This window comes from Nicotiana tomentosiformis, chromosome 12 (genome assembly GCF_000390325.3).
Source record: "Nicotiana tomentosiformis chromosome 12, ASM39032v3, whole genome shotgun sequence".
In the NCBI taxonomy this organism is placed as follows: Eukaryota; Viridiplantae; Streptophyta; class Magnoliopsida; order Solanales; family Solanaceae; genus Nicotiana; species Nicotiana tomentosiformis.
In genome coordinates, this window is record NC_090823.1 from 25,608,491 (window position 1) to 25,680,579 (window position 72,089).

The following is a 72,089-nucleotide window of genomic DNA, read 5'->3' on the forward strand; positions in this document are numbered from 1 at the left end:
GGCTCTTAACTGAGACAAACTATCGCTGCTCTTGTCGGATCATTTGATGTAATTAAAAAAGGAAAGTTATGGGGGGCAAAGGACTATCAAAGCTGCCCCAGTGATTAACGAGAAGAAATAAGGTATCTCCTATTGTGTTTCTATGCGGTTCGACAACTCTAATCACAAGGTTGAGGTCATTAGAGGTAGTTTGGCTGGTGTTGTAGACGTTGCAAGGTTGGATAACTTCTCGTTAACGAGGTAAATGAGACTTAAAGCTTTGATGCTTGTTTTTTTAAAACCCGTGTTAAAATTGTATTTTCTTTGCCTGATCCATGTGTTAGGACAAGCGTGCGTTTGGCAGAATCGGTGGTCTTAAACTAGCCGCAAATATATATTTTATAATTAAAAAAGTATTTTATAAGTTGTTTTATAGTTTGATATGGCTGTAAGCCATGATGTTGAGTATGATACAGCTGTGAGCTATGCTGTTGAGTTTGATACGGTTGTGAGCCATGATGTTGAGTTTGATACGGCTGTGAGTCATGGTATTGAGTTTGATAGTTTGATACGGTTGTGAGCCATGATGTTGAGTATGATACGGTTGTGAGCCATGATGTTGAGTTTGATACGGTTGTGAGACATGATATTGAGTTTGATACGGCTGTGAGCCATGGTATCGAGTTTGATAGTTTGATAAGGCTATGAGCCATGATGTTGAGTTTGATAGTATGATACGGTTGTGAACCATGATGTTGGGGCATTGTGTATGCCTTTGTATATCACCCGGGCATTGTGTATGCTTCTTGATATATTTGGAGCATTGTGTATGCTTCAGTGAGCATTGTATATGCTCTGTTACATATTTGAGGCATTGTGGTGCCTTTGTGGACGCATAGATGTGTTGGTTAAATTCTTTCACCGCCGTTTATGACGAGTCGTTAGTATGGTTTGTGCTAAGATATGTAGTATTGTTATTTGTTTGGATCTTATGAAGTAATTATATGGTGAAAAGAATTTATGTGCATATTATTTTTGTGCTCGTTGTGTATTTATATTTTCTAACACTTGTTCCAGAGTTATTCAGAGTGACGGGTCGAGGATCTTAGTAGGTTATATTTATGTATAACTCACTCCTTACTTGCATGTCCATGCAGATACTATTGGTGAAGACGGACCAAGTAGCTGACGAGTTCGCTAGAGTTGATTAAAGTTATTGAGTTGCGCCACCGTATTGTTCGTGGAGGCTGTCAAAAGAGTCTTTATCATTTATTCATATGATATCTTTTGTAATTCTCTTATATGCTCCATAGTCTAGTGTGAGATTTGGGCTAGAGTTTTTAATTTAATATTTCGAGATATTAATTGTCCGTGATTGATTATCAGATGATTTGTATACTCATTTAATTTATCAAATGCTGCAAATTAATGGCTAAGGTATGAAAGTATGGTTTGCCTGACGGGTGATGTGTGCTGGGTGTCAATCACGTCTAGGGGTAGTTTGGGACGTGACAGTCGTCTCCTCTGTAGGGAAACCCCTTTATCACTGGCTTCCTCATCATCATCAATCACCATAGTGGTGGCAGCTGGCCCGGGTGTGATGTTCTACACCCTTTTTATTTTTGCTCTCGGCCGTAGAGAAGCGTCGCCTTTTTGGTTGCTTGTTCTCCGGCTAGGGACTCCCAGAATAAGCGCATGCACTGGAAGCAGGTTCGATGGTACCCGTTCGGGTAAAAGACTCTTGCAGCAACATCGCCGCCTCTGTGGGATCAGTCAAAACGTCCTCCTCGGGAATGATAACATAGCCCTGCGGTATACCTGAATTCAGCAGAAATAGAAGTTGTCCAATTTTCCTATATGCGAGGTAGGATCAAGATTAGTTCAAGAATCAACTTACCATAATTTTTGGCCATCCACCCATATTTGATGGTAAGTTCTTTTCACCGGCGGGTCTTAGGCGTGGTAATATCCAGAATCTTCTAGACCCACTGGTCCAAACCTTCAACCCTTGGAGGTGTCCATTGAGTTTCTAAAATAATGAGAAGAGAGAGGTTAGTAACATCATGGAACAACCTTTGATCAAGGAAAACACACACATTGAACTTACGTGTACGAGTCCATGACTCGGGGCGGATTTGTATCCGGGATGATGCCCCCGGTGGCAACTACAACGAAGCTCCATCCATCCGCGATTATTGTCATCATCAATGATAGTAAGCAAAGCATGGTGACTACGTTTGCTGAAGTTTATCACTCCCGCATGGAAGATTTTGGGGGAGTAAAGATTCATCATACTAGCCAAGGAGAGGTATTCCCCCGTCTCTTGGCATAGCCTCTGTAGGCAAGCTACCGTCTGCCATACAGAGGGGCTTACCTATGCCAAGCAGACTTGATACCGGTAGTAAAACTCCAAAATTAAAGGGTCAGTGTCACGACCCAAAACTAACCCCTGTCGTGATGGCGCCTATCGTGGAACTAGGCAAGCCGACTCATTTCCAAAATAAATCGATATTTTTATTTCAAAGATATTTCAAGGTTATTTAACATAAAACCTCCATTTTAAGAGTTCAAATCAAAGAAAAATAAAAGTGCGGAAAAGAAAAGCCCGACATCGGGGTGTCACTAGTCATGAGCATATACTACAATCCGTCTAACAATATCAAGGCTAACTCAGCCCGGAAAATAGCTAAATACAACTAGAGGAAGATAAGAGGGAGAAGAGCAGGGGCTGCAATCGCCAAACAGCTACCTTGTTATCTCCAAGAAAATCTACAACCAGAACACTCAGTAACCACTACCATGTCCAGCTATACCTGAATCTCCACACAAGGTGCAGAGAGTAACGTGAGTACGCCAACTCAGTAAGTAACAACAATAAATAAAGACTGAGCAGTAGTGACGAGCAATAAAGCATATAACGTTCATATCAGGAAATCTCAGTAAAATACCACATGCTTTTAAAAATCAGGATTTGAATCAAATTATCTAGTTTAAACCCAGTTCCAGTAAAAATCATATAAAGACATTTTTTTCCAACAGTTTTTCAAACAAAGGCTCAATGCAAAGGTGAGCAAAAATGATGAAATCATAAACAGCCCCTCGGGCAAAACATCACTCATATACGGCCCCTCGGGCAAACCTCACAGTCACTCGTGCCACTCGGGCATACCTCACAATCACTCTTGCCACTCGGGTATACTTCACAATCGCTCATGCCTCCCAGTCACTCAGCACTCGGCACTCGGCACTCGCACTCAGTAGGTACCTACGCTCACTAGGGGTGTGTACAGACTCCGGAGGGGCTCCTTCAGCCCAAGCGCTATAATCTGCACGGACAACTCACGTGCCAAAATAATAAAGTATGTTGCAGGCGGGCAGCCCCGATCCACTCGCATCCTCATAAATCAGGCCCTCGGCCTCACTCAGTCATAAATATGCTGCAGGCGGGCAGCCCCGATCCACACTCATCCTCACAAATCAGGCCCTCGGCCTCACTTAGTCATAAACCTCTCAAGCCACTCGGGCATTTCAGTAAAACAGGGCATTCGGCCCAAAACATTTATATGCATCAAAATAGAGTCATAAAACAGAGTTATGCGGTAAACAAGTATAAACATGACTGAGTATATATTTTTAATCGAAAACAATGAGAGGATGGTAAGAAACAACCCCTAAGGGTCCAAACAGCATTGGCGCAAGGCCCAAACATAGCATTCAGCCCAATTTACAGAAATTCTTTCTAAAACATATAAGTATCAAATGGTTTCAACAAAGTATGAAACTTTACAGTTGCTATGGGACGGACCAAGTCATAATTCCTCAACAGTGCACGCCCACACGCCCGTCACCTAGCATGTGCATCACTAAAAATAGTAGAATGATACAAAATTCAAGACTAGATTTACAATCGTTACTTACCTCAAACCGGTCAACTCTCTATCCCGCAATAATCTTGACTCTGGACTCGGCCTCCAAATGCTCCAAATCTATTCACAATCAGTATAATATCATCAATATACACTAATGGAATGAATTCCACAAGAAAAGCTTCAAAATTAGACCAAAACCCGAAATTGGCTCAAAAATCGCATGTGGGGCCCACGTCTCAGAACCCGACAAAAGTTATAAAATCCGAAAGCCCATTCAACCACGAGTCTACCCATACCAATTTTACCAAAATCCGACCTCAACTCGACCCTCAAATCTACAAATCTTATTTCTAAATTTCTAAGTTCCAATCTCCGATTTACACCTCAAAATCATGTAATCTAGTCAGATTATTCGATGATAATTCAATATTATAGAGTAGAAATGATCAAAAGGGACTTACCTCAAGTTTTCCTTGAAAATATATCAAAAATCTCCTCTCCTCAAGCTCCAATTTGTAAAAAATGGCAAATGGGACGAAGTCCCTGTTTTTATAATTCTGCCCAGACAACCTCGGCTCTGCCTCGATCTTGGCCTTCGATCGAGGTCCTCGATCCTGGTCCTCGATCCTGGCCCTCGATCCTGGTCCTCGATCCTAGGCCTTCGATCCTGGTTCTCGATCCTAGGCCTTCGATCATGGTTCTCGATCCTAGGCCTTTGAACATGTCTTCGACCCGGCCTTCGACCGTGACCGTCAACCCTGGGCTCGATCATGGCTTCGATCGTGGCCCTCGACCCTGGGCTTGATCTAGGCTTCGATCGCGGCCCTCGACCCTGGGCTCGATCGTGGCCCTCGATTCTGAGAGATTTCTAGGCTCGAATCTGGCAGAATAAATTTCCAACAGAAGGAAATTGCAGCAGTTGTTGTATTTCAATTTTGATCCGTTAACCATCCGAAACTCACCCGAGGCCCTCGGGACCTCAACCAAATATACCAACAAGTCCTAAAACATCATACGAACTTAGTTGAATCCTCAAATCACCTCAAACAATGCTAAAACCATGAATTACGCCCCAATTCAAGCCTAATGAACTTTGAAATTTTTAATTTCTACAAACAACTCCGGAACCTATCAAATCACGTCCGATTGACCTCAAATTTTGCACACAAGTCCTAAATGACATAACAGAGGTATTCCAATTTTTAGAATCGGATTCCGACCCCGATATCAAAAAGTCAACCCCCCGGTCATACTTCTCAAAAATAACCTTTCGGCATTTCAAACCTAATTCCTCTACGGACTTCCAAATAATATTCCGGACATGCTCCTAAGCCCAAAATCACCATACAGAGCTATTGGAATCATCAAAATTCAAATCCGAGGTCGTTTACGTATATGTCCATATCCGATCCACTTTTCTAACTTAAAATTTTTTAATTATGAGACTAAGTATCTCATTTCACTCCGAGTTCCTTTCGGACTCGAACCAACTAACCCGATATAACATAATATAGCTGAATAACACAACAAGAATTAGGAATGGGGAAAACGGGATTATAACTCTTAAAACGACCGGCCGGATCGTTACATCCTCCCCATCTTAAACATACGTTCGTCCTCGAACGGGTCTAGAAACATACCTGGAGTCTCGAATAGGGGTGGATATCTGCTCCGCATCTCTCGCTCGGTCTCCCAGGTGACCTCCTCCACAAGCTGACCTCTCCATTGCACCTTCACTGAAGCTATATCCTTTGACCTCAACCTTCGAACTTGCCGATCCAAAATAGACACCGGCTCCACATCATAAATCATATCACCCTCCAACTGAACCGTGCTGAAATCCAAAACATGGGACGGATCTCCAATATACTTCCGAAGCATGGAAACATGAAACACTAGATGCACACTTGACAAGCTGGGTGGCAAGGCAAGATTATAAGCCACCTCCCCTATTCTCTGAAGCACCTCAAAAGGCCCAATGAACCGAGGGCTCAACTTGCCCCTCTTCCCAAACCTCATAACACCCTTCATGGGTGATACCTTCAGCAAAACCTTCTCCCCAACCATAAAACACACATCACGGACCTTCCTATCCGTGTAGCTTTTCTGCCTGGATTGCACCGTGCAAAGCTACTCCTGAATCAATTTCACCTTATCTAATGCGTCCTGGACCAAGTTTGTACCTAAGAGCCTAGCCTCACCCGGCTCAAACCATCCAACCAGAGATCTACACCTCCTCCCATTCAAAGCCTCATACGGAGACATCTGAATGCTCGGCTGATAACTGTTGTTATATGCAAACTCCACGAGTGGCAGAAACTGGTCTCATGAACCCCCAAAGTCAATGACACAAGCACGCAACATGTCCTCCGTTATCTGAATAGTGCGCTCGGACTGCTCATCCGTCTGAGGGTGAAAAGTTGTGCTCAACTCAACCTGAGTGCCCAACTCTCGCTGCACGGCCCTCCAAAACTACGATGTGAACTGAGTATCCCTATCTGAAATGATGGAAACTGGGACACTATGCAGGCGAATGATCTCTCGGATGTAAATCTCAGCCAACCGCTCTGAAGAATAAGTAGTACCAACCGGAATGAAGTGCGCGGACTTGGTCAGCCGATCCACAATAACCCAAATAGCGTCGAACTTCCTCGAAGTCCGTGGGAGCCCAACTACAAAGTCCATAGTGATCCGCTCCCACTTCCACTCTGGGATCTCTAACCTCTGAAGCAAGCTACCCGGTCTCTGATGCTCACACTTAACCTGCTGACAGTTTAGACACCGAGCCACAAACCCAACTATAGCCTTCTTCATCTGCCTCCACCAATAGTGCTGCCTCAAATCCTGGAACATCTTCGCGGCACCCGGATGGATGGAATACCGCGAGCTATGGGCCTCTTCAAGAATCATCTCTCGAAGCCTATCTACATTAGGCACACATATCCAGCCCTGCATTCTCAGCACGCCGTCATCACCAATATTCACATCCCTAACATCACCTCTCTGAACCCTGTCCTGAAGAACGAGCAAGTGAGGGTCATCATGTTGATGCTCCCTGATACGGTCATAAAGAGAAGACCTGGAGACCACACAAGCAAATACCCGACTAGGCTCCGAAATATCCAATCTAACAAGCTGGCCTACTAAGGTCTGAACATCTAATGCTAAAGGTCTTTCTGTTGCTGGAAGATATGCTAAACTCCCCAAACTCTCTGCCCGGCGACTCAAAGCATCGGCCACCATATTGGCCTTCTCCGGATGGTACAAAATAGTGATATCATAGTCCTTAAGAAGCTCCAACCATCTCCGCTGACGCAAATTAAGATCCTTCTGCTTTAACAGATACTGCAGACTCCGGTGATCAGTATAGATCTCACAATGAACCCTATACAAATAATGACGCAAAATCTTCTAGGCGTGAACAATGGCTGCTAACTCAAGATTATGGACAAGACAGTTCTTCTCATGGGTCTTCAACTGGCGCGAGGCATAGGCAATCACCCTACCCTCCTGCATCAAAACACAACCAATGCATATCCTCGAGGTATCACAATACACGGTGTAAGAACCTGAAGCTGATGGCAGAACTAACACTGGAGTTGTGGTCAAAGCAGTCTTGAGCTTCTGAAAGCTCTCCTCACATTCACCGACCACCTGAATGGAGCACCCTTTTGGGTCAATTTGGTCAAGGGGGATGCAATAGATGAAAATCCCTCCACAAAGCGACGGTAATAACCCGCCAAACCAAGAAAGCTCCTAATCTCTGTGGCTGAGGACGGTCTAGGCCAACTCTACACCGCCTCTATCTTCTTCGGATCCACCTGAATACCCTCGCTGGACACCACGTGCCCCAAGAATGCTACTGAACTGAGCCAAAACTCATATTTGGAGAACTTTGCATAAAGTTTCTCCTCCCTCAATCTCTGTAATGCAATCTTTAAATGCTGAGCGTGTTCCTCCTGGCTACGAGAGTACACCAAGATGTCATCAATGAATACAACGACGAATGAGTCCAAATAGGGCTGGAATACACTGTTCATCAAATGCATGAACGCTGCTGGGGAATTGGTCAACCCAAAAGACATCACCAAGAACTCATAATGGCCATATCGGGTTCTAAAAGCTGTTTTAAGAATATCTGAATCCCGAATCTTCAGCTGGTGATAACCGGACCTCAAATAAATCTTTGAGAACACCCTCGCTCCCTGAAGCTGGTCGAATAAATCATCAATGCAAGGCAAAGGATACTTGTTCTTGACTGTGACCTTGTTCAACTGTCTGTAATCAATACACATTCTCATGGAACCATCCTTCTTCTTCACAAATAGAACCGGTGCACCCCAAGGTGACACACTAGGCCGAATAAACCCCTTATCAAGGAGTTCTTGAAGTTGTTCTTTCAATTCCTTCAACTCCGTCGGTGCCATATGATACGGTGGAATAGAAATGGGCTGAGTGCCCGGCACCAAATCAATACCAAAGTCAATATCCCTGTCAGGCGGCATGCCCGACAGGTCTGCAGGAAACACATCCGGAAAATCACGTACCACCGGAACAAAATCAATAACAGGAGTCTCTGCACTAACATCCCTCATATAAGCCAAATAAAATAGGCAACCCTTCTCAACCATGCACTGAGCCTTCAAATATGAAATCACCCTACTTGGTACATAATCTACAGAACCGCTCCACTCAACCCTCGGAATTCCCGGCATAGCCAACGTCACCGTCTTAGCGTGACAATCTAGAACAACATGACATGGAGATAACCAATCCATACCTAATATCATATCAAAGTCAACCATACTGAGCAACAATAGATCCACTCGAGTCTCCAGACCCCCAATAGTCACCACACATGACCGATATATGCGGTCCACAATAATAGTATCGCCACAAGAGTAGATACATGTACAGATGAAACTAAGGACTCACGGGGCATATTCAAAAAATGGGCGAAATACGAGGAAACATATGAATACGTAGAACCAGGGTCAAATAGTACTGAGGCATCTCGGTGACAAACTGAGACAATACATGTAATCACAACATCGGAAGCAATAGCGTCTGGTCTGGCAGGGAGAGCATAGAAACGGGCCTGACCACCCCCTGATCTGCCTCCCCCTCTAGGGCGACCCCTAGCTGACTGACCTCCACCCCGAGCTGACTGGGCGGGTGGTAAGGTAGCTGGTGCTGTAGTCGGAGGCTGACTCCACTGCTGAGATAGACCTCCATGACGATGAGGAAACTGCCTCCACATATGCCCAAGCTCCCCATACTCAAAACAACTCCCTGGTGTTGGTGGCGGAAACTGAAGGGAACCCCTAGCACCAGGATGACTGGTAGAAGAACCTGGCATGGAAGAGCCATGAACAGGTGGAGCACAGGACGAACTCTGAACTGGAAGGGCACTAAGTGATGAGTGGCCCTGATGAGAACTATGAGAACCATGGCCAGATGATGCACCCCGATGAAATGGCCGAGCTGACTGAGCCTGTCTAAAATGACGACCTCTACCGTGCTGGAACTGACCCCCAAAAGGAGCACCGCTGAATCCACCCTGACCACGAGGCCTCTTGGCCTCCCGCTCAACCCTCTCCTGACCGCAAACCATCTCAATATACTAAGCAATGTCGACAACCTCATCAAAAGTAGCACCTGAAACCCGCTCCCTGGTCATGAGCAACTGTAGCCGATAAGTGAGGCCATCAATAAACCTCATGATCCTCTCTCTGTCCGTGGGAACCAACCAGATAGCATGACGGGCCAACTCAGAGAATCGCATCTCATACTGTGTCACAGACATATCACCATGGTGAAGCCGCTCAAACTGTCTACGCAGCTTCTCTCTACAGGATCGAGGCACGAACTTCTCCAAAAAGACGACGGAGAACTGCTGCCAAGTAAGGGGTGCTGCGCCAACAGGCCTACGCCTCTCGTAAGTCTCCCACCATTTGAGTGCAGCCCCAGAAAACTAAAAGGTAGTGAATGAGACCCCACAAGTCTCCAAAATACAAGCAGTACGGAGTATCCTCTGAAACCTGCCCAAAAGAACCTGAGCATCCTCTCTCTTTGTGCCACTGAAAGGTGGTGGCTGAAGTCTCCCAAACCTCTCCAACCTACGCTGATCATCCTCAGGCATAGCAGGAACCATATAATCCTGAGCAACAGCAACCGGCTAGGCTGGTGGTAGCTTTGGTGTCTGAAGACCCCGAATAACCTACTCGGGTGTGCGAGCGACGGGAGTCTGAGTGCCTCTCGTGGCCTGAGAAGTGGTTGCGGACGTCGAAATAGAGACCGCCTGAGCAAGGCCAGTACACGCTGTCAGAATCTAATCTAGGGCCTCCTGAAGTCCTGGAATCACAATAGGCACAGGTGGTGCCTGAGATGGTGCATCAACAACTGGAACTGGGTCCTGATTTGGGACAACCGGTGGATCTGTAGGTACTGCCCCAACTGGTGTACGGGCTGCACATCTGCCCCTACCACGGCCTCTACCGCAACCTCGGCCTCTCGCGGCCCTGGCTGGTGGTGCTGGTAGCTGGCCCTCCTGACCGGTAACACGAGTCTTCACCATCTGTGAGAGAAGGAAACAATAGATGTTTAGTTAATAGAATCAACAGATTCGCACTATAAGAATTCAAGAATATGGAGCTTCCTAAAGGTTCTGCAGCCTCCTGAAGATAAGTACAGACGTCTCCATACCGATTCGCAAGACTCTACTAAACCCGCTCATGACTTGTGAGACCTATGTAACCTAGGCTCTGATACCAATCTGTCACGACCCAAAACTAACCCCTGTCATGATGGCGCCTATCGTGGAACTAAGCAAGCCGACTCATTTTCAAAATAAACCGATATTTTCATTTCAAAGATAATTTCAAGGTTATTTAACATAAAACCTCCATTTTAAGAGTTCAAATCAAAGAAAAATAGAAGTGCAGAAAAGAAAAGCCCGACATCGGGGTGTCACTAGTCACGAGCATATACTACAATCTGTCTAACAATATCAAGGCTAAATCAGCCCGAAAAATAGCTAAATACAAATAGAGGAAGATAAGAGGGAGAAGAGCAGAGGCTGCGATCGCCAAACAGCTACCTTGCTATCTCCAAGAAAATCTGCAACCAGAACACTCAGTAACCGTTACAGTGTCCAACTATACCTGAATCTGCACACAAGGTGTAGGGAGTAACGTGAGTATGCCAACTCAGTAAGTAACAACAATAAATAAAGACTGAGCAGTAGTGACGAGCAATAAAGCATATAACGTTCAAATCAAGAAATCTCAGTAAAATACCACATGCTTTTAAAAATCAAGATTTGAATCAAATTATCTAGTTTAAACACAGTACTAGTAAAAATCATTTAAAGATATTTTTTTTCCAACATTTTTTCAAACAAAGGCTCAATGCAAAGGTGAGCAAAAATGATGAAATCATAAACAGCCCCTCGGGCAAAACATCACTCATATACAGCCCCTTGGGCAAACCTCACAGTCACTCGTGCCACTCGAGCATACCTCACAATCACTCTTGCCACTCGGGCATACCTCACAATCACTCTTGCCACTCGGGCATACCTCATAATCGCTCATGCCTCCCACTCACTCAGCACTTGGCACTCGGCACTCGCACTCAGTAGGTACCTGCGCTCACTGGGGGTGTGTTCAGACTCCGGAGGGTCTCCTTCAGCCCAAGAGCTATAATCTGCACGGATAACTCACGTGCCAAAATAATAAAGTATGCTGCAGGCGGGCAGCCCCGATCCACACTCATCCTCATAAATCAGGCCCTCGGCCTCACTCAGTCATAAATATGCTGCAGGCGGGCAGCCCCGATCCATACTCATCCTCACAAATCAGGCCCTTGTCCTCACTAAGTAATAAACCCTCATGCCACTCGGGCATTTCAGTAAAATAGGGCATTCGGCCCAAAACATTTATATGCATCAAAATAGAGTCATAAGATAGAGTTATGAAGTAAACAAGTATAAACATGAGTGAGTATAGATTTTTAATCGAAAAAAATAAGAGGATGGTAAGAAACATCCCCTAAGGGTCCAAACAGCATTAGCGCAAGGCCCAAACATGGTATTCAGCCCAATTTACAGAAATTCTTTCTAAAACATATAAGTATCAAATGGTTTCAACAAAGTATGCAACTTTACAGTTGCTACGGGACGGACCAAGTCATAATTCCCCAATAGTGTATGCGCACATGCCCGTCACCTAGCATGTGCGTCACTAAAAATAGTAGAATGATACAAAATCCGGGGTTTCATACCCTCAGGACTAGATTTACAATCGTTACTTACCTCAAATCGGTCAACTCTCTATCCCGCAATGATCTTGCCTCTGGACTCGGCCTCCAAATTCTCCAAATCTATTCACAATCAGTATAATACCATCAATATACGCTAATGGAATGAATTCCACAAGAAAAGCTTCAAAATTAGACCAAAACCCGAAATTGGCTCAAAAATTGCATGTGGGGCCCACATCTCGGAACCCAACAAAAGTTACAAAATCCGAAAGCCCATTCAACCACGAGTCTACCCATACCAATTTTACCAAAATCCGACCTCAACTCGACCCTCAAATCTACAAATCTTATTTCCAAATTTCTAAGTTTCAATCTCCGATTTACACCTCAAAATCATGTAATCTAGTCGGATTATTCGATGATAATTCAATATTATGGAGTATAAATGATCACAAGGGACTTACCTCAAGTTTTTCTTGAAAATATATCAAAAATCTCCTCTCCTCAAGCTCCAATTTGTCAAAAATGGCAAATGGGACGAAGTCCCTGTTTTTATAATTCTGCCCAGACAACCTCGATTCTGCCTCGATCTTGGCCTTCGATCGAGGTCCTCGATCCTGGTCCTCGATTCTGGCCCTCGATCTTAGGCCTTCGATCATGGTTCTCGATCCTAGGCCTTCGAACATGTCTTCGACCCGGCCTTCGACCGTGACCCTCGACCCTGGGCTCGATCATGGCTTCGATCGTGGCCCTCGACCCTGGGCTTGATCTGGGCTTCGATCGTGGCCCTCGACCCGGGGCTAGATCGTGGCCCTCGATTCTGAGAGATTTCTGGGCTCGAATCTGGCAGAATAAATTTCCAACAGAAGGAAATTACAGCAGCTGTTGTAGTTTAATTTTTGATCCGTTAACCATCCGAAACTCACCCGAGGCCCTCGGGACCTCAACCAAATATACCAACAAGTCCTAAAATATCATACAAACTTAGTCGAATCCTTAAATCACCTCAAACAATGCTAAAATCATGAATTACACCACAATTCAAGCCTAATGAACTTTGAAATTTCTAATTTCTACAAACAACTCTGAAACCTATCAAATCACATCCGATTGACCTCAAATTTTGCACACAAGTCCTAAATAACATAACAGAGGTATTCTAATTTTCAGAATCGGATTCTGATCCCGATATCAAAAAGTCAACCCCACGGTCAAACTTCTTAAAAAAAACTTTCGGCATTTCAAGCCTAATTCCTCTACGGGCTTCCAAATAATATTCCGTACACGCTCCTAAGCCCAAAATCACTATACGAAGCTATTAGAATCATTAAAATTCAAATTCGAGGTCGTTTACACATAGGTCCATATCCGGTCCACTTTTCTAACTTAAAATTTTTCGATTATGAGACTAAGTGTCTCATTTCACTCTGAGTTCCTTCCGGACTCGAACCAACTAACCCGATAAAATATAATATAGCTGAATAACACAACAAGAAGTAGGAATGGAAAATGCGGGGTTATAACTCTCGAAACGACAGACCGAGTCGTTACAGTCAGATCCCCCACTCAATAAGAATGGGCCCAAGGTAAAGGGATGCGTGTAAACGTATGTAAAACTCTTCTTGGGAAAAGTTACTCGCTCCACCAAATCAGGAGCAATGATGTTCAAATAATTGCAACCATTATCTTCCTTCACAACCGGAATTCTGGAAGGACGGATAGAAGAAGAGTACACGCCAACAACCCATGTGCGGGAGTTAGCAGAATGGAACTTCTCTTCAAAATCCTTGGTTGTATTAAGCCTTCTAGGGATAATGGTGCTCACCGTAGGAAGAACAACATCATCAGTACATTCCTTGTTCTTTGAGAAACTGGAGTTTTTGGAAGAGGATGCCATATTTAGTGGAAGAAAGTAACGGTTTCTCTGTAGAAGAAGGTTAAAGAAAGTTGAAAGCAAGAGTGAATTTAGTAAAGAAAGTTTGAGAGAGTTAAAAATTGGAAAGTGTGAAGGAAGAAGATTGAAACGTATAAGTAAAGGAATATGCGGCTAAAATCGTGGTCACCTCGAGAACCGGCAAAAGTATTACTGAATCGTGGGATAATGCGTATTCTGGGCATTAAATACGGAGAGGCGTGCATCTAATCAAGCATCAGAAGCTTTTCAGATAGAGTCAGAGAATTATTTGCTAAGAAAGGTATCTTCACCAACTTTCCGATGACATAAGGATGTACCACCGGAAAGCACGGGGACTATCTGTATAGGGCAAAATATGTTCATATTAAGTACTCTCAAAATAGAGCGACACGTTGAACCAGAGCAAATGAAAAGCAATACATGTGAAAATCAAGCCTGGGGGCAGCACTTTCGGTTGTCCCGAAAGGAATATTGCTCATAAAGACAAATGAATGTCTGTCACCCGACAGCATTCAATGGAGAATATTCTGCAGTATTAAATACATAGTCCGTTATAGAGAATATGTCATTCATAGCCTACCGTTACACATTATTCAATGACCTCCATAATTATTATTTAAGAGGGGCTTGATCCTAGGACCTTGTTCACTAGGTGCAACTATAAATATCGAGTTCAACAACCATTAGAGGGACATGAATTTTCCGACAAACTTATGCTATATACTATTCAAAAGCTTAATAATATTTTATTTCTTGCTCATTGATATTGCTATTACTGCTCTCGTAAGCTCTGCTCCCGAACCAAGCTATCTATTGTCTTATCTCGATTTCAACGTTAAGTCTTGCATTTTTATTCAATGTATTTATTGTTTTGGGATCAAATCGATTAGTCTGTCTATAAACTACGCACAAACTCAACTGTACCGTTTTACGGGTAAGTTAGAAATCCTTTGAATTGAATAACTCATGTTATATGAGAACATGTTATTACTCTGATGGAGAAGATGGAAGAAATGAAGAGCTATAGGTAGAAACCTGCTTGCCTTGCACCATCTACAGCTCATTGGGAACAGCATGACAAATGAAGGCGCCCAAGCTATTTTTGATGGTTGTCCTCATCTTGTATCACTTGACCTGCGGTTGTGCTCTAACGTCAGCCTCAACGAAGTCTTGAATAGTAGAATTTCACGACATATTAAAGATATGAAATATCCTAATGGCTCTCTAAGAGGTTTTATGTTCGGATTTTAGCCTTGGGGGATGATGTTGATGAAAATATGTCTTTCGATGATGACCAGTATGATGATGACTTTGTTTTTGAATAGATCTCTAGTGGTCCTCTTTTTAGCACTAGCCCGATTTCTGAAGTTGCAGGTTTTTTTTGGTCATTGATTATGAATAACTCTTCAGGCATCTCCTAATTAAGTTTTATCAAGTTTTCCTCCGCGGTAAGAGCAAAATGCACTTTATCTATTCTATTCATAAGTCCTCCAACGTGAAGGAACCTTATGATCAAGATGTTCTCAAATTCATGATAATGACTAATGCGTTTTATTTTGAACTTTATATTATCCAAGAAAAATATTAATTAGGTAAAAGAGTCTTTTACCAATTTCTTAACCCGTCAATTCTTAAACCAAGAGAAAAATTTAACTTATTAATTGGTCTCTGAAACTTCTTCCTTCTTATTTGGTTAAACACTGTATTTACCAAACATGTGTCACTAGTTGTGATTTAGCGGGACGTTTATGTTTCAAAATTACAGTCCTAGAATATTATAAAAACTTTATCAATTGAAATTGGTCATTATTAAAAAAAGTGTTGGTGTATAAAATATCTTAAATCTTTTAAATCACGAAAGAGGTGAAAGTTGTGAAGTAATTTTAAATTGAGGATCTAAAAGTTTTTCTAGAAATATTTTAAATTATAATCTATAATATTAAACTCAAAATCAGACACTTACTCATACATGATATTTATACTAAACTAAGCAATTTAATTTTAGCAATTACTTTTTCCATTCTAATTTATGTGATACTTGTTTTAGTCTGAATAAAATATTTTTTTCACGACCCACTTTCACCTATATACCGTGATGGCGCCCAACACTACAGCTAGGCAAGCAAACCAGTAATTTAAACCCATATTCTATTCTTTAAAATTAACCGAGTAATAAACTCTTCTTACTTGCAATAATCAAGACAATGTTAAAAGATCTTGTAAATTAAAATAACCAAAAAAACTATTAAATCCAAAAATTCTACTAGTGTGTGTGCCAGGACCTGGTGTCACAAGTGTATGAGCATCTAGTAGATTACACAACAATTCAAATATTGTCTGAAAAAGAATAGACAAAATAAAAATTCAGGAAGAGGCACTGGTTGCTGCAGAATGGCTCAGAAAGGCAGCTCACCACTAAGCATCTGGATATCGTGGGTGCGCGCCAATAGGTCCAACTATAGCACCTGTATCAGGTTCTGCACAAAAAGTGCAGCAAGTGCCGCATGAGTACGTAAACAACGTGTACCCAGTAAGTATCAAGCCTAATCTCGAAGAGGTAGAGACGAGATGGTCGAATTTGACACTCACTAAGGGTCAATAATAATAATAATAATAATAAAATATAACAAAAATAAAAATATTTAAATCAGCATGATTCACAGAGTTAAAATAATATTATTTAACCAACATAAATAATTAAATTCCTTCAAATGCAATAATTTCCAATCTATTAATTAAATTCACAAGCTGCAATTAAAATATCAAGGTATCGTGTAATTATTATTATTAGGCACGATTTCTGCCGAGGTCGTAGGGCCCAATCCAGAGTGTCGTGTACACTGCTGAGGGACGTGCGGTGCGATCCAAAGATGCATCTATACTGTCGAGGCGTTCGGCCCGCTCCATAAGAAAGGAGGATATTTTCTTATGTACCTCCGGAATGAGAGTTTATTCATTGATAAATTAATACGAGAGGATGCACAATTTCTTTTAACAATTAATTAATTTAAACAAAAAATTAAGTGTATGAGGTTTCCATCTTTTACTATCTTTCCCTAACAATTCACAATGTATTATAAATAATTTAAGTAAATGAAGAATATAATTTACACACGTAATTCATGATTTTTGAGTTCTAAACTACCCGAACTTTAGCATAAATAGTAGCTACGTACGGACACTCATCACCTCGTATGTATGTAGCCCCCACATTTAACAATAATTATTAATTTAAATTATCTATGGGGTAAATTCCTCCTCACAAGATTAGACAAGAGAATTACCTTGTCTCAGTCCACTTTTCCGATCAAATGTCGCGTAAAAACCTCAATCCGTTGCCGAAAAATCTGAAACTATCCAAAAGTTATATAAAATAATTAATGCATGTTCAATAATTCGAAATTCATCTATTAAATAAATTACCCTATCCAAAATGGTAAAATTCTTAAAATTTACCCCGGGCCCACGTGCCCGGATTCCGAAAATTTTTGGAGAAAAATATTACCCATAATCTCAAGAACTCAAATGTATAATTTCTATCAAATTCCATAACCATTTTCGTGGTTAAAATCTCATTTTTATAAAAAAATCTAGGTTTTTCATCTAAACCCTTGATTTCTAAGATTTATAGGTTTTAATCTACCCATAATCTATGTATTTAACTCAAAAATATGTAGAATTAACTTACCTTCAAGTTGCTAGTTGAAATCCCCTCTCAAAAAGCTCTAAAATCTCCCAAACATGGAAGAAAAATAGACTAAAATGAACTGAGCCTCGTCCGTTTTTAAGGTTCTACCCAAGCAGGTTTTTTGCACCTGCGGAGGGATTGACCGCACCTGCGGAAATTCCTCGCAGGTGCGCGTTTCACTCGCCTGGACCAAGGTCGCATCTGCGCACACTGCTTCGCACCTGCGCGTTTGCAGGTGCGCCAAAATTCCGCATCTGCGGCGATGGCCTCCCCTTCCGTGTTCTTCCTCCAAATTCCAAAATTGCTCCGAACCTCGTCCGGTTAACACTCGGGCCCCCTGGGGCCCCGCCCTAACATACCAACAAGTTTGAAATCATAAAACGGACTTGCTCGAACTCTCGCAACATGTAAAACAATATTAAATCTAAGAATCATACCCCAAACCAAATTGATTCAACTTAAAAATTTCAAATTCTTCAAACTTACTCCGAACGCGCCGAAATATACTTATACTACTCGGAATGACACCAAATTTTGCGTGCAAGTCTTAAATCACCATACGGAGCTATTCCCAAACTCGAAATTTCAAACGGACCTCGATTACTCCAAAACCTATTCCAAATTAAATTTAAAGAACTTTAAACTTTCAAATAGTTGATTTTTATTATTAAGCGCTAAAACGCTCTCGAGTTATCCAAAACCCGATTCGAACATACGCCCAAGTCCGAAATCATTATACGAACCTATTGGAACCGTCAAATATCGATTCCAGGATTGTTTTCTCAAAATGTTGACCGAAGTCAAACTTGGTCTTTTAAAGCCAAACTAAGGAACCAATTGTTCCGATTTCAACCCGATCACTTCCAAATTCTGAACCAACCATCCCCGCAAGTCATAAATTAGTAAAAGCACATACGGGGAGTTTTATTTAAGGGAACAGAGTTCTAAAAGTAAAATGACCGGTTGGGTCATTACATTCTCCACCTCTTAAATAAATGTTCGTCCTCGAACGGGTTTAGAATTGTACATGGAGTGCTGAATAAGTGTGGATATATGCTCTGCATGTTTTCCTCGGCCTCCCAAGTTGCTTCCTCGACTGGTTGGCCCCTCCACTGGACCTTTACTGCAGAAATCCTCTTGGACCTCAACTAACGAACCTTTTTATCAACAATGGCAATTGGCTCCTCTTCATAACCCAAGCTATTATCTAGCTGAATTGTGCTGAGGTCTAAGACATGATAGGTTGTCATGATACTTCCGGAGCATAGATACATGAAAAACCGGATGAACTCCTGATAGACTGGGAGGCAAAGCAAGCTCGTAAGCAACCTCCCCAACTCGTCTTAACACCTCAAATGGGCCTATAAACCTTGGGCTCAACCTTCCCTTTTTCCCAAATCTCATGATTCCCTTCATCGGCGAAACTTTCAAGAGGACTTTTTCACCTACCATAAAAGATAAGTCACGCGCTTTCTGATCCGCGTAACTCTTCTGTTTGGACTGTGCTGTACGAAGTCGCTCCTAAATCAACTTTACATTTTCCAAGGCATCCTTCACCAAATCAGTACCATATAACTTAGCCTCGCCGGGCTCAAACCATCTTATGGGCGAACGACATTGCCGACCATATAAAGCCTCAAATGGAGCCATCTCGATGCTGGATTGGTAACCGTTATTATAAGCAAACTCAGCCAAAGGCAAGAAATGATCCCACTGGACTCCAAAGTCAATCACACATGCCCTGAGCATATCCTCCAAAATCTAAATTGTCCACTCTGACTGCCCGTCGGTCTACGGATGAAAGGTTGTGCTGAGCTCTACACTGGTCCCCAATTCACTTTGTACCGCTCTCCAGAAATATGAAATAAATTGAGGGCCTCTATCTGATATGATAGAAATTGACATACCGTGCAACTGAACTATCTCCCGAATGTAAATTTGGGCCAACCTCTATGAAGTATACGTAGTCACAACCGGAATAAAGTGTGCCGACTTGGTCAACCTGTCAACAATCACCCAAACTGCATCAAACTTCCACAAGGTCTGCGGCAACCCAACTATAAAGTCCATAGTAATGCGTTCCCAATTCCACTCTGGTATAGTCATCTGCTGAAGTAGGCCACCTGGCCTCTGGTGCTCATATTTAACTTGCTGGCAATTTAGACACCTAGCTACATACTCAACTATGTCCTTTTTCATTCGTCGCCACCAATAATGCTGCCTCAGGTCACGATACATCTTCACAGCACCTAGATGAATAGAATACCGAGAACTGTGTGCCTCTTCCAGGATCTTTTTCCTCAGTCTATCCACATTAGGAACACATAGACGATCTTGGAGTAGCAGAACACCATCTCCGTCTATAGTAACCTCCTTGGCACCACCTCGTAGTACCGTTTATCGAAGAACCAATAAATGTAGATCATCATACTGGCGAGCCTTGATCTGTTCAAATAGTGAAGACTGAGCTACAACACATGCAAGAACTTGACTGGGCTCTGAAATATCCAATCTCACAAGTCGGTTAGCCAAGGATTGAATATCCAAAGCTAATGGCCTCTCCTCTACTGAAATGAAAGCCAAACTACCCATACTCTCCGCCTTTCTACTCAAGGCGTCTGCAACCACATTTGCTTTGCCCGGATGATACAGAATAGTAATATCATAATCTTTTCGTAACTCAAGCAATCTGCGTTGTCTCAAATTTAGGTCCCTCTGCTTGAATAAATGCTGCAAACTGCGATGATCAGTGTAAACCTCACAAGACACCCCATAAAGATAATTCCTCCAAATCTTAAGAGCGTGAACAATCGCAACTAACTCCAAATCATGCACTGGATAATTCTTCTCGTGGGGTTTCAGCTGACGTGAAGCATATGCAATAACTCGCCCTTCCTGCATCAATACACAACCCAAGCCAATGCATGAAGCATCACAATACACTGTATACATCCCCAAACCAGAAGGCAACACTAACACTGGTATTGTAGTCAATACTGTCTTGAGCTTCTGAAAGCTCACCTCACAATCATCGGACCATCGGAACGGAGCACCCTTCTGGGTTAATTTGGTCAAAGGTGCTGCAATAGATGAAAAACCTTCCACGAACCGACGATAATAACCTATTAAACCTAGAAAACTCCTGATCTCAGTCGCCGAAGTGGGACGATGCCAATTCTGAACTGCCTCAATCTTTTTGGGATCAACTTTAATGCCCTCGCCCGATACAATATGCCCCAAAAATGCTATAGACTCCAGCCAGAACTCACATTTGGAGAACTTAGCATATAGCTTTTGTTCCCGCAGCATCTGAAACACCACTCTCATATGTTGCTCGTGCTCTTTCTTGTTACGCAAGTAAATCAAAATATCATCAATGAAGACAATGACAAATGAATCAATATATGGTCTGAATACCCTATTCATCAAATCCATAAACACTACCGGGGCTTTAGTTAAATCGAAGGACATCGCCAGAAACTCATAATGACCATATCTAGTCCGGAAAGCAATCTTCGAAACATCCGAATCCCAAATCTTCAATTGATGGTACCCCGACCTCAAGTTGATCTTAGAGAATACTCTAGCACCCTGTAACTTGTCAAATAGATCATCAATACGCGGAAACGGGTATTTGTTCTTAAATGTGACTTTGTTTAATTACCGATAATCGATACACATCCGCATAGTACCATCCTTCTTCTTCACAAATAATACCGGTGCACCCAAAGGCGATACACTCGGTCTGACGAACCCTTTGGATAGTAACTTCTCAAGGTGTTCTTTCAATTCTTTCAATTCTTTCGGAGCCATGCGATACGGTGGGATAGATATAGGCTGGGTATCTGGAGCCAAATCAATACAGAAATCAATATCACGATCAGGTGGCATGCCTGGAAGATCTGAAGGAAATACATCGGAGAACTCCCGAACTACAGGTACTGAATCAATAGTCGGAGTCCTGCAGTAGTATCTCGAACATAGGCTAGATAAGCTAAACAACCCTTCTCAACCATGTGTTAAGCCTTCATAAAAGAAATAACCCGATTAGACGCACTAACAGACGAACCCTTCCACTCCAACCTAGGAAATTTTGGAATAGCCAAGGTAAGAGTCTTGGCATGGCAATCTAGGATGGCATGGTATGGAGATAACTAGTCCATGCCCAGAAAGATTTCAAAATCGGTCATCTCAAGCAATAGGAGATCTGTTCTAGTTTCATAACCACATAATGTAATAATATAGGACTGGTAGATCCGATTCACAATAACATAATCACCCACAGGAGTGGACACATAAACAGGAGTACTCAAGGACTCATGAGAAACACCCAGGAAATGAGAAAATAGAGATTATACATAGGAATATGTAGATCCTGGATCAACTAATACGGAGGCATCTTTGCCGCAAACAGAAATAATACCTGTAATCACGGCATCTGAGGCTTCTGCATCTGGTCTGGCTAGAAAAGCATAGAACCGAGCTGGAGCGCCAACTGGCTAGCCTCCGCCTAGTTGACCTCCACCTCTAGAACGGCCCCTACCCACCTGTCCTCCACCTCTTGGTGGTCGGGAGACTGGTGGAGCAACTGGTGCGGTAATCATAGGCTGCTGACCCTGCTGCACTGGTCTACCCCGAAGCCTGGGACAAAATCTCTGCATGTGACTAGGATCCCCGCACTAGTAACAACTCTTAGGTGCGATGGGATACTGACTAAGAATCTGGCCCTGGTGACCTGAATACCCACTGGAAGAACCCTGAATAACCGGTGGGTGATAAGAACTCTCTAGCATAATACTAAAATAAGGTCGCACTGAGGACCCCGAGGAGGCGGTGGTGCTAGATATGGGGGTCTACTGGACTGTCCTCTCACGAACTGACCTCTGCCCCCAGACGGAGCACCTCTGAACTCTCCAGAATACCTAAACCGCTTATCTCTTATAACCTACTCTCGGCTACGCTGACGCACACCTTCAGTCCTCCGGGCTATCTCCACGACTAGCTTATAAGAAGTACCCATCTCAACCTCTCGAGCCATAGTGGCCTGAATGCCAGTATGTAAACCCGCAACAAACCTCTGCATTCTCTCCGCCTCAGTAGGGAGTATCATAAGTGCATGTCGAGATAACTCAGAGAACCTTGCCTCATAATCGGTCACTAACATCTGACCTTGCTGGAGCTGCTCAAACTAAAACTGCAACTCTTCTCTCTGGGAGGGTGGAATATATCTGTCCAAGAAAACACAGGTAAACCTGTCCCAAGTCATGGGAAGAGAATCTGCTGGTCTGCCAAGAAGATAAGACTTCCACCATCTATGGGCTCTGCCCTCTAGCTAAAAAGTAGAAAAGTCTACCCCATGAGACTCCAATATCCTCATGTTGTGCAGTCTGTCCCTACACCGATCAATGAAGTCCTGGGGATCCTCATGTCGTTCGCCCCCAAATACAAGAGGATGTAGTCTAGTCCATCTGTCCAATAGTTTTTGCGGATCAGCGGCTGCAACTGGCCTGAGCTCAGGTGTAGCTGCTGCCACTGGCTGGGCTCCACCCACGGGTAGTGCACCCTGGGTCTAATATACAGCAACTACCTGCCCATGAGCCTGTGCGGTAGGGGTCTGCGCTCCCCCGCCTGCCTGAGATGTGGCTTGGTCTGCCAGAAATAAATCGGCCTGGGTCATAGTGTCCATGAACCGCAGCATACGACCCATGACATCCTGGAATCCCGGTGTAGATGTGAAATCCACCGAAGCTGGCTCTGCCACATGCACCTCGCCATGTTCCTCAATAACGAGATTCTCTACTGGACCCACTGGCGGCATAACTGGAACAGTCCTGGGACATCCTCGTCCCCTACCATGGGATGGAGCCCTCCCCCGGCCACTGTCTCGGCCTCTAACAACTAGGGAAGTAGCTCTTCCCTGGTCTGGAACCTCATTAGAGCGTGTTCTCACCATCTGTGAGAGAATAAGAGGAAGATATTTAGTACCACATCAATTGCACGATGGAAGATGAAGAAAGGTAGTTTCCTAATACCCTATAGCCTCTCGAAGATAAGTACAAATGTCTCTGTACCGATCCGCAAGACTCTATTAGGTCTGCTCATAACTTGTGAGACCTATGTAAACCTAGTACTCTGATACCGTGTTGTCACGACCCAATTTCACATATAGACCATGATGGCGCCCAACACTATAGCTAGGCAAGCCAACCAGTAATTTAAACCCATATTCTATTCTTTAAAATTAACCGAGTAATTAAACTCTTCTTACTTGCAATAATCAAGATAATGTGAAAAGATCTTGTAAATTAAAATAACCAAAAAAAATAATTAAATCCAAAAATTCTACTAGTGTGTGTGCCAGGATCTGGTGTCACAAGTGTATGAGCATCTAGTAGATTATACAAAAATTCAAATATTGTCTGAAATAGAATAGACAGAATAAAAATTCAGGAAGAGGCACTGGTTGCTGCAGAATGGCTAAGAAGGGCAGCTCACCACTAAGCCTCTTGATATCGTGTGTGCGGGCCGATAGGTCCAACTATAGCACATATATCAGGTCCTGCACAAAAAGTACAGCAAGTGTAGCATGAGTACGTAAACAACGTGTACCCACTAAGTATCAAGCCTAATCTCGAAGAGGTAGAGACGAGATGGTCGACTTTGACACTCACTAAGGGTCAATAATAATAAATAAATAAATATAATAAAAATAAAAATATTTAAATCAACATGATTCAAAGAGTTAAAAATAATATTATTAAACCAACAGAAATAATTAAATTTCTTCAAATGCAACAATTTCTAATCTATTAATTAAATTCACAAGCTGTAATTAAATATCAAGGTATCGTGTAATTATTATTATTAGGCACGATTTCTGCCGAGGTCGTACGACCCAATCCAGAGTGTCGTGTACACTGCCGAGGGACGTGCGACGCGATCTATAAATGCATCTATACTACCGAGTCGTTCGTCCCGCTCCACAATAAAGGAGGACATTTTCTTATGTACCTCCGGAATGAGAGTTTATTCATTGATAAATTAATACGAGAGGATGCACAATTTATTTTAATAATTAATTAATTTAAACAGAAAATTAAGTGTATGAGGTTTTCATCTTTTACTATCTTTCCCTAACAATTCACAATGTATTATAAATAATTTAAGTAAATGAAGAATATAATTTACACACGTAATTCATGATTTTTGAGTCCTAAACTACCCGGACTTTAGCATAAATAGTAGCTACGTACGGACACTCATCACCTCGTATGTATGTAGCTCCCACATTTAACAATAATTATTAATTTAAATCATCTATGGGGTAAATTCCTCCTCACAAGATTAGACAAGAGAATTACCTTGTCTCAAAGTCCACTTTTCCGATCAAATGTCGCGTAAAAACCTCAATTCATTGCCGAAAAATCTGAAACTATCCAAAAGTTATATAAAATAATTAATGCATATTCAATAATTCGAAATTCATCTATTAAATAAATTACCCTATCCAAAATGGTAAGATTCCTAAAATTCATCCCGAGTCCATGTGCCCGGATTTCGAAAATTTTTGGGAAAAACGTTACCCATAATCTCAAGAACTCAAATATATAATTTCTATCAAATTCCATAACCATTTTCGTGGTTAAAATCTCATTTTTATAAAAATCTAGGTTTTTCATCTAAACCCTTAATTTTTAAGATTTACAGGTTTTAATCTACCCATAATCTATGTATTTAACTCAAAGTGTGTATAATTAATTTACCTTCAAGTTGCTAGTTGAAATCCCCTCTCAAAAGCTCTAAAATCGCCCAAACATGGAAGAAAAACAAAGTAAAATGAACTGAGCCTCGTCCGTTTTTAAGGTTCTGCCCAAGTAGTTTTTTCTCACCTGCGGAAATTCCTCGCAGGTGCGCGTTTCACTCGCCTGGACCAAGGTCGCATCTGCGTACACTGCTTCGCACCTGCGCGTTCGCAGGTACGCCAAAATTCTGCATCTGCAACGATGGCCTCCCCTTCCCTTTTCCGCTTCTGCGAACAAAACTCGTATCTGCGAGGGTCGCACCTACGGCTGTCCAAGCGCAGGTGCTAACGTATCAGAAGCAGAAAACTTCAGTTCTTCTTCCAAATTCCAAAATTGGTCTAAGCCTCGTCCGGTTAACACTTGGGCCCCCTGGGGCCCTGCCCGAACATACCAACAAGTTTGAAATCATAAAACGGACTTGCTCGAACTCTCGCAACATGTAAAACAACATTAAATCTAAAAATCATACCCCAAACCAAATTGATTCAAATTAAAAATTTCAAATTCTTCAAACTTACTCCAAACGCGCCGAAATATACTTATACTACTCGGAATGACACCAAATTTTGCGTGCAAGTCTTAAATCACCATACGGAGCTATTCCCAAACTCGAAATTTCAAACGGACCTTGATTACTCCAAAACCTATTCCAAATCAAATTTAAAGAACTTTAAACCTTCAAATAGTTGATTTTCACTATTAAGCGCCGAAACGCTCCCGGGTTATCCAAAACCCGATTCGAACATACGCCCAAGTCCGAAATCATCATACGAACCTATTGGAACCGTTAAATCCCGATTCCGGGGTCGTTTTCTCAAAATGTTGACCGAAGTCAAACTTGGCCTTTTAAAGCCAAACTAAGGAACTAATTGTTCCGATTTCAACCCTATCACTTCAAATTCTGATCAACCATCCCCACGTCATAAATTAATAAAAGCACATACGAGAAGTATTATTTAGGGGAACGTGGTTCTAAAAGTCAAAATGACTGGTTGGGTCATTACAATTTTTATATTTCAAAATAATTTAACTTATAAATTTTTTTAATAAATATTTATAATTTATTTTATTTTAAAAAAAAGATTCATATCCAATTAAATAATATCACATAAATTATAACAAAGAAAGTAGTACCCCTCTGTTTCAGTTTATGTGAATGAATTTTTTTTTTAATCCGTTCCAAAAAGAATTTACAAAAATCATAGCAATTTATGAATTTTTTATTAAGTTGAAAAGTCAATGTTTAAAAAGTTGTGCACGTGTGTAAGAATATGTAAGAGAAGGGAAAAAAAGCAGACTAATTTATGACTTTGGAACTAAAGCTTAAAGCTGATATATGAGTAAAGTATGGGGAAATGGACACCTCAATTAATGTGTAAGAAGAAATGGGAAACGTTGGTGCTGCTTGTTTCTTTTTACTGTGGTTTCCGCTTAAAAGTGGGCCTTTAAGGGTATTTTTGTCACTTGTTACATATTTAAGTGACATGGCCAAAGTCTTACCCTAAATATTAAATTCCGGGCCAGAAAACGGAGTGAGTAGTAATAATTAAAGTGAGAATAGGTGCGACGTGAATAGACTCTAGGGACCACATTTAACTCAATATTCTCAAAGGAGTGGCTTTTTATACTCCAAATTAAAGGCAAAACCCTTGACAAATGCGGAGGAAAAGAAAATGCCGTGGCCAAAGAGGCGTAAGCAGAAAAAACGGAGAGCCCGACAGAAAAACCCAAAAACCTCATCATCCCGCTCCTCACCACCACAGCTGTCGCCGCCGTGGGTGGAGCTTCCGCTGGAAATCACGGCAGATATTTTGCAGCGGGTGGGAGTGATAGATATACTGAAAAATGCGCAGAGAGTTTGTAGTACGTGGTGGAAGGTGTGCCATGACCCCGTTATGTGGCGAGTCATTGACATGATAAATGATGTAAATAGCGACTTGCGCTATGACTTGGATAAGATTGAGATGTGTAAGGTCGCTGTGGATCGTAGCCAAGGCCAGTTAGTCAAAATTAACATCGAGAATATTGGCGACATCGACTTGTTCAACCACATTGCTGAGAGGTACAATAAATATTGTCTAAAGCACTTGTCTTAACAATAAATTATCTTGAATTATAACTCCAAAACTATAGCATATGTAGTGATTGTTAAGTCTTGCTTAATCCCTGAAGCTGTAGGTAATCTAGCAAAGTTTAAACGCTTAATACGATCTATGTCTGGGCTGCTGCTTTACTCAAACGCGAGGGGCTTCAAATGTGCAAGCTTTTAACAAGAATCCTTCATATTATTAGCTTTTAGATAGACCTTTAGTGGGTTTTTATGAACAGATCAAGGGCCAGAAGCATAATTTATATGACTCTGTGGGAATGGACTTATCCTTGATCTTACAGGGACCAAAGGTCTTAGAATCCCACCCATTTCCCTGCCATTGATTTGTTGCCCCCTATTTAAATCTAGTGGAAAGAACAGATCACTAAGTTTTTTTATTAGATAACGGAGAAATCCCCAAAAAGCAATGGTGTATGGTTCGAAACTCAGTTGGTAATGGGACCGTCCAGAGGCGGATCTATGTTGGGTATAGAGGGGTCATCGGAGCCCGTTAGCCTCAACAAAAACACCCGTTAGCCTCAACAAAAACACCATATACATGCCGTATATGTATTTGTATATACATGGAGGACCCCTTAAATAATTTAGTTGGCCCCCTCTATCACAAACTTTTGGACGGGAGCGTTGGTCGAGAAGCTTGCTGAGGCCCTTTTCTTGAATGACGTCTTGGGTTCGAAACCAGTTCGTGCAATTAATCTTTTTTTTTTCTTTTTTGAATTCAAAGATAGTTTACTCTTGTAAACACTTAGTATGACAGATGGTAGTACCTCCCCGAGCCATTTCTTTGTTTTTATTATTTTTCACCTTTTTCCTTACCTCGTTTCTTACAGTTTTCACCAGTAGTGTCCTTAGGTATCATTTTTCATTCTTCTTTTGCTCCTTTTTCCTTTTCCTTTAATTCTTTTCTATCTCTATTAATTTCTAATCCATATTTACATCTTTTTTGCACACACACTCTCTCACGGATGTTATATTTAAGTTTACTCATCTCGTTTTTCATTTGTATTATCGTTTGAACAGATGTGATTCCTTGTAATTTATTAAGTGCTCGTAAAACGTACAATTCTCATTTGGAAGTAGAAACTCTGATTAAATCAAAGCTGAATCTATTTAAATAATTGGATGATTGATTTATATATATAACGTGAATAAATGTAACAAAGTTAACATATGCTAAGTCAAGAATTGCGCTAAATTAACGTAGAATCGAACAACCAATCAAATGCACTATCACGAGAGCCAACTGTACGGATTAAGGCAGGATGCACCCGCCATATATAAATCTGGGGTCCACCTCTGGGACCGTCCCTCTACCTTTCTCCAATTAAATACTACCAGGACTTCTGCAGCAAGGTTCAAATTAGTGATGTGCGCCTAACCAACACATCATGTGTTGTGCTCTAACCGTTAGGCCAAAACCCCCGGGGCAAATAGATCACTAGGTTCCTGTTGTAAACCTCTATGCGTACCTTTTTAGATGCCAACGTCCATAACTATTTTGATACCAACTCTTGATTTGTTTCAAGCAATAAACATAGTTAATAAGTAGGACGGCTGTTCAGCTGAATCGAGTTGGATCCTTGATGTTTGAACTCAGAAATCCCTATATATCATGTACTTGGGTCAAATCTGAGCTTGATTTGAAATTTGCTTCTTTCTTCGAGCTTTGTCCTGTTGTTAAGTATGTGAAATCCACGTGTTTAAACTCCAAGTTCCAATGTAAAGCTGAAACAATTATCATGAAAAGTTATATTACAGTTCCCTAGAACATTTATGAAAATGAGGAAAATATTGAGGTTTTTTGTTTGGTTTCTAGTTTTAATGTTTTCCATTAGATACTAAACTATTTATCTCTGACAATAAATCAACAATTCGAAGTATTTTTCTTGCGTATTCTTGGTTTGTATATAAATGTAAGAGGATATGTTTGGGAAGTGAGAAGCCCCGTTGACAATTCTCAATATGAAAACAAAGAGCCAAGGGCTGATCTTTGAATAAGAAAAGGAGTGGATCTGCAGGGTACTAAATGAATTGGCTTATTCGAAAAGGCCTTGTTCTTTGGAAGATCAATTATGTGTTTGGTACTGCATGGTTCCACTTTGCAAGATCTCCGAATCATTATCATGCAAATGAACAACAAAAAAAGAAGAAGAAATAATAATGCAAATGTTTAGTGAATACAGTAGGCATACCCTGAAATCACCAAGATTTTGGAATTTGCTGTTCCTTCAACTCCTTTGTGTGGAGGGTCTGGAGTCCGTGATTTTGGAATTTTAGATTAATAGCATTACAGCTGATATCCTTGAGGATTTTTAAGTTTCTTTACATAAAGAAGAAGAGATGCTTGGCAGAGATATGAGGAATAGGGGAATCAGAAAACAGTCAGGGAGAAGACAAAAATCTTCACTGATGATTGAGGAGAAAAATGCAATTTTGGGAAGGAGAGGAACAAGATGCTTGAAGAAGAAAAGGCCTCATTCCCATCACACAAGTTTGTCTACATTCTGATATATTCTGGCTTTCAGATTATTGCTCCAATATTAGATTGACCCATCATTTATTCTAATACAACTAGATAAACCCAGCATTCTACACCTTATAAGAAAAAAGAAATCTACACATGCAGTTAAGAAGGAAGTACGTTGCAAGGTTTGTAAAGGATGCATGTGTATGTAATATAAAAGTATAAAACTACTTTTACTGAATAAGGGATCTTGGCTTGCCAGTTCCTTAGCCTAACACCTTTTTATTTATTTATTTATTTATTTGTGCTCGAGTCATTCTACCAGTACCTAACCCAACATTTCCAATTGAATGTCAGTTCATGCCTGAAGTACGTGTTAAGGGCTTGATACAATTGCATTCCTAGTACATACATCCTAGTTCATACAGAAACACCATACATTAATGTTTAAGCTAATATCATTCAAATTGTGAGTAAGTTGCAATTTGTGATTACCCGCCCTAAAGATCATACACATCTGGAGGAACTTATAGAATAGGGGCAAGCTGAAACAGGATTTCCTAGAAATATTACAAAAGTTGGGACAACAAAAAGGGACTCTTTTCTTTGATAAGTAACCATAAAATGACAACTCTTTGGCTTACGAGAACGATAATGAGAAATGGTAATTTGCAGAGTGTGAACATTGGTATGTCCGATGCCCACTAAACTCGGTTTATATCTATAATGGAAGTAAAGTGGTATGTCTCCTCTTTATCCCTTCTGCAGAAAGAACAAAGCAAAAATTCTGAAGGAGGAAATGATTAATGCTGGATGAAGTGCTAACATGTAGCTGATGCTAAGAGCAGATGAAGCAGCAATTCATTTGCTCACAAATACAGAGTTTGCTAGGAAGAAAGAAGGTAACGAAAGAGGAAAGTGACCGGGGAAGGAGGAACTGAATAGTGCGTTTTAAGTGTGGCTTTACATCTTCTGTTCATGTCAAAAAACTTCTCTGCCTTTTGGTGATAGTGTCATATTGAGGATTTATATTGGTTACACCTGTGCATTTTGGTGGTTAAGTACACTTTTCCCATGTTTTTGTTGCTAAGTTCATTTGTATTTCTTGGGTTCACGTTATCCTGATGGTTCAGTAACCTACTTTTTTAAAGGTGCTCTGGCTGTTGTTTCTTATTTATACTTTCTCATTACTTTTCTTGACCTCCACTAAAATAAAAGTTCTCTTAAAGTAATCAAATTTGGAAACCTTTTGAACAGATCAAGTCAGCTCAGACATCTCAGACTTGTCAGGTGTCATTGTATCATATTTGGATGTTTGGCTGCAGCTGCTAAGAACTTCCCTCTGTTGGAGGAGTTGCATCTATACTTTTCTGTTATTAGTTACAATGATATGGAAGTTATTGGTCATTCTTGCCCTATGCTCAAGTCATTTACATCGAATGCCTATGGATTTCTAGGATTTAGTCCTCCGCGTTATCTATGTGATGATCAAGCTCTAGCTGTTGCCAGAAGTATGCCTGAACTGCGGCACCTGATCCTCTTTGGAAATATCTTGACAAATGAAGGCCTGCAGGCCATTCTTGATGGCTGTCCACACCTTGAATCGCTGGACGTACGCCACTGTTATAATCTCAGTCTTGAAGGGGATTTAGGAAGAAGATGTAAACAACAGATTGTCGATCTAAAGCTCCCTCATGATTCCACTTATGGTTATCAATTCGATGCTGACATATTTGATCATTCATCTCGTGGTGCTGACTACTCAGATCAAAGTAGCGATTATTCTGTATCTGATGATGACGTTCATTGGTTATCTGATACCAGCGTTGGCCATCGGGACCATGATGATCATAATGACTACTACGACTAAATCCATTTAGCAGCAAGTATCCCGACGAAAATGTTGTCTTTTACGAAGGTCATATTCAAACCGAAAATCACTGATGGTAAGAACCAATGATTTGAATACCAGCATTATTTCATCCATCTTTTGTTTTGTTCTGTTCAACCACAAGATATAGAAAGGGAAGGGTTAAGACAAAAAAGTTATTTGATGCAGAACAGGCGCGGTATTTTGCAGGTTTTAGGTTGCTTTTGCATTATCATGACATCTTTTTGCAACAGTAACAGGTGAGTTTAGTTCTGTATATAGTCTACAGCTGATTGTAATTAGAATGACCAAAGTAATCCTCTTCCTTTTGCATCTAAGGTGATTTCTATGACTTCTAGATAACTCTTGCTCTTCTTTTGTTCGTACCTCAAAGGGCTTTGGAACCCCCCTCCAATTCAAGTTTGCTATGTATCTTATATATTCTATCTACTCTTTTGAGCTAGTGTATAAAAGCTACTTCTGTTGTACTAGTTTAGTGTAGTTTCTTCTCTATTAATGCTTATTGAGAGAATGGTAAGGCTTGGCTGCTGGTTCTGTGCGACTCAAATTCACCTGATTTTTATTTCCAACATCCAACTTCTGATAGTTAAGCAAAGTATTGACTTTTGAACAGTTCTTCAGATGTTCGCTGATTGAATTTCATTGAGTAATGCACACAACCAGGTTACTGGAACTCTAATGTACAGGAATCACTAGATCTTTTCAAAACCAATGTATTGATCAGACATGTTATATTCATCAAGTGCGTGCCCCAAGGCTAAAATAGTAATTGTAAATATACCAAAGCGTCACAAGGGCACTTTAACATCTTTAATCTGTCGAGAAATTCTCCTCCTCGAAGCGCTTTTCTTATTGTGTTGCCTTTGAAGTTCCATTTTCTCACTTCCCTTCCACTCTTCCCCTCTATGTTCATCAATAGGTAAAGCTAACGCACCCGTTGTGTGTGGTTTTCTTTCACTCCACCAGCAGAAATATAATAAACAAAGCATCAAAGGAACTATTCTGTTGCTAGAACATGTTTGCAGATAATGTGTGTGTGTGTGTATATATTAAAAGGTTGATGAAATAAGGTAGCAAAATGTTTTATCCTATGCTATGCTTGCACTAAACTTCTATAGTAGGCATTGTGTTTGGTAATTTTGCTTCATTCTGCCATTATTTCAATTCTGTGTTTTTCACCAGGTAAGGAAAAATGAAAAGACTTGGTATTGCAAATTGCCATGGTATAGTATGCGAAGGCTTGGTTAAAGTAGTTCAAAAGCTCCCATTGTTAAAAAAGGTTAGTCTGAGACACACACACACAACTATCACAACAGAAAGCATTGAATTGAAGCTCTTGGCCACAGTTGAAGTCTTTTTGAATTGAATGCTCCTTAATTTATGAAGTTGATGAAAGAAATAAAGTAGCTCTAGCTATTGCTGAAAACCTACCAGCCTTGCACCACTTTACAGTATGACAAATGAAGGCGTAGCAGAATTTCTTGTCAGATTAAAGATGTGAAGCTCTAAAATGTTTAATATTATTTGAGGCTTAAGGGATTGTTGGGTACAATGCTGAGATATCTCATGGAATTAGCTATCCCACCTTCTACATGGGATAGTTAATTCCACCATTTTACTGTAAAAGTTATTTCGGAGATTAGCTAATATTTCAAACCAAACATAGGATAAAGTTAATCCCGAACTTTATCTCGCAATTATTATCCTCATCTCATGTACCAAATGACCCTAAGTGATTGATGAAGTTCTCATCTCTAATGAAGTGGTGTATGTTTGAAAAAATGATTTCATGGATGCAATTTTATCCCGGGATTATTATTCTTATCCCTCCTAAGGGGTCGTTGGGTTGGAAAACAAGTTATCGCATGATTAATTGTTTCAGGATTAGTTATCCCACCCTCCCATAGGAATAAAAAAATACTATAATCCCGGGATAATTAATCCCCGGATTAGTTATATCACGATTTTATCCCAACCAAACGTGAAATAAATTTTACTCAAATTTAATCTCGAGGTAATTATTCTTTATTCCTCGTACCAAATGAGCTCTGAAAGGGGTTGATGAAGATCTCATCTCTGATGAAGTGGTGTATGCTTGAGAAAATGATTTTATGGACGCAGTTTTCTTTCTTTTTTTTTTTCTTTTTTTGAAAACTCAAAATTTTTCAACCAAATGCCATCGTAGTGCTCCAATTTCTACACGTTACCCTGATTTTTGAATCACGTGATTTCTTCTCATTGGCTTGTGAACCGTTCTTCAGGTGTTGGCTGATTGATTGTTGTCAAAGTAGACCTCTGACTACTGAAACGACCTGTTGAAAAATTAAATTCCTTTTTCAAGTTTGTTTAAGAACCCATTGGTCTTATTTCTCAACCGGCCGGTCCGATTAACCGGTTCAACAGTAATTTTTATTGATCGGGTTTGACCGATCCAGTTAATCGGTAAACAAATATATACGGACTAACCCCCCAAATCCAGCCCTACCCGGTCCCCTTCCACCAGTCCGGGCCGATCCGATTTACTACCAGTCTAGGCCGGTCCGGAACCGAGTCAACTCGGCCCGTTAAACAGGTTTAGATTCACTACATAGGTTCTGCAAAATTTGAGTACTGAAAGTTTTTTTACCCACCAGTTTGGGTCTTTTGTTAAGTGGACTAAACCTGCTCAAATTTAGCAAACTTAAAGGACAATAAGTGCTCAGGGCAATAGATAAAGGATAAAGTTAGACTTACCCCCAAACATAAGGGATAATTTTGGCTAAAAATTCTTAAGTAGACTAAGCCTGCTCAAGTTTAGCAAACTTAAAAAGGACAATAAGTGATCAGGGCAATAGATAAAGGACAGTTAAACTTACCCCAAACATAAGGGACAATTTTGACTAAAAGTTCCCTACACAAAATACTGACATGTCATTGCGCGTATCTCACACCTCTTTTAAGAGCGTGAACGGCATATATATGGCCATTGATGTGGGCTCGAACTACAGGTGGAAACAAAAGGCATTCTTTTAAAAAAATATCTATTTCTCTAATTCATCTTCTCAATGGGATACTACTACAACTGTGCCGGCAACTTCTATCACCATACCCACCGCTTCATCTAAAACCAAATTTTATTTATAAGAAAAATAAAAATTCAGGTGTATTTGCACCATGAAACCACCGAAACTCCTCCATGTAGGGATGGGCATAATACCGACCGAACCGCAAAAATTGACTGAACCGATAATTTCAGTTTATATGGTTCGGTTTATTCGATTTTTCGATCGGTTTGCTGTTTATATTTTTTGAAAGTTTGGTGTTCGATTCAGTGTTCAGTTTTAGTATTTCGATTTTTCGATTAACCGAAAAACCAAAGTTTTTTTAAGTATGAGTCCTACAGCCTCTCATTTACCAATGATGAATACAATCTGAACAAAAGAAGAAAACTTGAAGTACGTCTAAAAATAGAAATATTAAATATCCCAAATTTTATAAAACTGAATGGGCATGAAAAACACCTTAGTCTATAGTAAATTCTTTTGTTCTTTTTCTACTTTCCTTTCCAATTCTTGTTTAATTGAAAGTGATCATCAGAAGCTATGAGCAATACTCCCTCCAGATTCCCAGCAGAATCTAAAGAATGGCCATTGAAATCCTTCATGTTCAAGCATTCTTGAATTTCATTATCCCATTTCATTAATTGATCCCAAAATTCTTCTTCTTTTCCAATACCAGCATCTGTTTTATTTCTCTGCTCTAATTGTACCGGCTCTTGTTGTTGCTGCTTTGAACAAGATATTGAAGTGATAGTATTGTGCTGTTGAATTGATGTGTAATCAGCAAATGAGAAATTAAACTTAGCTCTAGGACCTCTAAATTCAATAGCAGCTTTATCATAAGCTCGAGTTGCATTCTCTACTGTATTAAAAGTTCCAAGCCATACTCTACCTGTCCTTCTTGGATCTCTAACCTAAAACCGAAAAATCAAACTGAAATAACCACACCAAACCGCAAAAAAATCGAACCGCACCGAAAATACTTTGATTCGATTTTGGTTATTAAAATCGCAAACCGAAAACCGAAAAAATCGAACCGAACTTCTACAAAACCTAACCGAACTTACCGACGTCCGCCCCTACCTCCATGAAACACCATAAAAACCTCCGTTAAATACACCTTATTTTTCTTTCAAAAAAACAGTAACAAACACCATTAAACCAGCCATCAAACCCAGCTGAACCACCCCCAAAACTACCATGACACCACTGCAAAACAACTCCTCTTCACGCCATTTCTCCACCAATTTTCGCTGTCAATTTCAATATTGCCTTTGACCCCTCTATTTTCTTGTTCAATACACACAAAATAAGGTTTTATTATCACGCACACATACAGTCTTTTCATTTATATCTAAAATTACACAAATTAAAAGTCTATGCAATTATTGAAATGTGGATTATCACTGTAATTGCAAAAGAAAAGCACCATTTATTAATATATTTGGAGCTCAAGGGTTGTAAACCTCTGCAGATATAATTTTTTTTGTGGAAATTGTAAATTAAAAATTTTGGATTTTTGCCAAAGAGGGTGAAATAGAGGAGGGAGACGCTGGGAAAACGACGGAAAGAAGAGGGTTGTAAGAAGCATGGGTGAACAGGGACCGGTCGCCGATGGAAGAGATGAATCGGAGTAACAGGGATCCGTAGTCGGCAGGGGATTTGTATAAGATTAAAAGTGGTAGGGTGGGATAAAGGAAGAAGGGGTGGGAAGGGGTGGGTGGAGTTCTTATTTTTCTTTTATTTTCTCTAAATATTTTTTTTAATTTGTTGAAATTAAATCCTAGTGTCTTCGTCTTATTCATTACTTTGTGTGTGAATTACACGCACCTTTTATGTTTGGCTAAATTTTGTGTCTAAATGACAAATGACATAGTAAAGGCCTGGTTAAAATATTCAAATGGAACAATCTTATAATAAAATAGCAAAGTGAAAATTGAGGACAACTTTAAGGGGCTGTAGATGTATTTTGCCTAAAATCTACTTCTGTTGTACTTGTTCGGAGCAATTTCTTCTTCTTTTTAATGTCTTTTGATGATAATGTGTTGATTGATACCTAACATATTGTTCGCAAAGAGTAACTTCTCCTTCAATGGATGGCTAAAACAAAGAACAAATTGAAAACAAGCAAAAAGAAAACCATTTGGGTCTATAATTTCCACGTCTTCTCTTTGAATCTCTGGACATTTTATTTATTTGTGAAGAGAGCTTGAGGGGTGAGGATTTGAGATATTGATAACATAAAAATGATTTCTAAGTAAATCTTGAATTTCGCAGGATTTTTATCCATTGAGCTTAATTGAAGAAGCGAGAACTCATACACAGGAGCGTATGCATCTTGTTTAGGGTTGTTCAAAATCGAACTGATAGCTTATTGGCTTATTGGTATTGGATTATCGGAGTAATGGATGGTGAACGGATTGAGATTTTATAATTAACGACTTAACAGTTTGGGGGTGGATTACTCAATTTTCTTATCGGGTGAACCGTTAACCCGTTAAGAATTTTTATATTTACACTTTTACCCATATGTATATAAATTTGTTACTGCATTATTGCATAAGTAGTTGTACATAGAATGATAGAATTGTCTGTAACTAATGGCAGTCGTCTCTATCTTCTCATGAATTATGAGTGGACATGAACTGAATTCCTCTCTAGGCCATAGTATTACCTTTGTGGATAACAATGCTAATGGTATTGATTGTTCAAAAACTAACAGAGACAGTTTGAACTATGCATTTGGCCGTTTGGTATTGATTGTTCAAATAATTTCTATTTGGTTTAGCCGATAAACCACCCAATAACCACCCGATAATCGTTAATCCGATACCAATCCGCTCGTTATCTTATTGAATGGCTAGCGGATTACTACATTTATAATCCGATAACCGATAAGCCTAACTATTAAGCATAATTATTCACCCGATCCGCCCGATAAGCACCCCTAATCTTGATGCATGCGATGTCACAGGACACACTTCGTCGAAATTAAATTTTTTAGTAGATATGGATAAGAAAAATGAAAAATATTAACGATAAATATAAAAAGTGACATCGCTTATCATTATAATGATTTGTTCATTAGTTCACTTCTTCAAATTGTGACACCGACTACGAAATATTCTATGTACGCCACTACTCATATAGCCAAATCTAATTTGCATGGGACTGAAGCGTTATTATTGTTGTTATTGTTGTTTTTCTTTCTAATAGCTTCCTTCCTTTGCAAACAAATCCAAGATTCAAAAAGAAAAAAATGTAATCGAGCTAGCTAGAAAAAGATGCTAGAAATAGGAATAATTCACAAAAGATTAATTAAGGGTATAAACAGAGATAAATGAGATGCCTAGTAGTACAAATCAATTTTAGATAGCACCAATATTTTTGAGGCCAAGAACAACCCCAACACCAATAATGTGACCAACAACACCACAAGCCAAAGTATCAGCAAGTGTAAATCCAGCAGGGTCCCCAGTCTGTAAGCCTGAGTCCCTTACCTCAAGCTTTAGTCCTGCAGTTGCCTTCCTATTTGCTGATGGTGCCAACCCAAATCTACCAGCAAACAACATTAGGCTGGTTGAAGTCACCATTATCTGTACATCATAAACACAATGAGAATTTGAATTATGTGCAGTATTGTGCACTAACTTCACAAAGAATATTTTTACTATTATGACTTTTTTATTTTTCAAGATAGCCTGCTGCACTAAGCATCATACGTTCACTAAGGAGAGTGATATAGACAGCCTATCCTGTCAGTGGCTGATTTCACGAGGTCGAACCCGTGAATTATATGTCACGTGGAGATAATTTTACCATTGCCCAAAACAACCCTTCATTTTTCAGGTTATCTTTTAGGTGACTTGATAGTATAAATATTCTTTTATATAGTCAATATGTAAAGTTTAGTTAAAATCAAATACATTAATTAACTTGTGACTGAGTTAAGTTAAGAATTTGAGCCAAGTAAGATCAAGAATTTGAGTTATGTGCACTAATTGTGTAATTAATTTTTTTTTTTACTACTATAACTGCTTTATTTTTCAGGTTGCTAAAAGGGTAGTTTGGTACATGTAGCATCTTATGTTCACGTAGGGTTCGGGGAATGATTACACTCGAAGGGGGTGTAATGTAGGTAGCCTATTCTGTCCGTGGCTGATTTCACGAGTTGAACCCGTGACATATAGGTCACACGGAAACAACTTTACCAGCAAACAACATTAGATTTGTTGATGTTGTCATTAGTTGTTCATGATAATCAGAATAAGAATTATGTGCGCTAACTTCGTAAAGATTTTTTTTTTCAGATTACTAAAAGTGTAGCCTGATAAGAATTATGTGTTTGCGTAGGGTCCGGGGAAGGGTCGCACCTTAAGGGGTGTGATATAGGCAGCTTATCTTGACGCTAGCATCAGTAGTGACTAATTTTAAGATTCAAACCTGTGAACTATAGATTACACGATGATAATTTTATCGTTGCTCCAGAGCACCCCTTCATTTTTCAAGTTACTAATTCTACTACTTATGGCCAATTATATATAGTTATCGTTTAGGTGATTTGTGAGTGCCAAAATTCTTTTATTCCGTCAATGTAAAAGGTTAAAGTTAAAATTAGATATATTAATTTAACTTATGACTGAGTTAAGTTAAGAATTTGAGCCAAGTAAAATCAAGAATTTAAGAAATAATCTGTCTTCTGCTCCCGTTGTTAGTGTGATCAGTACTTTTGACCGATTTCAACATTCAACTTTAAGAAAAAGGTAGAATTAGTGCTAAGATTCCATTTTATTTCTTGAAATTTTACTTTTATTTTGTTTCTCGGAATGTTTTAAATTCCAAATACAAGGTTCTTGGTTATTTTTTTCAGCAAGTAGAAACTATAAATAAATCCACACATGAATTTTACAGAATAATCGAGCCCATTTTAATGTTTTGCAAATTAAGATTTTCTGATTTTCTTTAATAAGTCTTAGCACTAGGTAATTGGTTATTTACCAAATTTGTGGGCGAGCCAATGAAATCGCAGCGAGCTCCCAAAGCGCCATGTCCTTTACGCCTCATTGGTTGAACTGCCACCTGCATAAAATATACAAAAAAAATGAGAGTTTAAGTTCTATGCACTATTACAAAAAAAATTATATTAATAGATTAAGTTTACATACATTACGAGTATTTGTTTTTCATAACAAGCGTAATATGATCATTTTGAAAATAAAATATAACATGCTATAACGAATTAATTTGTAAACAAATAATGATAGAAAGAAATATAAATAGAGGAACTGACCAAGCCCTGAACTGGAGAAGTTGAGAAAGTTTTGGGTTTGAGTCCATTGAACTGTGGGAGAGAAGTCATCATTGTGGCAGCCATTGTTGCAGAAAGTTCAAAGAATTGAAAGTGTGTTATTTTCTATATTTTGTTGATTTTGTTTGTTTAAATTGTTATAAATCTTTTTTGGGTGGAAAGAAGTTTCTGTGGCATAGCCAACTGAAGAGTTTGTGGCCACAGAAAGGACTATACTGGATACACTTAGATACTTGTTTGCTGACGTGTTAGTCATATATTGGCTTATTACAAATGGATAAAGATTTTGGGGTATCTCTTAAATTTTGTTTTGAATTCGATGTCCTAACAGTGATTTTTTAGTTTTTCTCGTCGTTAGTCATTTTTACTCAGAACTTCGAATGTGAATAAATGATATTGCCAATTCAATTAAAATACTAATTGCGATTAAAAAAGAAAAAGAAGAGAGAGAAAAAAAAGTTGAATTCGAGACAAAAAAAGAACATTGACTGTGAAAATTATTCTCAAGATATTTGTTTTAAGTACATATACTCAATCTTTAAGTCACAAGTATTATGATAATTGTTTCACATTGCAGTTAAAATTGGAAAAAACAAAAACGAAAAGTTCGCTTATATGCGATCAGTGAGCTTCAAAATAATTCGGATGAATCTCAACTGTTTATGTAATTGTATTAGAGTTTCACTTCACATCTCAACAGACTTATTTTAATTGAGCAAACAACAATCTTAGCAGAATTAGAACATAATATACTTTATTGGCTCAGCTTGTCATACTATTAACAAAAGATTCCAGCAGGAATTAAAGAGGCCGGTGTATATCACAAAAGGCTTTATTATTTATCTTTCTTTTTTTTTTTTGAAGAATTATCATCTTTCAGATTTGCTCATGTTGTGGACACTTCTTTCAAAATATAATAATGAAGTTCTCAACAGGTAGAAGTTCCCAATGTTCACTTCAACCCAAACTTGATAAATAAAGGCAAAAATCTAACAGATTAATGGCATCAACAAGAAAAACTGAAGAGCAAATTAAGCTGGAGTATCATTAGGAAAAGTTACAAGGATCAAATGATTAAAGTGTGTACTTTATAATAGTGAGTAGCTGCACAATGAGAGAGGCAAAGGACGTTTAATTTAACTACCACAAATCTACACGTTCTTCGGGCTTACAAACCAGTCAACTAGTTAATCTTCTCCATTTTCCTATATTCTCACAATATGAGAGAAAAAGGACATTTAGAAAATTAAACCATTGAAAACAACTATATAGGTGTTCAAATGACATGGAAATTGAGATATTCATGAAATACTAGCAGCATGTTTACCATCAATAGAGCAGAAGGGCTGTCAAACTGCTATTCAAAGAACATCTCTTCATCACCGGAATAGTTGCTGACATCTGAAAATTCATAGTAATCATCGTCATCTGAGATAAGGTCGATGTCAGAAAATCCAGATGGGTAATCCTCATCAAATGATTCACAATCATGCATTCCTGCATCAAGTTCATAATCTTCGGTGGAGTCATGAGGGCGTCTGAGATATATGATCTGTTGAGAACATCGCTTCCTTACATCCCCTCCTAGATTGACATTAAAACATCGTCTCAGATCAAGTGATTCTAGGTTAGGGCAACCATTAAGAATAGCTTCCAACCCTTCATTTGTCATCTTATTTCCAACAACTTGAAGGTTGTGCAGTTTAGGCATGTTCTCTGCAATTGCTATTGCCTCTTCATCGTATTCAATGCAGGGGTGTCTAAATACCTGGTTGTTCAACTTAAATGACTTCAAAGCACGACATGAGCGGCCTATATTTTCAATGGATTCTTTGCCGATTAAGATGTGGTAAAGGTGCAGTTCCTCCAATAGTGGACACTTCTTCAATGCCGCACTCAACGCCTCACCTGAGACATTGTAGGAGCATAGGAGTCTAAGACGTTTGAGCTGAGGTGACCTGTTGAAAAGATTCAAACTTAATAACAAGAAAGACAGATGCAACATTTAAAAATTAGCAGGGATATGAACATACAAAGGCATCAAACGATCAAGGAAGGAGCAGTAGCGCACAGTTAAATTGGCCGAGCAAATTACATGATCATTTGTTGTACATAATTTAAAGGCATCACATATAGTAGTTTTAGTAGTAGACATTTATGAGCACATGCTTATGCCTGTACAAATGTTTTCATGAAAGTTAGCTGGGTCGCAACCAAAATACTGTGAACATAAAGTAGCTTGCTTTTCGTTTGTTCAACTGTTAAGTTGCCTTTCTGCAGAAAAGCCTCCCAAACATAGTTCTAAACTAATTCTATAATGGTCCCAGCACATCTAAGATTCAATCGTAAAAAAGAAACAGTAAGTGGCCCTAATTTTTAAGAACGGGGTAAATATCATCCTACTTTCATCATTTTGCAGTGTTGTCAAAGGCGAAAAGCATTAAAAATCGCTCCAGGTCTATGGGAGCTTTAAGCGCAAAGCGTGATTAAAGTGTGGGCTTTAGTGAAAAAAGGTTCAACGAAGAAAAAAATATATGTAATGCAAGAAGAAAATAAGAATTTCATTCATAATAATTTCCTTAACAATTACATCTTTTTTGCCAATTACATTTATTTTTTTGTACGGCTCTATTCCAATTAGAACTTATGGGCAATGAGGAACACACCTTAGTGCCTTGCCTACACAAAAGCGCAGCCTAAGTGAGGCGAAGCGCATGCCCGAGCTTTTTTGAGCTTCAGGGATTAAGCACGGCTCATATGAGCCTTTGACAACATTGATTTTGCACATAATGTCCCATTTTATCAAAATGTGCAAACTTTATGAATTTCTTGCCGAACAAAGGTTTTTTTTTTTTGAGAAGAAAAGATTGGAGTCTGTAACGATCCTCTACTGCTCCAAGGCCACAAGTAACCATGGTAGACTGTTAATCACGCTCTAGTCTCATAACCACGTCTCATCAACCAGACTTGGATTTCTGTCTCCTTAGAACTCAAGGATACAATGGTACGAGCCTATAGAACAGATGCCTTGCCTACACAAAAGCGCAGCCTAAGTGAGGCGAAGCGCATGCCCGAGCTTTTTTGAGCTTCAGGGCTTAAGCACGGCTCAGATGAGCCTTTGACAACATTGATTTTGCACATAATGTCCCATTTTATCAAAATGTGCAAACTTTATGAATTTCCTGCTGAACAAAGTTTTTTTTTTTTTTAGAAGAAAAGATTGGAGTCTGTAACGATCCTCTACTGCTCCAAGGCCACAAGTAACCATGGTAGACTGTTAATCACGCTCTAGTCTCATAACCACGTCTCATCAACCAGACTTGGTTTTCTGTCTCCTTAGAACTCAAGGATACAATGGTACGAGCCTATAGAACAGATGCCTTGCCTACACAAAAGCGCAGCCTAAGTGAGGCGAAGCGCATGCCCGAGCTTTTTTGAGCTTCAGGGCTTAAGCACGGCTCAGATGAGCCTTTGACAACATTGATTTTGCACATAATGTCCCATTTTATCAAAATGTGCAAACTTTATGAATTTCCTGCCGAACAAAGTTTTGTTTTTTTGAGAAGAAAAGATTGGAGTCTGTAACGATCCTCTACTGCTCCAAGGCCACAAGTAACCATGGTAGACTGTTAATCACGCTCTAGTCTCATAACCACGTCTCATCAACCAGACTTGGTTTTCTGTCTCCTTAGAACTCAAGGATACAATGGTACGAGCCTATAGAACAGATGCCTTGCCTACACAAAAGCGCAGCCTAAGTGAGGCGAAGCGCATTCCCGAGCTTTTTTGAGCTTCAGGGCTTAAGCACAGCTCATATGAGCCTTTGACAACATTGATTTTGCACATAATGTCCCATTTTATCAAAATGTGCAAACTTTATGAATTTCCTGCCGAACAAAGTTTTTTTTTTTTTTGAGAAGAAAAGATTGGAGACTGTAACGATCCTCTACTGCTCCAAGGCCACAAGTAACCATGGTAGACTGTTAATCACGCTCTAGTCTCATAACCACGTCTCATCAACCAGACTTGGTTTTCTGTCTCCTTAGAACTCAAGGATACAATGGTACGAGCCTATAGAACAGATCCTGTTCTATAGGCTCCTGATCAAGGATGAACGAAATCAATCTGACCCCAACAGTGCCTCAAACCCTCTTTTCTTTTCCCCCGCCATGACCAAAAAAGGGAGACAAACTTTTCTTGAAGTTGCCTTCAATGAAAATTCATTAAGTTCTAGATTCCAATTTCATATATAGCAGTAAAGAGATTTCAAAAAAAAAAAAGAAACACACATTTATACTTATGTTTGTCGTCCAGCGGTCCATTCTCAATAGCAGGAAGGAAACAGTAATAGGCTGCTTATAAGCCTCTATCTATTTCATGTACTCTTTTGCACCATCTTGGTACTTTCTTTAATAAAGCTTTTAAGCTTATCAAAAAGACTTGCTGATAATTATTATGTTCTTATACTTAATGAAGCTCCTCAACAATAAACCAGCTTAATACAAAGTGCATTCCCAATGTCTATACTCCATCTTAGCTGTCTTCAGCATTCAGTGTCTCTTCAAATCTAAACCAAACCAAGCTTTAGTGGTTTAACCACTCTCTTTTGCTTGACTAAATACTACCGTCCTTGCTCAACCAAATCTCTAATGTTTTAACATTTAATAATTTCTGGAATGACGTGTTAAAGATTGCTCGAAGAACTAGAGAATTTCTAAGCACAACAATGAAACAGATGAGTGTTAGTCAGCTGATATCATCCAAGATGCATCCAATAGGATTCAAGGATTTATGATCTCTTCTCAGTGCAACACAATCACTGCTGTTAATTCTACCATGAATCAAGGAGCACATAAATGCTCCAATTCTCAGTGGAACCTGTACCATCCAAATTATAGAGGCTCAATAATAAGATATGAGAAAAAAAGATTTATCAACTGAATATCCCAATTAAATTTGAACCATGAGTACTTTAAAAAACGGAAAGGATCAAGTTACAGCCGTAGAAGGTTGTGAGGTTGTTCACTTCTCTCTCAAGCTTAAACAATATTAAGCGACATCTGGATAGTGTTCACTTCTCTCAAAATCAGCTAAGCAATCTGAATAACTTAGCTAAAGATAGGGCACAATGGAAGAGAAAAATCCATGTATGTGATACCTACTAGTTGTGAACAGGTTTTAAACTTGGTAGAAAATTTCTATTATTATTATTATTGTTATTATTATTATTATTATTATTATTACTATATATATATATATATATATATATATATATATATATAAATTTATTTACCTTTGTTTTACTTGCACTTTTATTTTATTTGGTAATGATGATGATATGAGTTGAGCAAAACGAAGGAATGAGGATTCATATCACCGACCCAACTTGTTTGGGACTGAGGCGTAGTTGTTGTTGACTTGTTGTAATAATCTGAATAACTTAAACAAAGGCACTATCTCATGTAAAGCCTCATTGAATTAATTTGATTACTCAGGTGTGCAAATCCAATTCCTCTTTTATTTGATTAGAGAAAAAAGATCAATCCAGCTCCCGCCTAGGAGATAAGAGAGTAGGAAAAGGGTCACTAGAGAAGGGTGATCCTAGGCAACTGATCTGAGAGACTTGACCAAAGTATTTTGTTCTCGCTGCTTAGTTTTGCAGCATGTAAAATGACAATGTAACACTTCCACAAAAAATACTATTAACATACCCGACATGACAGAAAATCTCTTGACCTAAACAACAAAAAACTAGTTCAGAAAACACTCGCTTTAAAGCTGTTTGTTATTGTGCAAACCTGTTTAAGCACAATAAGCATGATAATGCATAAACACTCGTAACAGAACCATAAACACAAAAAGAATCTGGTTGAGAGTATATTCTTAGGGCCTTCACTGAAAGATAATCCAGTCTATCAGACATTAGGAAGATCTATACTTACCATGTATTGTTTCTCTTGTCCATGTTACTAAGAGGGATATCAAGATTCATCTTCAGCCTACTGTTCTTTATTTTGAATCTTTTCACAGTTAGGTAAAACAAGAAGACAAGGGAGCAACTTTATAGTGAAACTATCAACTCTATAACTCCCATAAAGTTAAGGAAATGTATCCACTGCTAACAATCAGTCACTAATCAACCATGGTCACTTTGGATTTGTCCAAAACTGCTACACCAAGTCAAGTTAGACTATCAAAGTTCTGAATGCAAGGCTATAATCTGTGCCCTTAGTTTGAAAAACAGAGAAAATGCTCCCAGGCACTCTCCCCGAGACGCCTGAGAATCATGAATCCTAAGATTTCACCACCACCATACGAGAGCCAACCACGCCGCGACACTACCCCAGAAAAAATCTTCGGAATCCGACACCCCACGCGCCGTCACGCGCGGCAGAGCTCCGACTACCTCTAACCCACGCGCGGGCGCGTGACGCCTTTCCAGGCCAGATCTCAACTTCTTTTCTTCAGACAGCCTCTTCGCGAGGCTGTTCCGACCCCACCCATCCACCAACCTCCAAATTCCGACCACTTTTACTATTTTCCGACGATAGATGTGGCTTTTTCCGGCCAAATTTCACTCCCTCTAACTTCCTCTTCTTCGGTCAGCCTCCTAGCGAGGCTTTTGGTTTAGTTATGATGGACTCTACAGAGAGAAGCTCCTACTTCTCCCTAGAATCTAGAAAACTGGAAAACATGTCTTTCATCAAAGCTGGCTCTTGGCCAGCCCTAGAACTTGGGGGAAGATGCCATCGAAAGCTTGACGTAGGGCAGGAGCCGCACTTCTCGCTGTCCGAGGAGCACACTCTCAGGCATAAGGGTTTCTTGGAATCTTGTTTGATTGGGTCTTTCTCCAAATGGGTTGGTTCACCAGAGGCTGTTAGGAACTGGGCAGCAGAGACATGGAACGTCAAGGACGGGCTGAAAATATCGCAACTGGGGAACACGCAATATCTCTTTCGATTTGTCGACGAGTCTCAAGCTTCAGAAATTCTTGTCAGAGGAAACAGGTGGTTCGATGGGAACTTCTTAAAGCTAGACAGATGGGTGGAGCACGATGGGTGTCTCGACCCTCGTTTCACTGGCGAAACATTGGTGGTCAACATGGTGGGTCTCCCGGTGCATCTTTGGTGTCTTGACCTATTCAAGAAGATTGGAAAAATCTGTGGGGGTTTTATTAATGTCACTTGCAGCTTACACGATCTCTCGTGAGTGAGGATTGTGGTGAGGAAAGGGGGCAGAATCCCTGTCTCCACTGTGGTGGAAGATGGCTACTTGAGTTATAGGGTTTGGTTGAGCCCTGAATTTCGCCCTATCTTTATGCTTGTAATAGTGGCGGAAGAAAAGGGAAGGTCAAATAGAAGGGAGGGAAGGGGAAATCAGTCTCTGAGGGGAGGGGAGGGCTCACCGGATCAGTGGACTAAGCTGGAATCAGACATTAGATCGAGAAGTGACGGGAGGTTTGAATTTGGAAGAAGAAGACAAAATTTTAACAGGAGGAAAAGACGTGAATGGGTTAGTGATGCGGGGCTGGAAAGGCAAAATGGGACAGTCCTCTTTTAACTATCATAGGGTCGGACAAGATTTCAGCAAGTATAGGCATAGGCCTCCACACATGGGCCTAACAACTTTTCCCAATTCTATTAGAATTGATCCCAAGGAGCCCCGATTATATCAAGTTGCGTCTGATAAGGCTCCTAAACATATGGGAGCAGTCGCTCTTTCTTCTTCGGCCAATGATGCCTCACACAGTGGTATTTCTTCACCAAGCACTAGTGACTTGCGCCCCTCTTCGGCCACTGCTCCAGGGGCAGCACCGGCAAAAGCTGGTGGTATTATTCCACGGCCCCCCGCCTCTGACGAACCCAGCTCCATTGCCCCCTCATCTCCCCTTATGCTTAGCTGTACTGAGGTTACAATACAATCTCCTTCCTCTTCTGGGGAGATTGTTGCGCTTGCCCCAAATTGATGTCAGTGGCGGGCCAGTAATACCAGTTAATATGCCGCCAAAGGCTCCATCACGATACACTGCCAGAGAAGCATTAATATCAGAGGTTGGTGCCTCTCAAGGAAACGACGAGATCCACCCGGCACCTAGAGTTCCTATTACTAGCAATGCTATGGTCTTGCATTCCTCCGGTAGGGGCAAGGAAAAGGTACTTACAGAAGACGCATGTCCAATTTCGTCACGGATTGGAGAAGGGGATATGTCCTTCTGGATGGAGGATAAACTATTAAACTTTGGGAAGATTTTAGGTGTTTCTTTTAAAGGGAAGGAAGATAGGGTGCTAGAACTGTTGAGGGAGATTGAGCAACAACCTTTTTACGAAGGCGCAGGGAGGGAGTTGGGTAAAAGTGTTAAGCAAAATAACTTAGGGAATGTAGTGGTGTATCAGAAGAGGGGTCGAGTGTGTGACAGGGAGAAAGGGACCTCGGCTAGGGGGGGGTGGGGAAATGGGGGCTATTGTTACTTATGGAAGTTAAGATTCTTTCATGGAATGTGAGGGGATGAACGACCCAAAAAAAAGGGTCATCATCAAAGTGGGAGTTAGGGAGTGGGGTGCCAACCTAGTTTGTTTTCAGGAGACCAAAATGGAAGTTTTGTCGGATGCGATCGTGAGAAGTGTTTGGGGAGGTAGTTGGGTGAAATATGACTGGGTCCCAGCAGCGGGAAGTGCCGGGGGCATTCTACTTATGTGAGATGATAGAAGCTTGGAGGTAAAGGAGATTAGGAAGGGTGTTTTTTCTTTAGCAGCTCTCGTCAAAGATAGAGTGAGTGGGGTGGAGTGGGGATTTGGAGGAGTGTACGGACCGGTAGGGGAAGGGTTCAAGGTGTCTTTCTGGGAGGAACTGGCCAATATTATGGGGGAATGGGACATTTCATGGGTTCTAGGGGGAGACTTTAACATTATTAGATTCCCGGAGGAAAGATTAGGGTGTAATTTGATTTCGAGGGCCATGGAGGAGTTTTCTGACTTCATCAATGATCACTTTCTCACTGATCTTCCTCTGTCAGGGGAAAGGTTTACTTGGGTCAGGGCGGAGGATTCCAACTCAAGGTCTAGACTTGATAGATTTTTGATATCGCCCTCCTAGAATGAGCTAGTGCCGAATGTGCTGCAGATTTCTTTACCTAGGCTGACTTCGGATCATTTGCCTATCTTGCTAGATGGATGCAGAGGGAGGGGGTGCGTGCTCCCTTCCGATTCGAGAACATGTGGTTGAAAGTGCCAGGATTTGGTGACAAAGTGAAAGAATGGTGGACAAGCTACAGGGTATCAGGGTCACCTTCATTCCGTCTGTCGAAGAAACTCAAATTGCTCAAGAGAGATATTATTAGGTGGAATAAGGAGGTCTTCGGGAGGGTAGAGGTCAAAATGAGGAAGCTTATGCATGAATTGGGGGAATTAGATAGAGGGGAAGGGGCGAGGGAGCTAGATGAATCTGAGAAAGCGAGATTGGGGGAGGTTAAGAGGGAAATAGTCGAGTTAGCAATAGCTCAGGAGACTAGTTAGCGGCAAAAATCAAAGGCGCTCTGGTTAAAGGAGGGGGATTCGAATAGCAAGTTTTTCCACAGGGTTGCGGTTGCAAATCGAAGGAGAAACTTCAGTCCTTAGTTGTGGATTGGGTGAGTATTGAGGGAGAGGAGGAGGTAAAAGGGGCGATAGTGGGGTTTTACGAGAACTTATACAAAGAGGAAGTTAGTTGGAGGCCTACTTTGGGGGGAATAGAGTTCAACCACATAGGGGAGGGAGACAGTGAGTGGCTAGAAAGAGCTTTCGAGGAGGAGGAGGTACACGATGCTGTGTCGAGTTGTGCTGGTGATAAGGCCCCCGGGCCTGATGGTTTCTCCTTGGCCTTCTTGCAGCTCTGTTGGGACACCATTAAGGGGGAGTTGATGGAAGCCATCGAATACTTCCACGTGAATGGTGCTTTCGAGAGAAGCATCAATGCTTTTTTTATTACTATTGTGCCTAAGAAAGAAGGCACATCTTGTATCAGAGACTACAGGCCTATCAGTCTCGTGGGGAGCATTTACAAGATTATTTCTAAAGTGCTCTCCAACAGACTCAAGAAGGTTCTTGACGTGTCTGTTTCGTCCTCCCAGAATGCGTTTGTGGAAGGTAGGCAGATCGTGGATGCTGCTCTGGTGGGAAATGAACTTGTAGACTCCAGAAGGAAAAATAGAGAACCCGACTTACTGTGCAAGTTGGACCTTGAGAAGGCTTTCGATCATGTCAATTGGGAGTTCCTGGACTTCATTATGAAGCGGATAGGGTTTGGGGAAAGATGGAGGGGATGGATCAAGTTCTGCATTTCCTAAGTCAGATTCTATGTCCTGGTTAATGGTAGCCCGTGTGGTTTCTTTGGCATCTCCAGGGGTCTCAAGCAAGGTGACCCCCTATCCCCCATGCTATTCATTTTAGTGATAGATGCTCTGAGTAAAATGATGGATCGTGCGGCGGGTGGAGGCTTCTTAAGAGGATTCTCAGCTCCGATTGGGGTGCGCAGTGCCCGAAGAGTCTCTCATTTACTTTTTGCGGATGACACCCTGGTTTTCTGTGATGCTGATATGGATCAGTTAACCTGCCTGAAGCAGGTACTGCAGTGATTTCAGATAGTATCAGGACTCAAAATCAACCTCGGCAAGTGTGAGATTTTCCCGGTGGGTGAGGTTGCTAACATTGATGCTTTGTCTCATGTTCTCGGATGCAAGTTGGGCTCTCTTCCCACTACTTACCTGGGTCTACCATTGGGCGCTTTGCAAAAGAATACTACAGTTTGGAATCCAATCATTGAAAGGGTTGAAAAACGATTAGCAGGCTGGCAGAAACGGTACTTGTCAAAAGGCGGTAAGGAAGTGCTTATCAAAAGCACTTTGTCGAGTATCCCTACCTATTATTTGTCCTTGTTGCAAGCTCCTGCGAGCATCACAGAAAAACTGGAGCGGCTTCAAAGGAATTTTCTTTGGGATACGGCGGATGGAACTAGAAAGTTTCATTTAGTGAATTGACAGACAGTCACTTGCCCAAAGAAGTGGGGTGGACTTAGAGTAAAAGATCTTAGGGTATTCAACAGAGCTTTGTTGGGGAAGTGGCTGTGGAGATTCGGGATAGAAGAGCATGCTCTATGGAAGGAGGTCATAGTAGAAAAGTACGATTCCACGGGAGGGGGTTGGAGGACCAAGGCAATCACAGCACTGTTCGGGTGTGGCATGTGGAGGAACATCATGAAGAACTGGGAAGCTTTTTATGGCAACATCACTTGCAGGGTGGGAGATGGAAGGAGAATCAACTTTTGGAATCACAGGTGGTGTGGAGAGGATACTCTGAGGGTCTCTTTCCCCCACGTTTTTAAAGTTTCAAACCAGAAGGAATTGATGGTCCAACAGATTCGCAAGGAGCATGAAGGGGGTAGTATGGGACCTCTCTTTTAGAAGGAACATGCAAGATTGGGAGATTGCGGAGCTCCAAAATTTGTTGGCACTGCTATACGGGCAAGACAGGCCCCATCCATCTTGCGATTCTTGGAGATGGGGGTTGCGTGGCGATGGTTTGTTCACCGTAAAGTCCTTTTACCAGAGTATGTTGGTGAGAGAGGAGGCTATTTTTCCATACTCATTGATCTGGATTCCTAAGGCACCCACGAAGGTGTGCTTTTTTGCATGGCTAGCAGCGAGGGGAGTGATCTTGATAGCTGAAAATCTGCGAAAGAGAGGAATTACACATGTGAGTTGGTGCTACATGTGTAAAAGCTCAGGGGAAGAAGTTGATCATCTTATGCTGCATTGCCCTGTGTCCTGGGGTTTGTGGAAGGCAATCCTGAATCTTTTTGGTGTTCAATGGGTGATGCCAAATACTGTAAAGGAAATGCTATATAGCTGGGCCGGTTTCCGTAGAAGAAGCAAACAAAAGGCGTGGAAGTTCGCCCTGTTAGCTCTCATGTGGATAGTCTGGGGAGAGAGAAATAAGAAAGTTTTTGAGGGGATTGAGTCTCCGTTTTCACATCTTAAGAATAGCCTTTTATCTTTGATCGTTTTATGGTGCACACATATAGCCCCTACTTGTGTAGAAGATTGGGCGTCTTTTGTAGAGAATCATGTTCTGATGTAAATTCTTTACTTTTTGGTATACTTCTTGTATGCGGGAGTTTTTTCTCCCTTTTGATTAATACAATTTACCTTATAAAAAAAAATTATCTCAGAGCTATGACAATGTGACACGCCAGGAAATGGATGTCTTGGCTTCCCTTGGCTGAATGGTGGTGCATATCAACTATCATACTGCTCTCTGTTGCATTCCCTTTGAGGTTATTTATGGCTATCCTCCATTCCTCCTCTCATTTATCTCTTGGCCTTCAGTCACTCATTAAGGTGCACATAGTATCTCGCACAGGCAAGCCATGAGACAAGTGCTGAGAGACAACCTGTCCAAAGCACAAGCCAGAATGAAATACTATGCTGACAAGACTGAGCATGAATTCCATGAGGAGACATGGGGTGGTACCTCAAGCTGCAACCTTATAGAATAAGTTCCATCGCCTTGCGCAAGAACTTCAAGCTAAGCTCAAAATACAGTGGCCTTCTAAAGCACTGTTGATGATAGGCCAGTTGTCTTATAATTGGAGTTATCTATGGGGTCCCAGTACATAAAGTATTCCACATATCACTACTGAAAAAGAAGGTAGGAGCTAACAATACCGTTCATACTAATTTGTCAAACTTGGGAGAAGAAGGACACTTTCTCATTGAACTAGTAGCCAATAGACATTTCAAAAAGGAAGATGATTAAGAAAAATAATCGAGCTACAGTATAGGTGTTGGTGCAATGGTCAAATCTTACACTGGGGAGAGATGATTGGGATTTCTTGAAGAATCAGTTCTCCCACATTCATCAATTTGCAGTTTTAAGGTAGATACTGATTCGGAGAGGGTGGAATGTTAGGTGAAGAATGTTTAAAAGTATTGAGTAAGTGATTAATATCACAAATAATAAAATGAAAGTGTTGAGAGCCGGAGAGTTAAATTAAAAGGGGGATTACGACATTTGGACCAGGAAAAGTCTGAATTACACTTATTTACTCAACACTGCAAATCAGATAGAACGGCCCACAATTTAAATCCACAAATTGACATCAATGGTGGAGGCTCTTCTTCTTCATTGATACAAATGCCACAAAAACCAGAAAGAAGGAATCACGTTTATAGCAATCTCTCTCTCTCTCTCTCTCTCATCTTATTCTAATTTTGTTCTATCCTCATTCGATTCAGGTGATGGGTCAAATGGAGGAAGTTTGATCGAGCTTCGTCTGTTGCTTATTCCTCTGGTTCAATTTATGTAACAATCTTCCCTTTTTGGTGTATCCCTAAAGAATGACAACTTTCTATATCCAGAAACAATTTAACGTCTCATTTTACCCTTAATGAGATTATTTATAGCCATATAATTCCTTGTGACATGTTTTAGACTACAAGTTTCAAAAACCTTCCTTTCTTTCTTACATACTGTGCCCAGTCAAATGCCCTCACATAAATTGGGACAGGGGAGTATTTTTTCCGAATTGTAACTAAATTTCAAGCTAGAGCAAAATCCTGTTTTCCCATTCTAGTTAAAAATTGTTCCTAGCATAACAGAAAGGTACCTATAAACTGACTCCAAAGTAAGACAATTAAGCATATACAAGAGAGAGAAAAGAAACAGGAAAATTAGGGTTAAGAAATGGGACCTTTCAGCAATATAATAGAGCAAATTATCGCTGCCAAAGTACTCAAGATTGATATCAATTAATTGACCCTGGCTACGATCCACTGCTTCGCGGCATATCTGTTCCAAGTAACCTTCCAACATGTCCCAAACATTGTCTCGCATGTTGATAACTCGCCACATGGCTGGGTCTTCGCATAATCGGCGCCAAGTTGTACACACTTTATCTGCATTTCTCAGTATCTCTATCGTCCCCAGCTTCTGTAGTATCGTCGATGTAATCTCCGGCGGTAATTCCAGCCACGGCGGTGTAAATAGATTTTCCATGTCTACTTCCATTTTGGGGGTTTTGCTGAGCTGAGGAAATGTTCGGCAGAAATAAGGAAGAAAGCTTAAAAACCTATTCAATATTAGTCGTAACAAATTTAGATGAAAGGTTAAATTTTGTTGTTTGTTTACTAATATGTTGTAAATAAACTTGCTCAAGAAATTTATTCACATGATATTTCGCATTAAATATATTTATTTATTTAGTACTCTATTGAAAATAAATATCTGAATAAGCTTATTCTTTCGGTACTCAGTTACGGATAAAAATTACCCTGGTAGAAGATTATCTATATCTGGTACAATGAGTTTATCATTTCGCTACTCCGTTATGGATAAATATTACTCATGATAGAAGATTATATATATCTGTTACAGTAGCATCTTACAAGCAGCTTAAAGTAGCAGCTTACAAAGCAGCTTTCAGTAGCAGCTTCCTTTCTTGTATAAATAGAGGAGAATTCAGTTCATTATGTAAATAAGTTTGAAGTTTGAATAATATATCAGTTTCTCTCTATACTAGTCTTTATTTTATAACACGTTATCAGCACGAGACTCTACCATCTCGAGCAAATACTTTGAAAGTATCACATGTACGAATTTTCTTTTTCTAAATAATGTCAAATCTTTCTAAACTTGAATTTGTAGCCCTGGATATATCGGGCAAAAGCTACATGTCTTGGGTGCTTGATGCGGAAATTCATCTTGATGCGATGGGTCCGGCAGACACCATCAAGGACAAAAATCAAGCATCAAACCAAGATCGTGCCAAAGCAATGATATTCTTACGCCATCACCTTGATAAAGGCTTGAAAATGGAATATCTCACTATTAAAGATCCGATCATACTGTGGAATAATTTAAAAGATAGCTATGACCACCTGAAGATGGTCGTTCTTCCACAGGCACGTAATGATTGGACTCATCTAAGGCTACAAGATTTTAAATCTATCAGTGAATATAATTTGCTATGTTCAGAATTATTTCCCAATTGAAATTATGTGGTGATAATATTACTGATCATGATATGTTGGAGAAAACTTTCACCACTTTTCATGCCTCGAATATGCTCCTACAACAGCAATATCGAGAGATGGGATTCAAAAAGAATTCTGAACTTATCTCACATCTTCTTATAGCCGAGCAACATAATGGGCTATTAATGAAAAATTATGAAAACCGACCTATTAGTTCTTGTCCATTCCCTGAAGTGAATGAGACGAACTTCCACCAAGCTAAGCGTGGAAGAGGACGTGGCCCCAGACGTGGTCATGGCCGTGGTCGGGGAAGAAAATCTAATCGTGGTAATAATAATGCACCAAACAACCCTCCTCACCACCAACAGTGGAAAAGGAAGGAACAAAAGCATGAAACAGTGCAAGCAACAAAGGCAGAAAATGCATGCTATAGATGTGGAGGAAAAGGGCACTGGTCACGTACCTGTCGTACGCCAAAGCACCTGGTTGAGCTTTATCAAGCCTCCCTGAAGAAGATAGAGAAAAATGTTGAAGCAAATTTTATTTCTGAAAATAATTTAGACTTCATGCATTTGGATGTAGCTTATTATTTTGCACTCCCCGAAGGAGAAACAAGTCATGTGATCGGTGATGAATCTGTAAAAATATAAATATTTTAATTTTGGTTGTTTGCAATAGATAGTATGGTTATGTAATTATTGTACATAAATAAAAGTTATCATTTGATAATGATGTTTACTATAATATATTTTTTTTATGTCATTTTGAAGAATATGTATAATGCTCAAATTATGTTTGGATCAAAGACCAATCATGAAGATATTAGTGTAATTGATAGTGGAACAACTCATGCCATATTCAAGGATCAGAAATACTTTTCTTATTTGCATAAGGAAAAAGCAAATGTTTCAACAATTTTTGATAATATAAGTTTGATTGAAGGCTCCGGAAGAACCATTATATTTCTGTCTAAGGGAACAAAACTTATTATCGACAATGCATTGTTCTCCTCCAAGTCCCGAAGAAACTTGTTGAGTTTTATAGATATCTGCCGAAATGGGCATCATGTTGAGACAATAGATGAAATGAATGTGGAATATCTTTGTATTACAAAGAATATTTCTAGCCAGAAATGCATTATTGAAAAGTTACCAACTTTATCTTCTGGCTTATACTATTCAAAAATTAGTACAGTTGAAGTACACTCTATCGTAAACCAGAAGTTTGCGGATTCAAATACTTTTGTACTTTGGCATGGTCGTTTAGGTCATCTTGGATCAATAATAATGAGACGAATTACTGAAAATTCGAGTGGGCATCCATTAAAGAACCTGAAGATTCTAACAAATAATTAATTTTCTTGTGATGCTTGTTATCAAGACAAAATGATCACTAGACCATCACTAATGAAGGTTGACATTGAATCTCCTACCTTTTTAGAACGTATACATGGGGATATATGTGGACCTATTCATCCACCAAGTGGGCTGTTTAGATATTTTATGGTCCTAATAGATGCATCTTCAAGATGGTCTCATGTGTGCCTACTATCATCTCGCAACCCGGCGTTTGTAAAGCTATTAGCCTAAATAATTTGATTAAGGGCACAATTCCCACATTATCCTATAAAGTCTATTCGCCTTGATAATGATGGAGAATTCTCATCTCAAGTTTTTGATGATTACTGTCTATCAGTTGGAATAAAAGTTGAACATCTTGTAGCTTATGTTCAAACTCAAAATGGTCTTGCAGAGTCATTTGTTAAACGCATGTAATTGATAGCAAGACCACTACTTATGAAAACAAATTGTTCACTACTATTTGGGGCCATCCTATCTTGCATGCAACATCATTTATCCGTCTCAGACCGACACATTATAATAAATATTCTCCGTTACAATTAGTTTTTTAGTCATGAATCAAATATTGCCCATCTATAATATTTTGGATATGTTGTATATGTGCCAGTAGCACCATCACAGCGCAGTAAGATGGGCCCCCAAAGAAGGTTAGGAATATATATTGGGTTTGAATCACCCTCTATTATTCGCTATCTTGAACTATTGATAGAAGATTTATTTATTGCTCGATTTACAGATTGTCGATTTGATGAAACAAATTTCCCACAATTAGGGGGAGAGAAAAAAGAAATCAAAAGAGAAATTGTGTGTAAAGTTTTATCATTATCTCACTTTGATCCACGTACTTCTATATGTAATTAGGAGGTCCAGAAGATCATCCATTTACAGAATATAGCAAATCAAATGCCATACACATTTACTGATTTGAAATGGATAACTAAGTCACATATTCATGAAGAGAATGTGCCTATCCGAATTGATGTCCCAGCAGGACCATCTACTAGAATGAGAGCTAGTGAACCTAAAGCACGCCTGAAGCGTGGTAGGCCTTTGGGTTCTAAGGATCGAAATCCTAGAAAACGAATATCAACAAATGATCAAAATGATACTATAAAGGGATCTCCTGAAGAGACCCATGATCTGATTAATTCTATGATTCCTGGAGAAATCAATGAACCCGAGACTCAAGTGAGTAAGGAACTTTTAATAAGTTCTACTGGTGATGGGATTAATTTAAAGTGATCTGAAATAATGGTAGATAATATTTTTGCATATAATGTTGCACTTAACATTATGAGAGATAGTGAGAATCTTGAACCTTGATCTGTCGAAGAATGTCGACAAAGATCTGATTAGCCAAAATGGCAAGAGTCAATTCAATCGGAATTGAAGCCACTTGCTAAAAGAGAGGTCTTTGGACCAGTAGTCCAAACACGTGCTGATACAAAGCCAGTTGGTCATAAATGGATTTTTTGTGCGAAAAATGAATGATAAAAATGAAGTTGAAAGATACAAGGCTCGCCTTGTCACACAAGGATTTTCACAACAACCTGGAGTCGATTATGAAGAAACATATTCACCCGTTATGGATGCCATAATATTTCGATATCTCATCAGTTTAGCCTTACGTGAAAGGCTTGAAATATATCTCATGGATGTGGTTACAGCTTATCTATATGGGTCACTTGATAATGAAATTTACATGAAAATCCCCGAAGGATTTAAAATGCCTGAAGCATATTCAAAATCTCGGAAAATGTACTCAATCAGATTACAAAGATCTTTATATAGTTTAAAGCAATCTGGGCACATGTGGTATAATCGCCTCAGTGAATATTTGCTAAAAGAGGTTTATATAAATGATGTTATTTGTCCATGTATTTTTATAAAGAAAATGGCTTTAGAATTTATTATACTTGCTGTTTATGTTGATGACATAAATCTTGTTGGAACTCCAAAAGAGCTCCAAAAGGCAATTGAATATCTTAAGAAAGAATTTGAGATGAAAGATCTTGGAAAGACAAAACTTTGTCTTGGTCTACAAATTGAACATTTAGCAGACGGGATCTTTATCCATCAATCTGCCTATACAGAAAGGGTCTAAAAACGCTTTTACATGGACAAAGCACACCCATTGACTACACCACTGGTGGTTCGATCTCTTGAAATGAATAAGGATTTGTTCCGACCTCCAGAAGAGGATGAGGAACTCCTTGGTCCCGAAGTACCCTATCTCAGTGCAATTGGTGCACTAATATATCTTGCTAATGCTACAAGGCCTGACATATCATTTTCTGTTAATTTACTAGCAAGATATAGTTCTTCTTCTACACGGAGACATTGGAACGAGATTAAGCATATATTGTGATATTTAAAGGGAACTCTTAATATGGGTTTGTTTTATGCTAACAAAGATAGTGCAGATCTTGTTGGTTATGCAGATGCATGTTATTTATCTGATCCCCATAAAGCTAAATCTCAAACCGGGTACATGTTTACATGTGGAGGTACTGTCATATCATGGCGCTCCAAAAATCAATCTATTGTTGCTGCTTCTTCAAATCATGCTGAAATAATAGCTATTCATGAAGCAAGTAGGGAATGTATAAGGTTGAGATCAATAATTCATTTTATTCGAGAAAAATATGGTTTGGAATGTAAGAAAATACCCACAATTTTATACGAAGATAATGCTTCATGCATAGCCCAATTGAATGTGGGATTTATAAAATGAGATAGAACGAAGCACATTTCACTAAAATTATTCTACACACATGATCTTCAGAAAAATGGTGACATTGATGTGCAACAAATCCGTTCAAGTGACAATCCAGCAGATTTATTCACTAAATCTTTGCCAACTTCAACTTTTGAGAAGATGGTATACAAGTTTGGAATGCGGAGACTCAAATATTTAAAACAAGGTTTTCATCAGGGGGAGTAAAATACGCGATGTACTCTTTTTTCCTTACTAAGATTTTTTCCCATAGGGTTTTCCTTATAAGGTTTTTAATGAGACAACTAGTTATGCGTATTACTAAATATGTGTACTCTTTTTCCTTTACTGGAATTTTTTTCCCACGGGGTTTTTTCTAGTAAGGTTTTAATGAGACACATTATCTTTTAATGAATATCCAAGGGGGAGTATTATAAATATATTATATTATGGATATTCATTTAGTACTCCATTGTAAATAAACTTTCTGAAGAAGCTTATCCATATAAGACTCCGCCGTAAATATGTTTATCTATTTTGTAATGACCCAACCGGTCGTTTTGACTTTTAGAACTATTTTCCCCTAAATAAAGCTCCACATATGTGCTTTTATTAATTTATGACTTGCGGGGATGATTCGTTCGGGATTTGGAAGCGTTCGAGATAAAATTGGAACACTTAGTTCCTTAAGTTGGCCTTAAAATGTTGAGTTTGACTTCGGTCAATATTTTGAGAAAACGGCCCGGAATCAAAATTTGATGGTTCCAATAGGTTCATATGATGATTTTGGACTTGGGCGTATGTTTGAATCGGGTTTTGGACAAACCGGGGATATTTCGGAGCTTAATAGTGAAAATCAACTATTTGAAGGTTTAATGTTCTTTAGATTTGGTTTGGAGTAGGTTTTGGAGTAATTGAAGTTCGTTTAGAATTCCGAGCCTGAGAATAGCTCTGTATGGAGATTTAAGACTTGCAAGTAAAATTTGGTGTCATTCTGAGTAGTATAAGTATATTTCAGCACGTTCAGAGTAAGTTTGAAGAATTTAAAAATTCTAAGTTGAATCAATTTGGTTTGAGACATGATTCTTAGTTTTGATGTTATTTTACACGTTCCGAGGATTCGAGAGAGTCCGTTTTATGATTTCAAACTTGTTGGTATGTTCGGGCGGGCCCCGGGAGCCTCGGGTGTTAACCCGACGAGGCTCAAATCAATTTTGGACTTTGGAGCCACAACTGAAACTTCCAGCTTCTGCTGTAACCGCACATGAGCTTGGCCTGCCGCAAGTGCGAAGCTCGCAGGTGCGTGGAGGACACCGCAAAAGCGGAATGAGCGCAGATGCGATGTACAAGCCGTAGAAGCGGACGGGGTCGGCTTAGGAGGAAGCCGCATCTGCGACGCATTTTCGCATATGCGGAGCCGCAGGTGCAAAAGGCATGTTTGGCAGAAAGCTTTAAGAACAGGAAAACAATCATTTTTGCCCATTTCTCTCCATTCTTGGGCGATTTTGGAGCTTTTTTAGAGAGGATTTCAACTAGCAAATTTGGAGGTAAGTTAATTCTACACACTTTGAGTTAAATACATAGATTATGGGTAGATTATAACCTGTAAATCTTGCAAATCAATGGTTTATATGAAAAACTTAGGTTTTGACAAAAATGATATTTCAACCACGAAAATGGTTATGGAATTGGATGAAAATTGGATATTTGAGTTCTTGAGATTATGGGTAACGTTTTCCTCTAAATATTTCCATAATCCTGGCACGTGGGCCCGGGGTAAATTTTAAGAATTTTACCATTTTGGGTTGGGTAATATATTTAACAGTTTAATTTCGAATTATTAAGCATGTATTAATTATTTTATATAACTTTTGGATAGTTTTGGATTTTTCGGCACCGAATTAAGATTTTTCGCGATATTATGATCGGGAAGTAGGCTTTGAGACAAGGTAAGTAGTCTCTTGTCTAACCTTGTAAGGGGAAAATTACCCCATAAGTGATTTAAATTAATAATTGTTGATAATTGTGGGGGCAAGTACGCATGAGATGACAAGAGTCCGTGCATAGCTACTATTTATGCTAAAGTCCGGGTAGTTTAGGACTCAAATCATGAATTACTTGTGATAATTGCTCCTTTTATTTAATTAAATTATTGAAATTATATTGCAAATTGATTGAGGAAATAGTAAAAGATCAAAACTTCATATATTAAAATTTTTGTATAAATAATTGAATTGATAATAGAGATTGAACATCCTACGTGTTAATATTATAATAACTCCTCATTCCGGAGGTTCATAAGAAAATGTCCTCCTTTCTTGTGGAGTGAGTCGAACGCCTCGGCAGTATAGATGCATCTATGGATCGCGCCGCACGTCCCTCGACAGTGTACACGATACTCTGGATCGGGCCGTACGACCTCGGCAGAAATTGTGCCTAATAATAATAATTACACGATACCTTGATATTTTAATTGTTTCTTATGAAGTTAATTGATAAATTGGAAATTATTGAAATGTAAGGAATTAATCGTTTCTGCTTGTTAATAAAATTATTGTTGTTCACCTAAAAATTATGTTTAATTAATTATATTCTATTATGATATTATTGATCCTTAGTGAGTGTCAAAGTCAACCTCTCGTCACTACTTCTTCGAGATTAGGCTTGATACTTACTGGGTACACGTTGTTTATGTACTCATGCTACACTTGCTGCACTTTTTGTGCAGGACTTGAGACAGGTACTATCGGAGGACCTATCGGCGCGCACCCACGTTATCCATAGGCTTAATGGTGAGCTGCCTTTCCGAGCCGTTCTGCAACAACTAGTGCCTCTTCTTGTATTTGTATTCTGTCTATTTTATTTTGGACAGTATTTAGAATTTTGTATAATCTACTAGATGCTCATACTCTTGTGACACCAGGTCTTGGTACACACACTAGTAGAATTTGTGGATTTAATTATTTTTACTTGGGTTTTGATTTATCTTATTTTCTCATATGTTTCTTAAATTTTGAAATTTCGAAGAGTTTGATTACTCAGATAATTTTTAAGGAAATGAATATATGTTTAAATCATTAGTTGGCTTGCCTAGTTGGGATGTTGAGCGCCATCACAACCTATAGGTGAGTTTGGGTCGTGACATATTTAGTACTCTATTGGAAATAAGCCTCCTCAAACGGCTTATCCTTTCGGTACTTCGTTATGGATAAATATTACCCCCGGTAGAAGATTATCTATATCTGGTACAATGAGCTTATCCTTTCGCTACTCCGTTATGGATAAATATTACCCATGGTAGAAGATTATCTTTATCTAGTACAGTAGCAGCTTACACAACGGCTTAAAGTAGCAGCTTACACAACAGCTTGCAGTAGCAGCTTACACAACAACTTTCTTTCTTCTATAAATAGAGGAGAATTCAGTTTATTATGTACATAATTTTGAAGTTTGAATAATATATTTGTTTCTCTCTATACTTGTCTTTACTTTACGGTCTTTATTTTATAACAAGTTTGGTTTTTCTCTCTTAAAGATAGCAATTCCTCCGTTCCCGTGATGCCATATTATTTTCTTATTAGTTATTTAAAAAAGATATATTTTTATATTTGAAATATATTTATATTTAAATTTTCATTTTATTTTAATAAAAAAATTATAGTTACACAAATACTATAATATATTTAAAATTATAAATTTTAAAAGTTTCATTATAAATACGAATATTATGTGACATGTTTGATAACACGTGACTTTAAAAGTCGTATTTCCATGAGGATCAAAAGCTATAGGCTCGAAGGAGTATAAGGATCAACTTGGCCCTGCCCCATAAAAGATGGGTGAATGACATATGTTGATACCCAATTTTTCCCTTATATTTTCTAAAAATGCATATATACTTTCAAAATAGCATATTTGCATCATCGTTTAGTTTACAAACCTATACAAATATTTATTTATAATTTTCCATAATTTTTAGAGCATTTAAATTGATTTTCCTGTACTTAAATTACTTGAATAATTATTAATTACTCCTTCAAATTATTTGATGATGACTTAACTACTTAAAGTTATTATTTTCTCACCTATAATACATGTTTCAAATATTTTACTTCATTTTATGTAATTTCATTAATATTGTTTAAGCTATTTGGGCAATTTTGCAGTAATAGCCTATATCTGTACAGAAATACTTTTTATTTATAATACTTGTGTTAAAATAGTATTTTATATTTTTTATAATATAAAGTTATTATTATTAAGCATTTTAGTGTATAAATAATATTTTTACATATTTGTCAAGCATTTTTTAAAATTATTTTCGTGCATTTAAATAATAGCCTAGATTTAAACTATTTTTTGAACCAAATTGGCCCAATATCTTTAGCCCAACCCCCTGGCCCAAGACCAAACGACCCCTTAGTTATAACCCGGTCGGGACCCGTTTCGCGACCCGCCCGCTTCTCCTCTAATCCTGGCCGTTGATCTCAAATGATCAATGGCCCATAGCAATTCCCCCGTTTTAATTAACTACCCAACCCTCTAACCCTAATCCCCATATCCCCATTCCTACTACTATATAAACCCCTCCACATTCCCCTTTAAGAGAGACTTTTTTAATCACCCGGATTCACTAAAAATCAAAGTGATTACTCTATTGTTCTCTTATTCTCTTGTTCTACACTCTGATTATTGGCCGGCTAAAATCCAAGGCTACCGGGTTTCGATTTTTCAAATTTTCTTGGTGCGAGCACTTCCCGGGGTTCATTCGAAGCCCTTGTGAACTCTGACGCACTAAGATTTCGGGTTCTCGCTCTTTGATTGATATTCAGATTATTGTGGAGTTAGTTCTTTCTTGTTGTCTATTTTTGTCAACTGATAACCGGTAAGTCTTTTGGCTTTTACAATTTTGTTCTTCTGTGTTCACGATTTGCATATTCTTACCTCTGAAATTCGTGACCTAATGTGTTCTGGGCTATTTCTGTGTGCAGCCTTGTTAGTTTTGCACTTGTTTTGAACCTCTTTAGCATTTGATTTTAAATAAAGCTGTCAGTTATGAGATATGTTGTTTGAATATATTTTATCTAAATAATTTAGACCCTATTAAGTTTAATGTGTTGATACCTGAATGTCTATATTTGTTATTTGACATGAGTTTGTTTTTCCTACTCTGTTATGCATTCCTGTAATAACTAACTCGCATCTATAATGTGTTCACTATTAACTATGATCCGCTCCCATGCTAGTTTTGACACATCGTCATGTCTTTGTTTGCTGAATCTCATATCCCTTAGTGATTATTTGAACCTTTAGAGTAGCTATCTCAACTTGTGTTTTCTTACCATGTTTGATACTGTTTAGCTTCATGATGTAAGTTAACATGTCTATCTTTTGATATTGTGATGAATACTTAACATGATTTGGTCCCCCTAGGTTCTAATACTTCCAGTTAATACTCTACTTTAGACTCGTTTAGTATTATGCACCTTTGTATATCAATCTTGTAATGTCAGAAACTTTGATGCCCTTGTCTTTCACAAAAATGTTTTCTGTCCAATATGCTAAGTGTGTGTATTTGTGATAACAACCTGCTCTTTGAGTTTTGTTGATTCTCTTTGCTTGTATGTCACCCTTGTCATGTCTGCTTTCTAAAATACAAATGTACCTCTTCAAATTCTGCCCTCTTAATCACAATTCCCTCACTCACATTTGTTACTTACACTATTCTGAATATATTACTCTTGGCCGGCTGAAAGCCAAGGCCACTAAGACTTCTCTATTGACCACCCTAGTGTGAGCACTGCTCGAGGTCCATTTGAGACCCTTGTGAACTCTGACATACTAGGATTTGGGATCTTCTAGCCACTCTCTTTACTATTGAGACCTGAGCTATCTCTAACACTCAGCTCTTTCTTCATACTGACCACTGAATATATATAAACTGGTTGGTTTGAGTGATTCAATGTCCGGGTAATATTGGTCAATCTAAGGCTGTTTGGTTTGGCTTGATTTCTCCTATGGTTTTTGGGTTGTGTTGATGAATATAGTTCCCTGTTGAGAATCTGGGTATGCTATGTGAGAGTTGTTTAAGGCCCAGTAAGCTTGGATGTTTATTTATTTATTTGGTCCTGTTGTGGGCTTGTTCATTATTATATAATATTGTTACTTTACTCATTATTGGGCCTGTAATAATATTTGTATAAATAATTGGGGTGTTAGTAAAAAGGGAATGGGTGGAATTCAATATCTACATGCAAAGTGGGTAGACGACATGCCTATAGGATTCAATGATTTACTTGCTATATATGCCATTCAATTTCCATGTGCACTGTAGAAATCATGTCATTAGGAGAGGCACACACTTACACTATTCGGCTATTTGCAAACATGAGTACAAATGCTTCAGTTATTTCTATTGCTATGTATTACTAGAAAACCTGCCTATAGGAAATAAATACCACTAAACTTTCTTCCAATTCGCGTAACTGCAGCATATCCACTAGAAATCATGCCTATAGTATTTTAATCATTCCATTTGCTACCGTATCGCCCTGTTCACCTACAAAGCATGCTTATAAAGGCTAAAATATAACAATAGAATTGGTCCCAATCGCCAGTTGTTAGAGATCCTGCCTATAGGGTATTACTACTCGCCTTAAAATGTTAATTTTCCAAACGCTGTTTGCTGTTTGTTTATGCTACTGTTAGAAAAGCACGAATAATTCTGGGCTCTTCCCCGACAAATTTCATTGTCACTTAGTGTGTAAATCACCTAGAAAGAGCATCTATAGGAAATCTGCAATCTTTAATCAGCATGCAACAATCGTATAATTATTTGGAGATAAGCAGCGCCTAGCCTTTGAAACCTCCTGTATGTTTTAATGCATAGTCACATAGAAACCATGACTATAAGTCTTAAGGTTCTTAATTCTGAAATTTGTCTACTGCCTATAACATGAACTTGCTCTCGTGCATTTGTTGCTTACATGTGGAGGCCGACTTGAGCCATTTATTGTCTTTATGTGCAGTCCTATATGTTTTGAATGTCGCTTAGATTTATCATTTTTTTAGCAACCTAAGTAAAGTCTAGAACCATCCAAATAGAGGTCCCAAACCTCCTGGACCATAGGCATGGGACGGGTAGTGCACACATAAGGCACGATTTAGAATCAACTAGTGCGCTTTAGGTAGTAACTTAAAGATAGTAATCGGATAACACGAGATGATAGTCTGTGCCCGCTGAATAATATGAGTAACACCCCATCTTGAGGGAGTTACGATATATTATTTATGTTGCACGAGGTGATCCTTTAGGCTAAAAAAATTAGGACCCCCATTTATCTTTGAATCAAATATTTGTATTTACTCTAAGTCTTTGATAATCAAACTTCCCAAACTTCTTGTTTTCTCCGTCTTTGTTTATCTGACTAATTCATATAATTCAAGTTCGGTTCGGACCCACAGTTGTGGACCTCGAAGAGTACCTAACACCTTCTCTTCGGGGTAATTTCGAGCCCTTACCCGATCTTTGGTGATGCAAACTAGTCAAACCCGAGTCATATGCAAATAGGTGCCCTAACTCACCTTAAACTGTTAGGTGGCAACTCTCCTCTTTTAATACCTCCTTTAAAAGAGTTGTCACGACGTTGAGGCTCGATTTCGCGAGAAAACAAAAGGGGCGCGACAATATGGCGACTCTGCTAGGGATTTTTAGGCTCTTACCATAGCAAACTTGGTTTATATGAATTAGTCTTCTCTGATAAACGTGTTTCCTTGTTCTTTTATTATTTCATTGCTACATGAATATCCCGCTCCTACTTCCCTTTTTATTTCTGCATGCACACCCTTTCCCTTATTCTCCCTCTATTTGAATTCGTATTAATATGCAAATCCCTTCCCTTATTTTCCCTTTTTTTGCTCAAATTGGCTCTAACATGCGTGTTCTTTTTTTTAGTCGTACTTATTTGCTCCAAGTCGCCTTCTAAATTGCTACACTATGTTTCTCCGCACCCTTACTCCCTCGCTTACTTTTTATGATTTCCACACAACACGAACTAACTTCTTCTTGTTTTCCTTTCTTTCCATGTCTTTTATGTTTCATTTTAGTACTGCATTTACTGTTTTCATCATGCAAAATATTTGACAACGTGTTGTTTATCTTTGCATAAAGCATGCTCCACATCATATTCTACTCGTGCCCAATTAATACCATAGCGGCGCTTGATGAGTGTCCGCGCTCTTCCGAAATCACCCTTTAAATTTGCAAAGGCTTATTTGCGGTAAAAATAGTCGATCAGTGATGTAGTCGACGGTTCCATGCCTTTCCCTCTCAAGTTGTCCGCTTGAGGGTACCAGTCTAGACTCTTCTAGAAACCCCACTCTAATATTAACTGTGCATGCATCATGTCCAAACATAGTATGGGTTAGAACGTTGTCCGCGTGATAACCCGCTAAGGTAAGCCTTGTCCAAAGTCCACCGGGATTTCCGTAATCCCAATGGACACTATCATGATATGTGCATTATTTGGAGAAAAACATGCTTGTATGCCGATCATTAATGTGTAAATAGTCAAATCCAGAGGGGGCAAGGGATAACTTTATTTGTTTTGCAGAAATGAGGCACGAAGTCCCCAGGTTCGACATGGTTCAAAATATCCTACTTTTGCTGCTGGATTGGTGGAAAAACTTCTCACCAAGTGACAAATACCATGTAAAAAGAGTCCTCGGGAATTTACCCTATTTATTAGACATTCAGCCAAACAATGCATTAATTGAGGCCGCCACCATGTTTTGGGATGAGAAGAGAGTCGTCTTCCATTTTGGCGACATAGAAATGACTCCTCTTTTAGAAGAAATAGGAGGCTTCGCTGGACTCTCATGGGATAACCCTAGTTTGTTGGTACCGGAAAACCACACTTCCCGGGGTTTCTTGAAAATGATGGGTTTCAAGAAAAATGATGAGTTACTTTGTCTGAAGAAGTCTTATATACCATTTGATTTCCTTTATGAGTGTTATGGGCACAACAAGTCATATCACCTTTACCATGATGAACTTGCCATTACTTCTTTGGGTTGGACACACCGTCGGATATTCGTATTCATCGTCTGTTTTCTGGGAATACTGATATTTCCGATGAAGGGAGAATGGATCCACACTCGCCTAGCTATGGTCGCTAGGACTTTAATGGAGGGAATTGAGGGGGAAAATTACACCATTGTCCCTATGATCTTGGTTGAGATGTACCGGGCTTTAGACCGTTGTAAAAAAGGGTATGGGCACTTCGAGGGTTGCAATCTGTTGCTGCAGGTATGGTTGTTAGAACACTTTCAGAGAGGTGAATTCCGTCAAGAACTTCCGTGACGACCATGGAATGACCACATAGCCTATCACCATCCGAAGAGAATGACTTTTATCCCAAACAGGTTTGCGCAACTGGGAAATGTTGTAAGCTGGGTATGTTTCTTCAGCAATTTGACTGATGAAAAAGTGCATTGGATGTTCGAATGGTTCCCTAGCAGCGAGTTCAACATTAGGTCAAGAGAGACTCCTCATCAAGTGCTAATCGGGTTGAGAGGAATCTATCCTTATGCTCTTATAAGGGTTATGAGGCAAGCTAGGAGAAAGCAGGTTATACCTCGAGTTTCCAACATGGTCCAGTACAAAATAGACTTCAAGGGGAACACCATTCCATTCAAGTTCGAGGCACAACATATGTGGCATCAAAAGATCATTGTGGAGAAAGATACCATCGAGTTAGATCGGTATCACGCCGGCCATGTGTACTTTTACCCATCATGGTTGGTAGATGATATAGCGGGAGACGTCAAGCCAGGGATTAATCTGAGGAATAGGGTCATAGACGACGCTGTAGATGCACAAGTCAAATACAGGATGTTGCTCAAAAGGGTTTTTGAATCTGAAGCCAGGCATTTGGAACAACACAAAGTGGACATGGAAGCAATTAACGAGTGGAAAGGGATCGCTACTAAATCAACAGAGAGGTTGGAATATTTGGAGCAGGGGTTGATGGAGCTTGAGGGAAAGATGAGGAAAAGGATCTCAGAGTGTCAGAATGCAGAGGGCATCGAATGAGGGCATATAGCAAGGGCTTATCTGCCGTTGGACATACGCGACCTAGGAACCTGATTGATTGAGCCAAGAAGGCCAAGCATGGAGAAGGTCCCTCTAGGACCAAATAGATTAGGAATAATGTTTTATTTGCTTTCTAAACTCATTTTAGACTTTGATTGTAATAAGGAAAATGCCATTAGTAACTCTTTATAATTATTGTCGTTTTAGTAGAGATTTGATCCATTTATCACATTAATGAAATGACGCAATTATTGGCATCAATGTTCTCCAAATCTATATGTCGCTTAGGCCTACCTCGGGCACAATGAGGTCCCTAAAATTAGGACGCGAATTTATAATACTGCAAATATCCTCTTAATAATCCTTACTGACTTGTTTACCTTTTTTATTTTATTTTCTTTTGTTTATTCCCATTCCCTAAGGTTGGTTCGTGCGTACTGGCATCATCAACATATCATACCAGATCTAGAGCTCCTCAACCTCCTCATCCTCCAAGTGATCCCAAAAACAAAGGAAAAGCTAAAATGGATGATATGAGCGGTATCAGAAAAGACAACGCTACACATGCAGAGAATGTCGAAACTTCAGATGGTCGGAGTACTCCAGCACAGAACGACTTGGTCTTATGGTTAGAACAGAAATTACTGGAGTTACAAGGGGAACTCGAGCAGGTCCAGAACTTGGCAAACCTTTCCCTCACCCTAAACGTCCCCGACCTTAACCAACAAAACACAAACGCCCAAAACTCGGTACCTCCTCAAAATCCGCAAAATCCCCCACGCACCATATCAATACGCCAAACCTCCCCAGAACCACAACCCTCCACCGATACCTACTCCTAAACAACACCATCACCACCCAACTCAATACCCACAAACAACCACATACCACACCCCTCAGAATGCACCACAACCTACTCTTGACCCGCAAGACTCAACCAATGACCACCATTACGCCCAGATTCCCGAAGTTCACCAAAGCAATCTCATATATGTGGAAATCTTACCCCACATTCCACAACAGACCCTATACATACCCGAATCCGCCGAGAAGGACCTGCTCATCAAGAACATGGCGGAGGAACTCAAGAAACTTACTGGCAGAGTTCAAAGTGTCAAAGGGGGAAACGACATTGAGGGTTTGAATTATGAAGATTTGTGTATTCAGCCGGATATAGAACTGCCAGAGGGTTACAAACCTCCTAAGTTCGAAATGTTCGATGGGACTGGTGATCCGAAGGTGCATTTGAGAACGTATTGTGACAAGCTTGTAGGGGTTGGCAAGGATGAAAGAATCCGCATGAAGCTATTCATGAGAAGCCTCACTGGAGACGCCCTGTCTTGGTACATCAGTCAAAACCTGAAGAAATGGGTTAACTGGGTAAGCATGGCGCCAAATTTTATGGATCGGTTCAGGTTCAATGCAGAAAATGCACCAGGCGTCTTCTACATTCAGAATCTTAAAAAGAAGCCGACAGAAACTTTTCACGAGTACGCTACTCGGTGGAGTTCAAAAGTTGCGAAAGTAAGGCCAGCACTGGAAGAAGAACAGATGAATAAGTTCTTTGTTCGAGCTCAGGATCCGCAGTATTATGAGAGACTGATGGTTATTGAAAACCATAAATTTTCTGACATCATCAAATTGGGAGAAAGAATAGAAGAGGGAATTAAGAGCGGAATGGTGACAAATTTTGAAGCACTCCAGGCTACAAACAAAGCCTTACAGTTAGGCGGTATTTCTAAAAAGAAGGAAGTAGGGGCAGTGATGGTGGCCCAAGGTCCAAAGTCTCCTCTCACATACCAAACACCCCCACCCACATATTAGCCTTCACTTCCCAGATACCAATAACCGTCCGCCACTTACCATACTTATAACACCCAGCCAAACTACCACTCACCACCAGCCCGCCAAAACTACCAAAAACCTAGACCAAGTTTCGACCGCAGACCACCTAGGCAATACACCCCAATTACTGAACCTATAGACCAGTTGTACGAGAGACTGAAGGTTACCGGTTATATCACTCCCATTCCCATTGTTGCCATGGAAAACTCTTTCTAGTGGATTAACCCAAATAAGATATGTGCCTATCACTCATGCATGAAAGGTCATACTATTGATGAGTGTCGTACTTTGAAGGATAAGATTCAGACACTAATTGACACCAAAGTCATACAGGCAAAGGAGGCTACACCCAATGTCCATAATAATCCTCTCCCAGATCACAGGGGTGGAGGAGTTAACGTGATAGAGACCGATAGAGAATGGGACCCAGAGGGATCAATTGGGCTCATTCAAGAAGGGGATAATTCTGAAACATCTCCAGTCACTCTCCCACCTATCATGGTATAGACTCAAGCACCCATTGAAGTTGAGGTGGCTGCACCAACTCTGTTTGAGGTTGAAGTGACGATGCCCTTCACTGTGATGGTAGCACCTATGCCGTCCTATAATCCTAATGTTATACCATGGGATTTTTTTGCAGAAGCAAGAAGGAAAGGAAAGACAAAAATGGAAGAAACATGTGCAGTGCAAAGCATGACTAGAACTGGTAGGATTTATACACCTGAGCATTTGGGAGGGACAAGT

General features: G+C 39.7%; 4 protein-coding genes and 1 pseudogene across 7 annotated transcripts; 1 reads left to right on the forward strand and 4 right to left on the reverse strand.

Moving 5' to 3' along the window:
• The first annotated feature begins 27,142 nt into the window (after positions 1-27,142).
• Positions 27,143-32,447, forward strand: LOC104113869 (putative F-box/LRR-repeat protein 9). Of its 4 annotated transcripts, none has more exons than XR_690287.4 (3): positions 27,143-27,577; positions 31,347-32,035; positions 32,149-32,447. XR_690287.4 is itself a non-coding variant. In XM_009624178.4 (2 exons), the coding sequence occupies exons 1-2, from the start codon at positions 27,189-27,191 to the stop codon at positions 31,957-31,959; spliced, it is 1,002 nt and encodes a 333-aa protein (XP_009622473.1). In that variant the 5' UTR covers positions 27,143-27,188; the 3' UTR covers positions 31,960-32,447. The 4 variants fall into 4 exon arrangements, 1 of the variants encoding a protein (XP_009622473.1); XR_690286.4 differs by having other exon boundaries at positions 32,154-32,447; XR_690289.4 differs by having other exon boundaries at positions 32,170-32,447.
• A 3,065-nt stretch (positions 32,448-35,512) lies between these two features.
• LOC104113871 (ethylene-responsive transcription factor ERF109-like) lies at positions 35,513-36,107 on the reverse strand. The gene is made up of 2 exons (XM_070190234.1): positions 36,102-36,107; positions 35,513-35,932 (listed from the first exon to the last, which is right to left on the reverse strand). The coding sequence occupies exons 1-2, from the start codon at positions 36,105-36,107 to the stop codon at positions 35,513-35,515; spliced, it is 426 nt and encodes a 141-aa protein (XP_070046335.1).
• A 2,196-nt stretch (positions 36,108-38,303) lies between these two features.
• Positions 38,304-40,557, reverse strand: LOC104113870 (photosystem I reaction center subunit psaK, chloroplastic). The gene is made up of 3 exons (XM_009624180.4): positions 40,309-40,557; positions 40,017-40,097; positions 38,304-38,614 (listed from the first exon to the last, which is right to left on the reverse strand). The coding sequence occupies exons 1-3, from the start codon at positions 40,390-40,392 to the stop codon at positions 38,387-38,389; spliced, it is 393 nt and encodes a 130-aa protein (XP_009622475.1). The 5' UTR covers positions 40,393-40,557; the 3' UTR covers positions 38,304-38,386.
• Positions 40,558-41,346: 789 nt separating this feature from the next.
• On the reverse strand, positions 41,347-54,434 carry LOC104113872 (F-box protein SKIP19-like). Its single transcript, XM_070191567.1, has 2 exons — positions 54,049-54,434; positions 41,347-42,284 (listed from the first exon to the last, which is right to left on the reverse strand). The coding sequence occupies exons 1-2, from the start codon at positions 54,363-54,365 to the stop codon at positions 41,684-41,686; spliced, it is 918 nt and encodes a 305-aa protein (XP_070047668.1). The 5' UTR covers positions 54,366-54,434; the 3' UTR covers positions 41,347-41,683.
• Positions 44,250-44,428, reverse strand: LOC117280937 (small nucleolar RNA U3; annotated as a pseudogene).
• Positions 54,435-72,089: the final 17,655 nt, after the last annotated feature.

Coding starts and splice junctions, on each gene's coding strand:
- LOC104113869 (XM_009624178.4), top strand. CDS start 27,189: ATGCCGTGGCCAAAGAGGCGTAAGCAGAAAAAACGGAGAGCCCGACAG. Junction 27,578..31,346: donor TTCAACCACATTGCTGAGAG/GTACAATAAATA, acceptor CCTTTTGAACAG/ATCAAGTCAGCTCAGACATC.
- LOC104113870 (XM_009624180.4), bottom strand. CDS start 40,392: ATGGCTGCCACAATGATGACTTCTCTCCCACAGTTCAATGGACTCAAA. Junction 40,098..40,308: donor CTTCTCCAGTTCAGGGCTTG/GTCAGTTCCTCT, acceptor TATTTTATGCAG/GTGGCAGTTCAACCAATGAG. Junction 38,615..40,016: donor TTGGCTCGCCCACAAATTTG/GTAAATAACCAA, acceptor TATGATGTACAG/ATAATGGTGACTTCAACCAG.
- LOC104113872 (XM_070191567.1), bottom strand. CDS start 54,365: ATGGAAGTAGACATGGAAAATCTATTTACACCGCCGTGGCTGGAATTA. Junction 42,285..54,048: donor CTCTATTATATTGCTGAAAG/GTCCCATTTCTT, acceptor TCTTTTCAACAG/GTCACCTCAGCTCAAACGTC.